Genomic DNA, 72,089 nt, shown 5'->3' with positions numbered 1-72,089 from the left:
AGCAGAAGCAAAGAGGGAGAAATATAGCTCCCTGCTCACTCAATTCCCTGCAGTTAGAAGCCTTCAAATGAGACAGACGACCAGAGATGTTTACAGGAAAGTAGCTGAGCTGAGAGAGAGCCTTTGCCTCCCCTCGACCATCTTTTATTAGGAGAAGGGGAAAGGGGAGGACTGGGGGCGGACCCGGGGTGAGCGGCCAATCAGACACTGCTGAAGAGTCTGAGTTACATTTGGCTTTGCCCGCTTGGAACAAAGGAGCTATGAGCACATGTCTTTGGGAGGGGGGAGGGGAAGCTCAGAACAGGCAGCAACAATTCCCTATTTTTTTTTCTTTAAAGCTGGGTTGTAACTCTTAGTAACTTAAAAGTGCATAGAACAGTAACAAAACAACAGTGCAAAATATAATTGTAATCTATCGTCCCTACAACTCAACAGTACCTAGGATGCCTTTAAACTAGTTCCCCAGTCAAAACTCAGGGGTTTAGTCAGGACATCTATGGTATGGAGTATCAGGACAAAGATTTACAAAATACAGTGCAAAAACCTGAGTGCAAAACAGTGCAACTTAACTTAAGGGATTAACATAAAGATCTGCAGTAGGGGGTTTACATGAAGGTGCAAAATCAGGATTCTTTTTACGGCGTCTCTTCCAGGAGGCAGTTTTAACCTCCTTAACTTTTGAGGAAGTGACATAAGGTTTTACCCACTTGCCTGGTGTCCTGGGTTGCAGTGTATTCTATTACCATCCCCATCAGCTGTTGAAACCAGGTGGGGCAGTGTTTCCTTGCCTCCTCCCCCCAGACTATCTTGCTGTTAATGGCCCATCATTGTCCTGCCGCATGACTCACAGATAACTCCCTCCGAACTATCTTCTGTTAATGAGCCTAATCAACACTTGGCCTCATGACTCATCACCCCATTGTGAGATGCTCCACCCAGAGGGAGGAACCAAGCATCCCATCGTGGATATAAGCTGAGGCTGAACACCAGAGACTGGGGCTTCCCACTGGATTTCCAGAGGACAGGAGCTACACAGCCACCACTGGACTTCCAGAGGAAGAGCAGACTGTTTCACTACAGGATCACTGCTTCAGAGGACTGCAGCCACCATTCTACCAGACTGCTACCACCACCCTGCCTAACAGGGTGTCAGGTTGTACCTTGACTCTGTCAGTTTGATAGTGTTTTCTTTTACCTTTTTTTTTCTCCTTTTCTTTAATTTCCATTAAATTGTTATTCTGACTTGGTGCCTCCCACTGGTTTGTTTTCAAACTAGCACACCTGGGATCCATCTCAGTCCTTGAGGGGTAGATACACTGGCATACCCACGTCCCCAAGTTACAAGTTTGTACGGTCCTTGGATTTTTTGAGTCTCTGGGTCTCGGATCAGGACTTCTGGATTTTCCTGCAGTTTCTGTCTCCTGGTGTTCTGGAAATGACGATAGATGGGAGGGTTTGGATCCTCAAAGGTGCCATTCAGGAAGTTTATGGTAAACAGTGCTTTGCTGAGTCTGAGGACAGGTGAGTTAAGTTTGGTGGTCCCTGATTGTTGTAGCAGCATTCGCTTGAGGGTTTGATGGGCACGTTCAACAATGCCTTGTCCAGTTGGGGAGTGAGGAATACCTGTAACATGTCGAAATCCCCACTGCTGACGGAAGTTTTTAAACTCCTGGGAGGTGTAGGCAGGTCCATTATCAGTTTTTATCTCCTCAGGTATACCGAGCACAGCAAAAGCTTGGACAAGATGTTTTTCAACATCCTTAGCCTTTTCACCTGCATGTGCAGAGGCATACATAGCACCAGAGAAGGTATCAATAGAAACATGAACGTATTTTAATCTCCCAAATTCAGGGAAATGTGTGACGTCCATTTGCCACACTTCACCACTATTAATGCCTCTGGGATTGACCCCCATGCCCAGTGATGGAAGCTGTAGCTTCTGGCAGTTGGGACATGTTGCCACTATTGCTTTTGCTTGTGTCCGCGACAGATGGAACATGCGGATAAGAGCAGGAATATTTTGATGGTACATGGCATGGCTCAATTTTGCTTGTTCAAAAACTTGGGGGAGCTTTGGTAAGTCGGCTGATAGAACTATGTCTGCTGGCATAGCCAGGGCATCAGCTCTATGATTGCCCTCCGCAATAAATCCTGGCAGGTTTGTATGTGACCTCACATGCATGACAAAATAGGGATGCTCTCTGTGGGAAACCAGATAAATTAATTTTGAGAGTAAATCATAAATTTTCTTGTTTGAGATTTCTTTTAGGAGAGCATGCTCAGCTCTAACAGTTACTCCAGCTACATATGCTGAGTCTGTGACCAAATTAAAGGGTTCTTTGAACCTCTCAAATGCTCTAACGACAGCTGCTAGTTCAGCTACTTGTGGTGATCCCTGGATTACCTCAATGTCAGATTCCCACTTTTGCGTCTTTGGATTTTTCCATGTGACCGTGGACTTTTTACTTTTTCCTGAGGCATCAGTAAAAACGGTAATCGCATCGAGGGGTTTTCTACTTTGAATTTCTCGAGGGATGAAAGAGAATGGTAGATTAAACATGCCATGTTTTGGGTAATGATTTGAGATTTGGCCTGAGTAACTATCTAATGCAAATTGTAAATTTATATTATTTTGGAGTAGGTGATCTAATGCGTCAGTTGTTACAGGTAAATAGATGCATGCAAAGTCACATCCTGCCAGGGTGCGGAGCCTTGCTCTACCCTTCATGATAATTTTTGCCATTAGTTCTTGTGGCTGTGTGATGGTTTTAGGAGGTTGGAGTGGAAGGAATACCCATTCAATTATGATGAGGGGTTCCTTCTGCTCTTTGTCCCACTGAAATATGAGGCCATGAAAGCGTGGTACCTTCCCTAGAATGACAAGCTTAAAGGGGAGGGAGGGCTGATACCTGTGCGCTTGTCTGGTGGAAATGAGCTCTTGTATCTTTTTGAGAGACTGCCTTGCCTCTTCTGTCAGGGATCTAGGGGATGCTGGACCGCCTTCCCCTTTTAACAGGTTTGCAATAGGAGCTACATCCTCTGTGGTGAGTCCTAACCAGGACCTTAAATACTTCAGTGTCCCACAGATCTGTTGCACTTCCTCTAATGTTTTTGGGTTATTATTAATGGTGACAGGTGTTGGAGTGATAGAGGTTTCTGTGATTTTGAGTCCGAGGTATTTCCAAGGGCTTGTTCTCTGCATTTTTTCAGGTTGTAATTCAAAGCCCTTGGCCTCTAGGGCCTCAACCACCATGTTAAGTGTCTGCTCGAGATACTGATTATTGGGAGCACACACCAGCACATCATCCATGTAATGCAGGATGATGGCCTTCTCTGCTTTGGCACGGATGGGAGATAGAATTTTAGCAATATACTCTTGGCAGAGAGTTGGGGAATTTTTCATACCTTGGGGAAGCACAAGCCAATGATAACGTTCCATGGGAGTTTCGCGATTAAGAGATGGTACAGAAAATGCAAATCGGGGGGCATCTGCAGGGTGGAGCGGAATATGAAAGAAGCAATCTTTAATGTCAAGAACAGCTAAATGCCAATGTTGTGGGAGCATTGAAGGTGATGGCATACCTGGTTGAAGGGGTCCCATGTCTTCAATAACCTTATTAACTTCTCTAAGATCTTGGAGTAGCCTATATTTGTTCTTTCCCGGTTTTTGTATTACAAACACGGGTGTGTTCCATGGGCTGTTAGTTGGAACTATATTTCCTTTAGCCAATTGTTCAGCCACTAATGTTTTGAGTGCCTCTAAGTTTTCTTTTTTTAACGACCACTGGTTAACCCACACGGGTTCATCTGTTTTCCAAGTTAATTTATGTGGATGGCACTCTGCTTCAGTGGCCTGCAAGGGAAAATTTTGATGCCTAGGCGTGATATCAATTTTTGTTCCCCACTGAGACATGGCATCCCTTCCCCACAGGGTGAATTTGGTGTCTAGGACATACGGACGAAGTGTCGCTATTTGTCCTTCAGGACCTTCAATTTGGATGGTGTGTTTGGACTGCTTTGCAATTTGGGTACCTCCAATCCCTTGTATGATGCCCTGAGATTGCAATTCCCATTGCGTAGGCCACTTATCAAATGGAATGACAGACACATCAGCACCTGTGTCTAACATTCCCATTATACTGATTTTATGTGATTTGTAACGGAGCTTACATTCTATTACAGGTTTGTTGTTTCCCAAAACCTCAGTCCAACAGATGGCTGGGATATGACCATCTGTGGGCAGGTATTTGGGCAGTGGAAAGGCCTGTGCAATGACTTGACCTTTAGGCATAAAATACGGTGGATATATACATTGTACCATTAGGTTAGAACACCCGTTCTGATCCACTTTCATCAGTGTGGGTGTAACCTCTATCCCAGCAGGTGTTTCCCGAGTGTCCCCAATAACAAAAAGGTATGTAAATTCTGGCATGTGGTCCACATTCTGGAATGAAATGGGTATTACAGTCTGTTTGTTGTTGTTGAAATGGTGTGCTTTATCACAGGTTACCTTAAACCTGAGTCCAGAAGTCCAAGTTGCTTTGTCTGCAGCCCTATTTATGTCTGAACGCGGAGCTGTTAGGACGCGTTGAGTCGCTAGTTTCCCTGCAGTTGACCTGGGGAAACAGTCTTTGGAGAGTTTTTATCAGCAGTTATAATTGCTCTGCAATTGCGAGCTACATGTCCCTTTTTCTGACAACGATAGCATACAAAGTTACCGCGCGATTGAGTTTCTCCTGTACCTGTAACATTCTCCACAACCTCCCCAACCATCCCCACTTTTTTCAAAAAGGGAGCAGCTGTGTTCAGCTGCACCTTCTTCGTACAGACTTCAAGGATGGATTCAACAGTAGGAGGAGGATACAGCGGGAGAGTGAGAATGACTTGTTTGCAAGCATCATTCGTATTAACTTGGAGAAGTTCGAGTAGGAGCGCTTGTTGGAGGTCAGGATTAGGGACCTGGGAAGAGACAGCTTCGTACAAACGGTTATAAAAGTGAATAATATTTTCATTTGGCGATTGCTTGATGGTGGTATAATGAGAATTAGGAGTTTGAGATGGTAATAATGTTAAGGCCTTTTCAGCAGCACGTGTGATTTCAGTAAGAACTGGACGAGGGATAAGCATTGCTTGTTTTTGAGGATTTGCCATATTATTGTCACCAGATAAAAGATCTAATGTGATATAATTGTTTTCAAAATCCAGGTAATTATCTGGAGTTTGCCACAAAATTTTTAATAAATCAGATAAAATTATTTTCCATTGCTTTTTCCACACCATAAAATCACCAGGTGTGAGAAGAGTTTGCATTAATGTAAGTAAATCATGAGGTACAAGTAAGTGAGTTGCAAAAGTAGCACTTAAAAGGCTCTTAAAATAATTACTATGCATTCCAAACTCCTTAATTGCCTTGCACAAATCCTTAATATCAGAATAAGAAAGGGGTTTCCAGTCAGGGTTAGCTCCATTGCTAGTACAAGAGAGTGTAGCAGAAGCAGTTGGAGTTACTTCCTGGTAGCCATGGGTTCCCGGATTGAGAGGGGCAGTCACAGGACTGTGGGAACCTGGGGCGGGACAATGGGAAGCAGGGGCGGGGAGTGGAGGGGCAGGGGCGGGGAGTGGAGGCGGGGACACGGCCGGAGGAGGGGAGGGGCCAGGGGCGGGGTTGTGGGAGGCAGGGGCGGCACTTGAGCCGTGGGCGGGAACAGAGGGAGGGGTGAAACACGACACTGTGGGGGTGGGGGCGGGGTCAGGTTGTGACGTAGGAGTGGGAGGGGATGGGGACAAGAAGGGATTTGTGGGATGGGGGAGAAAGGGATTGTGGGAGGTGTAGTTTGGAGAGGAAGGACCATTGCGTCCGCCATTACTGGAGACAAACAAACTGGGAGAAACGCGGTTGGGGGGAGGGGTTTTTTCCCGGGCTGCGAGCACGTGGCAATGGCTGTCCCTGGGAACAAAGAGATCAGGGGAGAAGGGGTTTTTACGCGCGCTTGAAACATGAGGGCTAGAAACTGGGGAAAAGGGAGTGGAGAAAAGGGGTTGGGAAGGTCCTGGGATGGGCTCCGGATTCCCATCCAAGGCAGGGTGCTGAGGAAACACGGGTGAGCCAGGAGGACGATAGCTCTCCTGTGCTGAGAAGCAGTCTGCTCTAGCTGTGTTTTCCAGCATAGGGAAAGAGGGGTCCGGGACACAGGGGTTGGAAGAGGGTATAAGGGAATTAACAGGGGGGTTTTGCAATGGCTTTTCATGTACTGCCTTTTTATCCGGCAAAGTATAACTTAGTAACAGGAGAGGAAAGAATTTTGAAACTGTTTCATCTCCTGCACGCCTCAGAGAGGAGAGTTTTCTCCCCACCTTATCCCAAAATTCAGATCTTATGTCTTCGGAGGTCAGATTAGGAAAGTACTGAAAAAGCCATTGTACAAAAGATTGAACTAGATTTTTAGGGTATTTATGCCCAGTTAAAGAAAGGTAACTTTGAACTTGGTGGTATATTTCTCTATGGTGTGCAGAAACTTCAGATCCCATTATAAATGCACCACCAAACCTCAACCCCAACTCGCCAAAAAGGAGGAAAAAAAAGAGAAAGTTTGCACTGGCACCAGCTTAAGACAGGAGCCCCTAAACCAGCAGGGAAATACTCACCAGAATTCTGGATTTATCACAGGAAAGCAGGTCCGGAGAAAAAAAAAACGCGAGAAGGGTCTTCTGCTTTCCAGCCGTTCCCTCACCACGTGGCGTGGGGGAGGGTACAGGCTGAGGCTCTGGGCTCGATGTTACACAAAAAGTAACACCTCGCCACACAGAGCTGGCACAGCAGGACGTGCAGAGCTAACTCCAGCAGACACAGCTGCCGGGACACCCTGAAAATCTCTCAGAACCGGAGTTCAGAGATAGCACGCTGGGCGCCAAATGCGGAAGGTATCTTTTCAGCTTTATACCGGCTAGCGCTTGTATTTCAATGCCTTAGAAAGCCTCGAGCAGCCTTGAGAGGTAGCACGGGCAATCTAGCACTTTAGTAGCTCTAAAATCGGTACCTGAATCAGCTGCAGAGCAAATACCATCAGCAGAAGCAAAGAGGGAGAAATATAGCTCCCTGCTCACTCAATTCCCTGCAGTTAGAAGCCTTCAAATGAGACAGACGACCAGAGATGTTTACAGGAAAGTAGCTGAGCTGAGAGAGAGCCTTTGCCTCCCCTCGACCATCTTTTATTAGGAGAAGGGGAAAGGGGAGGACTGGGGGCGGACCCGGGGTGAGCGGCCAATCAGACACTGCTGAAGAGTCTGAGTTACATTTGGCTTTGCCCGCTTGGAACAAAGGAGCTATGAGCACATGTCTTTGGGAGGGGGGAGGGGAAGCTCAGAACAGGCAGCAACAAATAATGATAGGCTGCATTAAGGCAGATTCAATTTTATTCATGTTATTTTATAAATTTTGATCAAAGTGGTTAAAAGACATTCTGTAATCATTTGCCCTGAAGCCACAGTAGCATCTTCCTCTGTTATGAAGCATCAGTCTTGACAGCAACAGAGAGAAAAGGACAAAGTAGGATAAACCTCTTAGTTAAATACACATGAGCTGATAGATGGGCCTTTTCATTTACTGGCTGTGAATGAAGGAATCTGTTGCTATCATCTGTGCAGCAACACACAAAGCATGAACTCTCAAGGAATCAATGTTCAGCCCTTTTACAATTATTAAATTACTGTACCATTTCCAAACAGCTTTCCTCTGGGCCATATATTTTGTCCTTAGTAACTAAGCTTGTTTGTTCTATATATTGGAAATGAGACTGTCATTACATTTTTATGACTCTTTTATCTAGTCATGTTGTTAATACTAACAGCATTTTTAAAGGCATAAGGAGTATCTTCGCATCTTTCTCTAATAAAGCCTGGGAGAAAATGCATTTCTAAATTGATAATGTTTCTTTCTCTAATTTAAATACATTTGATTCTAATTCACCCTTGGGAGTGCAAATAGTGGATATGTGGTGGCTAAGTAACATTAACACAGTGGATGTTGCCATAATAATTTCTGAGGTAGGAAGAGCTTTAAAAGGCTTGTAAAAGCAGTGCAACATCAAGGCCTACGCGTGGGATCACGAGCTTTATTTTTCCAGAAACTCCAAAAAAAGGCAGTAAAAGTCATGAAAGTGCAGTTACAGCAAAAATGTTTATTTAGAAAGTTATTGGTCTGTTCACAATAGTCAGGTTGCTATCATCTTGCCTGAATGACTACTCAGTTTTAGAAAATTCTTAGTAATACACCTCCCATGATGCTTAGAGAACAACATCATTTCTTTTTTCAAAATAGCTTATTTATTAAATTAGATGTCTAGGATAACTGGAAGAATTTTATTGCTTTTGTAAAAAAATAAAATTCCCATTCATTTGAGAAATGAATATTAAATTGTTACATACTCTTATTTTTCTTCTACATGCTATGTGACTTAACTGTTTTCAAGGAACCCACTTTGTCTTCCTGTTTTCATATTCATCACTCATTCTCCTCTTCCCCTGATGGCTACAATAAGCATCTTTCTGTTGTTTCAGATGTCAAGAATGCTTCGTATCAACGAGAAGGTCCAATTTAATATAAATTTCTATTTATTTGCACTTCATGCTAGGTATTTTCTGTAGCTCCTGTCCCATCTCTAGCACATGGAGAAAAAAAATACTGTCTCCTATATTAAATTTATTTTGTTGCACTGAGTGGGGACCCTTTTAGTAACAAATCCTAAATTGCTGTTGTATGTTGCTAATGAAATCTGTAAGCTTACATGAAACAATTTCAAGTTTCATAATATGGGAAAGTACATGAGGAGACAACTGTTCATTAAAATCAACTAGAATTCATGTAGTTTCACCAGTTCACTTTTTATTTCCTATAATGCTAGTCACACTTAACCCTTATAATTTGTCTCCCAAAGTCCAGATGATCTGCTTTCTTCTTCATGTACTGTATTTATCTCTGTTAAAACAGTGATCAATTTGAAGCAGCCAAGTCACAATCCTTTAACTGACTTTGCCATTTGTCTTTGTTTCTCCTTTTGAGTCCTAGACTCTGTTAATGGCAGTGGAGCTCTGTGTGTGCACCCATAATTCCCTGTGGAAATGTGCTTGTCATCTCCATTTTTTAAGTGCCTCAGTATATATCCATTGTACTGGGCTTGCTAAGTGGGTTACTGATGCTGAAGCACTGAAGTTGCCGCTTTAAGTAAAATGCACTCTAATTTAATTAAGTATCAATGGTGTCATGTTACTGCTTTGCTTTTTGATCTTTAAGCTGCAAATTACATTTCCATCCCATCAACTCATTTGCTTTTAGAAACAGTTAGTTCACCAACTGTATTATACAAATAATATGAACATTCTTTACAAAGAATTCCACAATTTATCAGTGTTTTACACTTCATTAAACAGAAAAATGAAACAAATTATATTGGAGACAGAATATGGTTTTAATGCTGAAAATTTTATATAGTCATTTAAAATGTTCTCATACACATCTGCCAAAGATGTTAAGTAGCTAATTATAATTTTCCCCCTACAATATACAATAATGTGGTGATAAAATGTCTCTTCAAAAGCATCTGTAGGAAGCAGTCCGTAGTAAACAAAAAAGTTGAAAGGACTGAATTTCTCAGAGTATATTTCTTCACTTCCTTCTTAATGGAAAAGGAAAAGCATAAGGTTGTGATGTTGATTTTAGTTTTTTCTTGGTTTTTCCTTTTGTCAAGGTCATAAAGCTTGCAATTAAAATTGTCAATCCTTTCATGGCACCTGTTTGAATATTTGACTGCTTGCTAGGCTTTGTGTCATGGAGGTTTTAAGTGACATCTACTTCAGACTGTCTTTTACCTCTTAGAGATAATATTCACATATAATGAAAAGCACGTCTGGAGGAATTTTGTATCTTACTTCTTTTTCCAAACTAGTAACTTCTGAGTTTGAATAAGCTAGTAGCTGCTTCTGTCTAAATAATTTTCATAGTAGACAAGAAACCTAAGCCTATTTAACTTTAACTCATTTAGCTAATAGAGCTGAGTATTAATTCTCACTAGCTAAATTAATTGACACTAGCTAAAATAAAATAAAATAAAATAAACACTAATTAATAATTGACACTAGCTAAAATAAAATAAATTGGGGGTGTAGTGGGTTCAGTTCGTAAACCGGGTGGAAACACCAATTAGAGTTTAGTGGTTTTGGTCCAAAATACTCATTACTTACTTATTTACCTTCTGTGAGATAGGAATTAGGAGAAAGCAAAGCAGGCACAAAACTTAAAGGAATATAAAGAAGTTTATGAACAGACCTAAAAGAAAGGGAAAAAAAAATCAGACCACACCTTCAGAACACTTTTCCTCCCCCCCACCTTTCTTCCTTTTCCCACTGACAATGTAAAAAGACAACCCTTGAGATGTTCAGTCAGTTTACCACTTCTATGATAACGTTGTTCAGTTCATTTAGGGAGAGGAGTCTTTCTTGCTCATGCTATGGATACTTCTCCACAAGAAGTTTTCTCATGGCTTCAGTATCACAACGAGACAGCCGCCCGGGTTGGTTCTCTGCTCACATGTGAGAGTCCCTTCCCCCAACTTACAGCTTTTCCCACAACTGCTTTCGAGGGTCCAATCTTGAGCTACTGGGGTACCATTTTAAGGATGAGCTGTTCAAAAACAAAGGTTCTCTTCACCCCTCTCTGGGAGCATCTTCATCTCTAGGAGTAGAGGCCCTCCCCCTTCCCTGAGAGCTAACGGGTCCTCATCATCTTCATCTGTAGGACTATCTCTGGGAGCATTTCTAGGAACAGAGGTCTTCTTCCGATTTGGAGCAAGAGTCCTCATCGCTTCCATCTCTCCCTGTTCGAACTTCTCATCAAATTACAGCTGCTTCGGCATTTGCTTATTTCAGCACAGGTACTTTTGCTCACAAGTGCAGTTTGAACACTCCACCCCCCATGCTTCCATGAAATTAAAATGGGTACTCTGATGTATCATAGTCTATCACCACCATAGCTTTACAACAGAATTTCAGCTTCTAAGCGTCTCCTCTGTCTCCTCTCTCAGAGTTTCAGCTCTTCCTTCTTTACTTAGTGTCTGCAGGCTTCATCTGTTCTGGAGGAAACTTACAGCACTAAAAGGGTTTTGCAGCTGGAATTCGCTTATCGCTGTTGGTCACATGATCTTTGCCAGGCAGTGGGGCAGCTTCAGCTCAATCTTCGGCCGCACTGGGGGGGTATGTAGAGCCGGGCCGTGCCATCTGCACATAACAGGGCTGTGAGGGGGCCGTGGGTGGAACAGGGCCACACAGCTCCAGGACGTCTGTGTCCCAGCCCGGCCCGGCCCCACTGGGCCACACGGACCCAGCCCAGTTACCTGTCCCAAGGCTGGAAGCAAGAGAGAGCTTTCCTGGGGTTTGTTCATTCTTAAATGTGGACCACAGAGGCGTGTCAAACTTTTTTAAGTGGCTTAAAAAATTTTCAATATTCAAACTAGCCAGTTGATAGGTTCTGTCAGGTCATAGAGGAAGCTGTAAGCACCTCTTTGCAAAAGAATCACTTCCGTAGCTATGCTAACCCATGACAGGGGCAAAAAGAAAAGGCAAAACAAGGAAGAAAATCATTCAGGAAGCTAAATAGTAACTAGTCCTTGGGAGAAAATTAAATGTCTTTGATCAGCATGAACAGGCATAAAAATAGCAGCATGCTTTTGGAACTTTAATCATATAATCATATTTATGCATACCTACAGGTTTTGCCATGTGTTTGCAGTAATAACTGGATTGGACTTGGCCAAGAAATTTAATAACAGGTTTTCAAATTGACATTTCAGAAGATATTATTATTTTCCTTGTATTATCATTAAAAGCACCTTTACACATACTGACTTGGCTGTGTATGCCAGCCTGACATGCTGTATTGGGCTAAATATACCACTCAGGTTCATGGCATGTTAGAAATGTGCATGTGCTGCCATGAACACCTTGGTTAATCTCTTCAACATCTCTGTGAGCATCAGGAGCTCCTGTCAGGTCCTCCCAGAGGGCTCTCTTCCACAGGTTCTCCCCACAAGACAAGTGCTCTTGGTCCTGTACATTCTGGTTGCCCTTTGACAGACTTCCTTTAGTTTACTGGTATTATTTCTCTTGTTGGGCAGCCCAAAAGAGGTATTCAACAGAGGAGGTCAAGAACAAGTCTCCCCAGTCAGGTGAAGGCAAAGTCATGTGGTAACTCTGCTAGTTTTCTGAGCAAGCCCTCTTTTGGAAGGTGTTGAAAACCTTATAGATTATTTTCTATAATTGAACAACAATAACTTTAGCAAGTTCAAACTCTCTTTTGGAATTCTAAAATACAAAATATAAAAAAGCAGCTCACCCCATCTCCCCCTAAAATGGAAAAAAAAAACAACCAACAAAACAAGAAAATACATTTTCTAAGAAAAGATAAGTTTCGATAAATTTTAAATGGTTTTATAGATTTTTTTTTTTTTAATTTCACCTTATGTAGCTTTATTGTTAAAGAGAGCATAGTGCAATTTTTAAAGTTTGATATTGCTCACTTGCTGGATGACTTTAAAAATCTCTTACATCTGTTTTTAATCTTACCACAAAGGAAATTCAGGTGTTAAAGATGTCTGACATATAGAATTCCCTTAGAAATTCAAAACTAGGATTCACTGATCAATTGAAGATAAAGAAAGAGAAATCTATTTGGTGTTTTTCTTGTGCCATCTTTCATTGACATCTTACACATCCCGGTGTACCATTACACCATTCTGAATGTTATTTTCAATTCCAGCAGATTTTCACTGTTTCACACATGCAGACTGAACGGACAAGCAACATCAGAATAGTATAGTTAGTGGTCTATTACCACCATGACATATACTGGTACAAATGGGCTGAAAAATGTAAGGTAATTACTCCGGGATAGGCTATTCAGACTGTTGTATTACATTAATGCTCTGCTAACCTTGGTATAGGGACAATGACAATGGCCAAGCAGCAAAAGAAATATGTCAAAGACACATGGGGACATATACAGAATTCTGTAGATAATTCGGCTTTTACACCCAAGAATATATAGAATATACAGAAATATTAAAAATATAACTGAGAGACATTTCCCAGGTTGCCTAAGGTAAATCGGTGTTGAAGATTAGGAGAGAGAGGTGGCTTAAAGATTGCCTTTGAGATCAGAATTTGCTGCCTCTGTTCCAGTTACACAGCTTCTCCTGGAAAAATAAGTCAGGATAGAATTTCACTCTTTACATATGGCCCACAAATTCCCTGAAACTATAATATGCAGTATTTTCTTTATCCGGAATAACTAAAGTAGTTGGGCTGGAAGCATATTGTGCCATTCAGAGTCAGGTGTCCTACAAAGTAAAGAAGACCTTAATTTATGCTAGAGAAGCTTAAAGCTTATCAGCATGGTGAATAAAAGCTAAAAATAGCAGAGGGTATTTTAGGGACCTGGGTAAAGCCTTTGAAGATAGCTTCATTGAATATAAAGTATCACTAAACAAATTGTGTCACTTGCTTTTCTGTAAGTACAGAATGACCCCACTAGATAGATTTACCAGGTTTTCTGCCTTTTTTATAATCTCTTTTTCTTTTCATTAGACTAAAAGATATCTGGTCACTGTAGTGGGTTTATTTTTCATACCCTTTATTTATTGTTTATGGACGGACTTGACTATGCATTTGAATTACAGTTTGTGTCAGCGACAGGTATGAGTGTAAAATATAAAATTGTGCAAGCTCTGCAATACCTGTACTGAATCTTATCTTGAAGAAACTCAACCTCCAAGATCACAAACCCTGCACACATAAAAAAGAAAATTATGGTGTAGCTTCCTGAAATATGTTTCATAGTAACAGATCAGTACAGGTGAAAAAAAATGGGTAAAGGAGTCCAAGGAATGGAAGTAAATAATTTTACTCTATTTTTTATCTCCAATAATACTGAATTTGTGCAGAGTTTTGGCCGAACAAATTATTACTTGTGATATAAGCTTAGAGTTAATAAAGATGCTCATTGAAATAAAATTACAAAGACCTGTCAATATTTTATTGGCTCAGAGTCCAGGAATACTTATTTATGTTTGGACTTGATGATCTTAAAGATCTTTTTCAACCTAAATAATTATATTATCCTATGATTCAGGGGGAAAACTTCTAATTAGGAAAAATGCCTTTTTGGTGAGGAGAGTATGGAAGTTTTGGGGGAGGATGAGGATTTGGGAGAGGATGGCCACTTCTTTAGGACACGCACAGAAAGCATTCTAGGAAAAGATTTGAAGAGTGAGCAACAGCATGAAAGAGATGCTCTTGTCTCACAAAGCCTCCCTGCTTGAAGGCTTACTAAGGCAGAAAAATGTCAGAGTAGAAGCAAAATGGAGAAAAACTCCTGTGATGCCAGGGAAGCCAGTACTTTACACTTTGAGTTCAAAGCTTTCTTTGGAAATCATACAAAAATAAAACTAATAGAGTAAAAAGGTATTCTGTTTCATGTAAAGTGAAAGGATTTCTTACAGTGCATACAATCCACAGACATATAATGTAACAATTTTATACATTAAAAGGGAATGCAAAATGTGTAAGGTCATATTCAGAAATACTGGATGGGAATTTTGGCATATGTAAAGTAAATTAGAATTGCTTTTGCAGAATTTAATTTCTCTTTATGCAATTCTTTTTCAACCCATAATAATCTATGATCAAAACAAACTCCCCTGATCTGCATATCATTATAATTATTTGACTTATTAGTTAGATAGGTAAGGATTGAACTTCATATTTTAAAATATGAAAGAAGATATATAAGCCTTTCTGATTGATATGATTTTAATGTGGGCTAGATGAAGTACAGAATATTGTATGAGAGCCTCATTAATCTTAATAGATTGCTGATTATGCAGATGGCAATCATTAGACAGACCTATCTGACCTATTTCACTGTCTGCCATTGGCTGCTAGAAAATGAGCCACATTCCATGAAAATCCATGGTTAAGACTTCTGCAACTGTAGTGCTGTGATATCAGATCCTCAGTTAACTCACATAAAGAGTGATTCTGCATTGTACAGAACTTTAAACCAAGATTTTCAAAACAGTTGATTGTAGTCAGCTTGAAATTTGATTCTAGACAAATCTCTTAGTGTTCCCAGGTTTGTAAAAGATAAGCCACCTATTTAAGTCAGTGGCATTTTAGGGGAACCTAAGAAATTCAGTTCTGAAAATCTGACTTTCAGTAACAACTTTACTCATCCATAAACTTGAAAAAAAGACTAACTCAAAGCCTGTCATAAGACAGACAAACACAAATTTGTTGAATTAATTTATATTATCTTCATCCTTTGGTGGCTAAATGCTGTTCTCCCCAAGTGCTGCCCTCCCTTAACATCTCGGGGAGCAGAGATCAGATGAACTCCTCAGCCCTGCAAATGAGCTGTGGTGGCTTGCTGGGTGCTTTCTTCAACTTGTTAGAGTAAAACGCAACATGCAGCCACATGGCATGCAAAGGTATGGGGAGATGTCAAGAACATCGATTGCTTCCTGTTCTTTTACTTCCTTTTCCTCTGCCCAGGGGAGATCACTGTGCACTCAGAATTACAGAGTTCAATGAAAATAGGCAGTGAGGCATGCATACACATTCCAAACCTGAATGGATAATTTTGTCCTTGGTCTGTCTGCAAAGATAGTGCTTGGAGAAACCTTTGCCATTTCGGAAATGTGAGAATTACAGCCATGAATAGAACATCTCTGTCACTTACACCTGGAGTTTTGTTATCCCTTCACTAATTGTGTCTACAAAGAGTGGCCGATTTATTCTATTTTTATGTAGTCACTGCCCTGTGCTCTGCAACTTTAGATGAAAGCCTCAGGTCTAGTATTTACATCAGAATAGTTTAGCTAGCCAATTATTTGTGTGTTTTGATATTCTGGAAATAGAAGTTCCTTTAAACTTCCAATAAATGTGAGCTGACTACTGTCTTTTGCCTTTTAGATCAAGGTTCTTTTGTATGCCCAGTTTCAGAGGTTGTGCAGCTGCACTGCTCTGGTCTTATGCAATGTGGGAAAACATGCGGCTCTGGACTGTTTTGAGTGGAAACAGCACCACAATAATTTCACATTTTTGTGAAATATTTCCCAACATCAATTGCCATGCACATAAGGGCATAACTAATATCTGAGTGTGAGCTGTTCTCCAAAGTGCTTTTCTGATTAAACCTGTAATATGCATAAAATGAGGGATATCTGAAGAAGAGAAACAGGAAAATCTGAAAACATAGGTTATTGGCACCTTAGGTCTAACAACCATAGACATACTACATTGTATGCTATATTGTCAGAATACAACAGACATGAGAAAGGAAATCAAAGAATCCTGCCCTTATTGTATGTTAGCATGAAAAAAATAATTTGAATATGTTTCTGCAAGTAATCCAGTAAATGCTTCTAAACTCATTGCTAATGACTCCAGAGCAGGGGCCATGAATCAGTGCAACAGGGAATGGTGTATATCAGCAAATTTTGTAGGTCTTTGCCAAATAATACCAAAGGTTATGTATTTCCCCTTTTTAGAATGTATTAACCTAAGACCATCACGTTATTGGGCACAGATGCATTCATTTACTTTTTAAAGGAAATGAAAAGATTTTTACATAGAGTGATATTCCCAAAATGATTTTTAAAAATTAATTCCCAGTCCTAGATTTAGCACTTAAAGTGTTCTGCCAAATTAAGCATTATAATGACATTGTAAAATGTTTACCCTTTGATAATAAACTCAGAAGTTTTAGGAATAAAATAATAATGCATTTTTCCTACTGATACTTATTACACTGATTTTAACTTGATTTTTTCCTAACTAAGAATTTCATGACAGTATGCTGGGTAAAATTTAAAAAGAAAATTACAGGCTTGCTGATGAAGGGAAAGGAATATTTATATACCAAATCAGTAGCAGGGAAGTGATGACTCACATACTCTTAAATGATCTTACATTTTTAACCAAAAATTGCTGACAATTTCATTAAATATGAAACATTAGATTAATGGATTTAGAATCTTAAAGATCTTCTATAGCAATTATCCTTAATCTATAGCCTAATTGGACAATCATAAATTATGCTCAGGGATAGATCTATTTTCTAATAAGGATGACTTTTTATTCAACTCATAAAGCGTTAATGCTTGTTAAAACTATATATTGGTATGTATTAATTTGTACTAATTGTTTGTACTGTGACTGAAATTATTCTATCATTTTTACTACCTACAGAAACACATGCACTGTTGAGCCATTAACATTCTAAAATTAGACATAAAATTCACATATTACAGCAGATGGAGGAATGGTAGGGGAAAGGATAACATGCTTCACAGCTGAGATCATAGGATCATCTAGTTCCAAACACCCTGCCATGGGCAGGGACACCTTCCACTAGATCGTGTTGCTCAGAGCCTCATCCAACCTGACCTTGAACACTTCCAGGGATGTGGCTTGCACTTCTCTGGGTAACCTGTCCCAGTGCCTCACCACCCTCACAGTAAAGAACTGTTTCCTAACATCTAATATACAGCTCTCCGCTTTTAGTTTAAAACCATTCCCTCTTGCCTATCGCTATCTGCCCATGTGAAAACTTTCTCTTTCTCTTTTTTATAAGCCCCCTTTAAATACTGGAAGGATGCAATAAGGTTTCCACAGAGTCGAGTCTTCTCTGTGCTGAACAATTTAAGCTCTCTCAGCCTGTCTTCATAACGGAGGTGCTCTAGCCCTCAGATCACCTTTGTGGCCTGCTCTGGATCCATTCTAACATGTCTACATCTTTCTTGTGCTTCAATCACTTCTGTTGTTCATGCCGAGGTTTCCATTACCAGAACCAGCAAGTCCTTCTCGATGAGTTCATCTCCCACTCATGTATGGGATTTGCTGGACACAGGTGCAGCACCTTGCCCTTAGACAAACTTAATGAGATTCTCTTGTGATCACTTCTCAACCTTGTCCGTGTCTCTCTGAATGGCATCCCTTCCTTCCATTGCATCAACCACACTGGTCAGCTTTGTGTTGCTGAGTGATACAGCCATAATGTAAGGGAAAAAGTCATTAACAAGCTCTATGATACTGAAGTATACATGCAGAAGAAATAGAGGGATGAAAGTGAACTTTTCATACTATCTCACAGGAAATCTTCTTTTAAGGTGTGTCCTGCCTATAAGACTACTGAATATTTCATAGGACTTCTATGATCACATAGAAAATATTATTGCTAAATATACCAATAAGTAGAAGGATTAAAAATTAAAATAGTGCCCAGAAACTGTAGGATGGCGTGAAAAAAAAAAATCAGTATAATTAACAAATTTAAAATTCTTTATAACATTTATAAGAAAAGGGAAACAACTAGACAACAGTTCTATCAAGAAGATTCTTAGGGTTATTATTTCAGATCCTAAGCTGAACTTGAGCAATATAGTCACATTCCAAAAAAAGACAGTCACTACATCAGTATGAATAAACAGAAATAATCTTCCATATTATGTGAATTCACTTTTCCACCCTTGCTAGTACTAGGAATGTCTCAACTGGATCCTCTTGTGGAAGAACTGAGCACAAATATTATGGAAGATGCAAACCAGCCTAAGAGCATCAAGAATAAAAAAAGATCCAGAAGAAAAGATTAACCTAGTTTATGGAAGACAAGACTGGGAGAAGACACATTAAACATTCAAATATGCAAAATGTACTATAAAAAAAGTTATGTTTGTAATAAGGAAGATGAAGAATAATGTGTTTAATTTTTATCAGATTTCACCTCAGTAAGAAATTAGAAAAAAACCTTTATAAAAACACTCAATGGATTTTGTGTGATCCTCTTAATAGTGAAACATCGAAATTGCTTAAAGAAGTTGTGATGTGTCCATCACTGACTACTTTGCAAAATCCTAGAGAATATCTCTCAGGAATGAGATTTATTAGATTGAGACATGGATTAGGAAGGGAACAAATGACCTTTCAACTTCCTTTCTTATAATTTTATGATTTCTTTGTGATTTTCCACCTCAAAATAATATTCCATTAAATATACACTCAAATAGTCGTCATAAAAATTGTTTTTTAAATAATCAGAGTAGGCTTCAGGAATGGAATTAATTAGGAAAAAATGCAATAAAAAGTGTTAAGAGACTTGCAATTCTAAGATAGTAGAAAACTCCATAAGAAATCAAAACACTTGGACCACTTCTTTATTTTAATTTCAGGGGATTCTGGGTTGATCCAAGGAGTTACTTAACTGATTCTTTCCAGAGTTCATTTTGTATATAATAGAGTACATGATGAAAAAGTATAAAAGTATTATCACTAGGCATTAGTCACAATTCAGTATGCAGAAGTCTCATGTTAAATTTGAAAATCATCTCAAGTCCATTTTAGAGTGTTTGAAACTATTTTCCTATGCATCATTAACCGTTAATTGAATATTGGGTTGCTCACTTAATAGGAGTACTATTTATAACTCATTTAGTAGTTAGAAGAGTTAGAGGTGAAATTTTCATCCTATGGTCATCAATAGTAATTGGACATTGGTTTCATCATTGTTGGAAGGTCACTTAGAAGCTTCCACAGCAGCATTAATAGCACTAGGTATATATGTTAAATGTTCATTTCTTTTGTAAATGATGGACATTTTTACAGTGAGTTGATTACCTAATGTTTTCAAAAACTCTGGGCATATCTTACATTGGACATACTGACTTAAGTTTACTTACCTATGTTTTCATTTTTTCCAAATAATTTCTTTCTTACTAACCTGCATTGGTAAAGTTCTGTTGTAATATCTATTAAAATTATCTTCCTTCAGCTTAACAGAAGTTTAAAATCATTAATGATTACATCACTGCATTCTTACTTGGAAGAAATAGTTTTATATTCAAAGCAACCATTTCTATTTGTTCTGTTTAATCTATAATAACAATTTTGAAAAACATAGCTTTTTTCCCCTCAGCCTCTTAAGGAAACACATTCTTTAGGAAGAATAATCATAGAATCATAGAACCATTTAGATTAGAAAAGACCTTTAGGATTATCAAGTACAGCAAGCAATAAAAAAGCCCCAAACCAGTCTATTTGATCTGTATATCTCTACTATATTTTCTGTCTTGCTATTCTATGAAGTTAATTAATGTTAGAAATACTCAAACTTTGTCCAGTAACTTGTACGAAATAAAACGTTAAAACAGTCCACAGGCACTAAACAAATTGTTTTGTTTGCTAATATTATAAAAATGTGTGCCTTAGTATATGTGTGTATATATGTACGTGCAGTTTAAATCAGTATATACAAATACCTGACATGCGGTGAGAAATATACAATAGGAAGCCAGACTCTTCATGGAGGTGTTCAGTAAAAGGGCAAGAAGCAATGGGCAGAGTCTGAAATACAGAATCATAGATTCATTAAAGTTAGAAAAGACCTCCAAGATCATCAAATCCAGCCTTTGACTGAACACCACCTTGTCAACTAGACAATGGCACTAAGTGCCTCATCCAGTCATTTCTTGAACATTTTCAGGCATGGCAAATCTACCACTTCCCTAGGCAGCCAACTTGAATGTTTAACCACTCTTTCAGTGAAGAAAGTCTTCCTCATGTCCAAACTGAACTCCTGGCACAGCTTTTGGCCATTTCCTCTTACCCTGTCACTATTTGCCTGGGAGAAGAGATCAACTCCTACCTTGCTGCAACCTCCTTTCATTTGTACAGAGCAATAAGGTACCCCTTGGGCCTCCTTTTCTCCAGGCCAAAAAGATGAATTCCCATGGGAAATCCATTTGATAGAATCATCAAAGCTGGAAAAGACCCTTAAGATCACCCAGCTACTATAGCCACATAACCGCTAAACCACATCACCCAGTGCCAGATCTAGATGTCTCTTGAACACATTTCCTGTATGGCAAATAGTCTGGTTTTTATTGTTGGGGTTTTTTTTTACAGTGAAGGTACTGAAACAGTGGAACAGATTGTGCTGTCCAGAGTGGTCGTGGCATTTGCATCCGTGGAGAAATTTAGAACTTGACTGGACTCAGCCCTGAGCAACTTGCTCCAGCTGACCTTGCTTCAGGAGGTGGTTGGACATCTCCCTAGGTTCCTTGAACATCATCTATTCTCTGATTCTGTGAAATCCGTGCAAATAATTCTGAAGTTTTATTAACTTTCAAAAATACTTGGATTAAGAGAATTCGTACTCAACCTAAAAATTAATATTTTATTCTCTCTTGTGCTCTGGGTATGCTAGGTTTATTCTATTACCCTTTGAAATTGCTTTTATTTACATAAGCCCACAAACTTTATTTTCTAAATTTAAAGGGTTTGAAAACTTATGATAGTAAAATATTATTATATTGATGAATAATTTAGAGTGGAAAGAAGTGGTAGAAGTCTTAAAGTCACATTTTGAACTGTAGCTTTGTGGTTGAATAACATGACCTCTCACATTCAAAACCATGATTTATGTTTAATCTGTAGTCCTCTAGGAAATTAATTTGGCCCGTAGTCTATACTAGGGACCTTTTTCTTAATCTTAAAAGATATTAACTGTAGAACATCCTATGCTATTGAGACAGATTTTTTGTACAAAATTCAGTATGCTGAAATTTTCTTTATACACTAGAAATAGCAATTATAGTATTATTGGCAACACATTTGGAGGGCAATAGAAATGAGAGACACTGGACGCAACTGATAGCTGGCTAAGTTTATGTAATTAAATTAGTCCTTGACAAGTCATTAAGTAGGTCACAAGGCAGTAGAGGATGAAGGACAACCTATGCAGATAATTCAGGGCCTCTGACCTACTAACATGGGAACTTCTGCTCCATATTGCTCTCTCTGGACCCTGACAGATAATAAAAGTGAAATCAGTGCCTTTCTCTATTCACATGAGAAATAATTTTATGCAGCTATAGTTCTTGAGACCTATGGAAAAGTTCTAGCCTCCACTGGAATCGGAATCAGAATGAGCATGCAGGAAGTTAGTACAGGCCTTCTACCTCTGTTTCTGTAGCTCGCATTGGCTACACTGGTTATTACCTATTCAGTATTCAGTAACTAATTTGCTAGTATGGTGATGGAATTCAGAAGTGGAAGCACTGAGACACAAAGTTACTGAGGTTAACATGAAACATAGGTTTAGAAGAAACATAAATATTTTAGTTATAGGCTAGCTATGTTGAAATTAGTTAGAATAGGAAGGAATTCAGGCCCAGCTAGAGTTAATTAAAATAGTTAAGAGAGCTGGACCTGAAATGGGTTTTAAGATGTTAGTAACTGATTACTAAATAACTGATGATCTGTCATTTGTATGTTTGCTTAGCTGTGCTTAGAACGAGGAATAGAAACATTGATAAGTTGGTGGAGGGAACAAGGACAATTACCAATTTCCTCCCTTTGTGGGAACCCGTCCAAAAGTCATGCAAGAAGAAACTTACAGGTCACTAAAGTAATTAGGATTGTTAAAGTTCAGAGAAGCAAAAAGGTCAAAATGAGGAAGATGAGTTATTTCATCCTTTTAAGACCACTGACCCAATTCAAGACCACCGACTCAATTCAGAACACACACTACGCATGCTTAATGACATTTAAACTCATTTCCATACGAAGTGGAGAATGGGAGGTGTTAATGTTATGAATATGCATTTGTATTTTGGATATTCATAATTTTTGTAAATAAAAAGCTTTGTGTTTGCTTGTATCGGGGCCCTGCGTCTTAGGGAGCTATCCCATGCAGTGCGTGGCGCCAAATAAAACATACACTTTCTAACTCTAAACTGTTAGAGAGTTTTTGTCCGTCTCAGTTGGATATCGATATTAGATCGATATTCATATTTTGGTAAATCAAACAAGTGAATAAAGCATGAAGAGCAATGACTTAAAAATAAATCATGAAGTAAATGGAAATTTCATTAATTACCTTTAAAAAAACTCCAAACCAGTTACAAGATAGGAGATGAGGTCAATTTCTAGAATAGTCAAACTTCTGAGATAACTGAGATAACAGTCAAACTTCTGTATTAACTGTACAGTTAACTTACACTAATTCACCTTAAATGATAAGCTTTCAAACATATAAATTCAAGGGAAGTAAATCTTACAACTAATGTTAAAGATGTTCATGAAGAACATCTTCAACTCTATTTTTTAGGCAATGTATAAGTTTTGGGGGGGGAGCGTTTGTCTGTTTTTGATTGTTTAAGATGACGGGGAAAAAACCAGCTCTGTAAGAGTCCCAGATGTCCTCTCTGTTGTCAGGGCTCAGAAGGTCTAGAATCAAAGATGTTTTACAGAGTCACAGAATCATTTAGGTTGGAAAAGACCTCTGGGACCATCAAGTCCAATCTTTGACTGCTCATCACCTTGTCAACTAGACAATGGCACTACATGCCACATCCAGTAGTTTCTTGAACACTTCCAGGGATGCTGACTCCACAACCACCCTGGACAGTCCATTCCAATGTTTAACAACCCTTTCCAAGAAATTCCTCCTGATGTCCAGCCTGAACCTTCCCTGGCACAGCTTGAGGCTATGTCCAGCTGCCTGGTAGAAGAGGCTGATTTCCACCTTGCTACACCCTCCTTTCAGGCAGTTGTAGACAGTGATACTCTTGAGCCTTCTTTTCTCGAGGCTAAACGTCAGCTTCCTCAGCTGGTCTTCATAGGTCTTGTGCTCCAGAGCCCTCACCAGCTCTGTTGTCCATCTCTGGACATGATCCAGCCCCTCAATTTCTTTCTTGGTGAGGGGCCTGGAACTGGACACAGGATTTGAGGTGTGGCCTCACCAGTGCTGAGTACAGAGGGACAATCCCTGTCCTGGTCCTGCTGGCCATACTATTGCTGATACAGGCGTGGATGCCACTGGGCTTCTTGGCTGCCTGGGCACACGCTGGTTCATGTTCAGCTGCTGTTGCCCAGCACCCTCAGGTCCTTTCCTGCTGGGCCCTTTTCCAGCTACTCTGCCCTCAGCTTGTAACACTGCAGGGAGTTGTGACTCAAGTGCTGGACCCAGCACTTAGTATTGTTAAAGCTCATACAATGGGCCTTGGCTCAACAATCCAGCCTGTCCAGATGCCTCTGTAGAGCCTTCCTGACTTCCAGCATATCAACATGCCTACCCATCTTAGTATCATCTGCAAACTGACTGAGAGTGCACTAAATCCCTTTATACAGATTATCAATAAAGATATTAAACAAGCCTGTTCTCAATACTAAGCCCTGGAGAACACCACTTTGACTGGCCTCCCATGGATTTAACTCCATTCACCACCACCCTCTGGGCCTGGCCATCCAGCCATTTTTTAACTGACTTAGTCAAGATTAAAGAAGAAAACATGCAACTCTTGAGAATAAACTCTTTGCAACATACACACCAATCCTAATTTATGTCAACTATAAGCGACTTTGCCTCTAGTAAAACAAATAACATTTGCAAAATATAGGAATAAATAACATATTTTATTATTTAACAAGTACATTCTTATTTTGTAATATCATTTAAAAATGTTAACCTCAATGAAATGAGTGAGTGATAACATAGTGCACTGACTAATAAACCTACTTGGAGTGAGTGATTTTCTGCTTTGATATGCCAGCTATTAACTAAACATTTTGATTCAGAATAAAAGCCCAAATGTATTGCTTTCAGCTCAGAATTTTAAAAATCCTGTTTTTCTCAGAATTAATATCTGGGGTTATTTTTGGATGTCACCTCTTTTCTATTTGCCCAAAGACCATTGTACCTACTCTTTGCTTTACTAATGGGTATTTAGAATCCAAAAGGAAAATATAAAAAAGTAAATCTTCTATGAATCATCAAATCTAGAAACACCATGTTGAGCCCTTTGACAGAGTCCATGGAGTAGTCCATGCCTAAATTGAATGAATCACTGTTTCTTTCTTAAGCCCAATTATAATATTGTAGGAGAAAGCAGGATTGTAAGGACATGAGGAAGGAAATAAAAAGGAAAAAAGGGGAAAAAAAAAGAAAATAAATCAAGCAAAGATTATGCCTTGCTTCCAGAATTCTAAGTGTTAATAAGCACTACTGTTTTCGAGTCATTATCTGATCCCGAATTTTCCATTTATTGAATTGATTAGGTTCTCAGTAAATTAGCTAGTCTAGTTAGTTCTTCATTGTGCATTTGACCCATTAGTAAGTACCATGCCTTTCTACTTATTTTGATAGAATCCAGTGCAATATGGTTGAATAGCGTTTGATCCCTATATGTAATGCTACAATAAATTAAATTTAAAAAAAAAAATAGGACAGTTATTTTCATGCTCATGGTCAGATATTTTCTAGATGTATGTGATGTCAATCCAACTTCTGTCACTGATGCAATAGGGTATATGTTTCCTCTGATTTTGCTGCAAATTATTTCAGTTTCTTGTGCTGTTAAGAGCACTCTGGGGCTTTTTCCTAAGCTGTATTATTTTATACCTTGAGTATAGAAAACTCAGAAACTTTCTGCTTTGGAAGTTTGGGATTGCTTTACTTTGTTTCTCTGTTAACAGCTATCCGTTTTTAGTATCACTCACAAACATTATTTTAGTTACTTCTGAGTACAGCTGCCCTGAGACTGCACTGAAAAAGTGATCTCTTAACCACACACAAATAAAAAAAGCACACATCTTATCTCACTCCTACACTAGCATTTCCTGTCCATATACATCTGCAGATTCATAAAGGCATTCTAAAAATTGTGAATACTGTGGATAGTTTTGAGAAGGAGAAAAAAAAATCCAAATATAGCACTATCAGAGAGACAATATTAATTTCAGAATTGATGGAAAACATTTACAAAGTAGTCATAAATCTTCACGGTAGTTACTGATCCCCTGGAAGAATCTGTTTCAAATGAAATTCTGATTCCCAGGAAGTCTTTAGACACAATGCAGACTGCTGAATTCTGTGTCTCCTAGACTAAATGATTATGCTTAAATAAATGCAGAATAGGCTCATACAAAATCTCCCATTTGAATTTCAGCAGTTGTTTGACTTGATCTTGTGAAAACAATGCAATCTATTTGCATGTACTGTTGTAATTCACCGTATTTTATGTTCCTTCTCTTTTTAAAACCCAAAAGCCTCAGTGTTCTTGTATACAGCATTCCAACAGATAATTTGATTTCACTTAGATATTCCTATCTGCAGTACTATTCTATAAGGTAGTTTTAGACAGACATAAAATTTACTAAGGAGTTTAATTAGGTAGAAATTTTAGATTAAGGAAAACGTTTTTCCTACAGATAAATGTCTATTCTCCTAAAGAGCACCCTTGCAAGAAGAAAAACCACTCAATATTGCTTGTAAGCATATTCCAAGTTGAATGTGTTTTCTGTGTTAACTCTCCACAGACAGAGTAAAACACAATCTGAATGGAACACAAGAAAACTTTTTTTGTGTGTGATAATCGTAATACAACCACAATTCTGTTATTAAAAAGATGGCATTGCACTACTCTAGAAACAGGGCTCTATTTATTTGATAGACACTATAAAAACTTACATTACTCTGTTACAAATTGAAACATTTACATTTAGGGAACTTGTTACAGTTAGATCACACAATTTTTTCAGTAAAATCTAAGCCTTGCATATCCCTGTATACAATTACTGAGGGCAATAAAATGTACTATTGTAAGATCAGCGAGGTTTGAGATGACTATATTCTCATAAGCTAAAGAAGACAATCAGTATGATAATTAGAGCATGTTAATTACTCTCCACTAGCAACAAAAAATGCAAATTATATACAGCAGGAAATTAACAGCAGTTACTGCTCAATATTGCATGACTTTTCCATTAAGTATAATAAGAAAAGTTGTTAAATTATAGAAAATAAGAATAATGAAACTGTAATATTAAAGAAGCTTAAGTTTCCAGTCTAGCTGTGGAGGGAATCGTTAGGAAGTTTTCTGAGGATGTGATACTGTCCACACAGGTTAGGCACATTTGTGCAGTACACTGGGGAAATCTTTATGCATTGTTTTATTTTCACTAGGTAGAACAAGACTGGGTATTCTGGCTCAGCTGGAAGCACTACAATAACCTGTTCTGAACGTTCTGCTGTAAAACAGTTCAAAACATTTCTTTGACTTTTTCTTTTTTTCTTTTTTTAAAAACCCCGAAGATTGAAGTTGTTTATGATGGGGCTTTTTTGAGAACAAACAAGAAAACAAACCAAAAACAGCTAATAAAATTCTGAGCCTTGGAATTGTTTAAAACCAAAGATTGAAGTCTCTTTTAGACTGAGAACTTAAATCAGCACAAGAAAAAAAGTCACGGTAGAAGTGTATGATTAATTTTTAAAGCACGTTCTGAGTACTACATTGATATCTGAGCAACAGAAAAAGAAATACTGACTTTTTAATCAGTTATGTATTATTTTTTTTAAAACTTGAGGGACAGTCCTACATGCCTATTACAGGCATGTTTTATGAAGCATTAAATTAATTCAGAATTTCCCAAAGAATTCAACAACCCTTTGATTATGATCATTGGCATATTAATTTAGTTTTATGAGACATATCCATCACTGACACGATGTAAGACAAATGGACATTTTACAAAGAGCTTAAAACATGGATACAAAACCACAGATTTTGATATTTAAAATTTATTTCTTCTGTTTGACAAAAACACACACACACGGTTTGAGTTTTCATTGCATTACACTATGTTTTTTTAAATAATTGGATTTTCTAGTGCCTCAATATTCTCAGATTGCTATTGGCATTCCAGTAAATTGTAAGATTTAAGACATCTACAGTGCTGTCAGTGTGAGTTGTTTTTAGGGTTTTATGTATGCAATAAGTGTCCTAAAGTCCTATAATCACAGAAGTAATGGAACTGAAATCTTTAAAAAGCATTTTCTTGTTTTTAGATTACAACAGAACTTGTGTCTGCTTTGTTGTTGTTTTCTTTTTTCATGTTATCATGAATATTGTTTGAGTTGGATAAGAGAGATAAAAAAGGGGTGGTGGTGTGTGTGTTTTGCTTTCATATGTATTTTTTTGGTTGGATTGTTTTTCCCCCTTCCCCCTGAGTGTTCCAACTTCTCGAGAAAAATGGCCCACTTCAGATGGACTCCTACATAAAGGCAGAGCAAATCTTCATGGCAGATGAGCCGATTCGACCAAAGAGAAATGAAAAACAAGAGTAAAGGAATTTGACAAAAAATCAAGGTATTAAAATTAATTAGGACACACATTATAGACGAAACTATTTAATTATTTGTTGACCTAGGTGTTAAACAAGAAAAAATTAAACAAAGCCCTTTTATAAACATCAGTTCAGCCTAACTAAAATTTGAAACTAAAATCAAAATGACTGGAATGATGAAGCATTGATATATTATAATTGTGTCTATACTGACATGAAAATGATATATTTATGATAGACTGATGTAATATGCCAAAAAGAGAAATTGATAAAAAAGTAGCAAAAACAAACAAAAAAGTCAAGATCTATACCACTCAAGGGAAACCAACATAACTGAAATACTTCCACAGTGTAGTTAAAGACCAGAAGTAGTGACTGGACGCTGGCCAGCAGCTAAGCTCCACACAACTGCTGGTTTACTCCCTCATCCCACCAGGATGGAGGAGAGAATAGGAAGAGCAAAGGAGAGAAAACTCTTTTAGGATGGTTTCATAAGTTAAGAGAAAGAAAAACAAAATAAAACACCCAAGTGATGCAAGGGCAATCACGCAAAACCCTCCACAAAAGATTGACACCCAGCCAGTCTCCTAGAAATTGCTAAAGTCTCCCAAAAAACTCACCTGCGCTTTTATTGCCGAACATGATATATGTCATGGAATATCCCTTCGGTCAACTCAGATCACTTCTCCTGTCTGTGTCGCCTCCCAGCTTCTTTTTGACTCCAGCCTTGTCACTGGGGAGGCCATGTGAGAAACAGAAAACCTTGACACTGTGCAAATACTATTCAGAAACAGTCAAAACACTGGTGTGCTATCAACACTCTTAGTCACAAATCCAAAACCAGCAGTATATGGCCTAATAGGAAAAAAATAACACCATCCCAGCCAGAGCCAGTGAAACAACAAAAGCAGAATTTAATAAATATAAAAGAATATCCAGTCTTAAAATATTCATTAGTCTTTTACCAGAGGAAAATGGTAGAGCTTTAAATGTCAATGACAACAAAATCGCAGAAGTTCTATTAAAGGAAAATTTTGGGTCATTTTGCTCAATTTTTATTACGTCTGGAAACACCACCAAAAACCCAGAGGAGAAAAGACTAGTGATGAAGAAATAGGAAAAATAAACAATGACCTGGATATCAGGACAAGTTGTGCACTCAGTAAGTTTTCAGACAGCACCATGAAATAGGTTCAATGGAGGGCGTCATTGGTGCGTTGGAGGGCAGGACAGCTACTGAGAGGCACCAGACTTGCTGAAATTGACTGACAGAAACTTCAGGAAGTCTAACAAAAGCAAATGCAAAAAAAATGCAGCTGACAAGGATTAAACCCATATACAGGTGACCATCTGGAAGTCAGCTTTGTAGAACAGAACCTAGAGGTCCTGATAGACACCAGGGTGACCATAAGCCACCAATGTGTACTGGTGTATGGCATGCTGCACTGGGAAGAGTTCTGCAAACAGATCAGAAAAAGTGAACCTTGTCCTCACTTCAACACCAGTGAGACCACGACTGCAGTGTTGTGTTTGCACAGAACCTGGGCTGCTCCTTACAAAAAGACATGGACATCGTGGAAGTTGTCCAGCACAGGACACCATGACTGTCCTAGGGTTGGCGCACATGACAGACAAGGGGAAGCTGAAAGAAGTGGACAGAGAGTGGAGCAAGTGTCAAACCCTGGAGGTAATTCAAGTCTTGACTGGACACAGCCCTGCACAACTGGACCAAAATAGTCCTGCTTTGAATAACCTGAATAATTTTTCTTCTAACCAGAATAATCCTCTGATCATTTGATTCTATATCATCTTTCTACATAATTTTTGATTTTGCAAATAATTTGCGAATAATTTGAAGAATATAGTAAAATCAGATCTGTACATTTTTTCCTACAAATACTGAAGATTATCCTTATGTAACTAGGCATAGCTTAATGAAAAAAAATTAACTACATTGCAGGAATATTAACTATATTATAGTTATCAGGAAAGCATTTTGGTGGAGTAATCTAAAAACAAACATGCAAAGATGTATAAGAACATGTCTATAATCTTGGAAGAGTGATAATTTGGAAACTGGATGTTTGATACACAATTACCTGAATTACCTGAGGCACAAACAATTTGTGTTTTTAGATGGTATATCTACTCCATACAAACATAGAAGAAAACAGAAAGCAAACAAAAAATAGGCTACACTTGCAAGATAGAACACCTTTCCTTATGTGAAGGACTCTGAGCAGTGTGTAGGGTGGATTTATTATTTTTTAATATAAAGAAAAATGCTACAGCAGTCTGAAATATTACTACAACATGTAGACAAAAAAACTAATGGCATCCCTGGTGTAGACTGAAGGGAGTAAAGTTATATCAATGCTTGATGCAAACGGTTACATGGAAAAGATCCGTAATTGCTACTCTATGCTTTAAACATCTTCATGTCTAGAATCTGCAGAATTCTTACTCTACTTTGATAATAAGCAAAAGTATTGCTCTGAAACTATGTCTTTGAAACCATTAACTAACAAGTACTTTTTCCTCTTTCTTTTCTCATTTGGGTGTTATTCAACATCTAAAAACATCATTGCAGCAATATTTGAATCTTGTTTGACTTTCCATAACTGAAATTATTCAACCACAGAATTATTGGCACAATTCAGAACATTTGCAGATGAATACAAGCTGTTGCTGACAACACAATAGAATTAATGTTTTATGTTTTGTAACATCATTACGTTTCAGGTAGGCAATTCTTCCTTAGAAAACATTATTACCACAAACTAAAAAAAGTTATTTTCCACTATATATATATTTCAAGTACTAGAACCATGAGTTCTTTGGCATTGTATCCACTTGTAATTTACTTGTTCGTATGGAAATCATATAGCTTGAACTTTAGAGTTAGGTTACTGTGAGAGACTGGAGGAGGATCCTGGCTCAAAACACTTCAGGCTCATGTGTGGGGAAGAGGTCAAGTCAAGTCTTGCCCTGGAGAAGCGATGCCCTGCTCCACACACCCCACACCCCCAGGGCCTGTATCCCAGCCCCACAGCGGGGTCAAGCCCCGGCATATGGGAGGCAATGCTCCACACTGTGACCCTGGAGCCTCTAACCCAGGTCCTAACTGGCCAGATGACCAGAAGTCCCACCTGGGCAAAGGGCCCAGAAAAGCTGAAGGGTACTTTAAGCCAGAGAACGAGGCACACACAGGTCTTGACGCTACCTCACCTTGGATTTTAAATCAGCTGGAACACTACTGGAGCCATAAATGGTAGCTATATGAGTTGTTTTCTAAAACTCTTCTCTCCTTTTTCTCAAAGTTTGAGTAACATAAAATTGGATGAATTGGAGTTTAAGTTAATGCTTTGTGAAATGCTTTCTTTTGATTGAATGTTGCTTTAAACTTTTGCTAAAGTTCCCTAATTTTCTGAAGTTTGCCAGTAAAGTTTTTGTTGTTTTGACCTCTTAAGGAATATCTTGCTGGGTACATAAAAGGATCTCAAATCTTTTTAAGACCCTTGTTGAGCAAGCTCTGGGACCCTATAGTTATCCATCCACATTAATCACAGTTTTCTGGTAGTTGTTTTACAGGGTACAGATGCAGCACATAGATTTTGGCAAATCCAACATGCCCCATACAAAGAAATTTTCTTTAAGTGCATCTAATTTGAGCACACTTGAAAAATACGAATATGAGTGATGTTCAAATGCCTTAAGCATACATTTATTTTGTAATTTAAAATTCTGTTTAGGAAGATAAAAATAAATTCCAATGAGATCTTATATCACAAAACATCCTCCTTACTGAATGACTGCTGTTGATTTACCAATTAAAGACTAGAAATACTGTAGAATATAAAGAAAATTGTTGAAAAGGAAAACACATGTGAAAATATTTTGTTACTTTGTAGGGGAAAAAAAAGCATGTTAATAAGAGAAATGGCAGAGAAATACAGACATTTTGAAATTACATATCACCAAATAAGACTGAAATAGCACTCTTTGGTTATAAATACACAATTTCTTTGTACCTATCAAACACATGCAGCTGGAAAAGAAAATAAGCAAAAAAGAGAGAGGATAAGAATATGGTTTAGTCTAAGAATGAATGCAAGTAAAACATTTAAAGAATACTCTTTTTTTTCAGTCAGTGACAAATGATCTTTCCATATATTGTTTTGCTTCAATGGTACTGAATATAAATGTTTGAGCTTCGGCAGAATTCTCTAAAAGTTCAGATCAAACTTAAACTTCTGTTTGATATTTATTTGAAAAGATAATTTAATTCATATTCTCTATAGTGATCAATTTTCTTTTCACAGATGCATACCTAAGTATAGCCAGGATTTCCAAACTATCATAAAACAGTACAATGACAGAAATTCTGGTGACAATGAAGAAATGAGGAATTGATGTGTGTGTCTATACAGAAATCACCATAAAGGATTTTAAGAGACATGCAATAATTCAATATCACACTAGCTGTTTAAAAAGCAAATATAATGATATTACAGTTGTCAATAGCTAGGTACTCTTTATTCTTCAACTATAATGTACTATCATTAATGGCAGTTTGTGTACCTAGCAATATATAAAAAGATACTGATTTTCAGATTTAACTAATAATATTTCCTGATCAATCCGTGGTTCCAATGATTCATTTTCAATTGCCTGTCTATCATCTGGTGGTTTATTGTCTCTCTGTCTAAAAGAAGGACTTATATATGAATCATCTTGTATTTATTATTGTACATATGCTCCTATTAATACTGGAGGAAAAAGGATTAGTCTTCATTGAAATGGGGTTTGTGTCACTTTTCTTTATATTTAATTATTTTTATTTAATTTCCTAGAGTCAATAAAGAAATACCATAAATATGACGTGTTATAAAACTACAATGATATATAGCCATGAAACCTGACTCTGTCCGCACTTACAGAATTGTGAGAACTTTCCAGGTCGGGGTAAACATTCTGACCTTAGAAGCACAGAATAATTCAAGTGAGGAGGGAATTCAGGAGGTCTCTAGCCCAACCTCCTGCTCCAAAGAGGGTCAGCCATGGAGTCAAAACAGGCAGCTCAAGGCTTTATCCAATTGAATGTAGAAAAAATCCAGAGATGGATGCTGCACAATATCTCTGGGCAACTTCCTCCACTGCTGGACCATGCTCGTGGGGAAAAAAGGTTTTCTGCATACCCAGTCTAAATAGCTTCTGTTTCATTTTAAAACTCTTCTCTTGTCTTTCTGCTTTGTAGTGCTATTAACAGCCCATCTACCTTGTCGCATATACATCCGGTGCTCCTCTAACATACCGCTAAAGTCTTTTCTTTGCCAGACTGAACAAGGTCAGCTCCCTCAGTATTCCCTCACAGGTCAAGTGCTCCCATGCACAAGCACACTGCTGGCCTCTGTTAAAGTCACTTAAGTGTATCAATATCTTGCTTGTATTGGGGAAAATAGAATATTTCCAATTTTATTGGAAACAGTAGCCTATATGTGGTCTATTGAGTGCCTAATAATAAATCTAATAAAACCCACATCTCAATGTTTTGTGTGAGCTGTGTAACATCTGTTTTACAGCTAAATATTCCCCAATGACTCTAAGTAGAATCTCTGAGAAGAAAACCAAAAGACTACTTCTAAAGGAAATAGGAAATCCTCAGGAGTTTTTAAGATTCATTAATTTCACTTTTAATTATGTCAGTACATTGTTTCTAAAGTCTTAATGTAAACAGGCCGAAAGTAGGGGAAAAGAGACATGGTGTGACCATTCTGAATAACTTGTCTTCATTTCACTTCATATGCAGAAGTCTTCACTTCTGGTGCAGAAAAAACCAGAACCAACTCAGGATGTATTCATGTAGATATTCATATAAACGTATCTCAGGATTTTACCTCTATTCTGCAGGCAGACCACTCCCACTTAGTCTCAAAAAAGAACAAGGAATGAATTGTGAAATAGGAATTTAAAGACTGCTCATGGGATGATGAACTGTATGAAATATAGTGGCAAATGATACTGCTGAAAAACACTTCCTTCTGTGTGACTAGGTATGACATTTTATGCTCCAAATCTTGTTATATGCAAAAATAGAGCACAGTGTATATATGTGGAACAAATAATTTATTAACCTAATTGTAATCTTAACAACTCAATGAAAATACAGACTTTTTTGTAGTTCAGTTACAGCAATACTATGAGACTGGAATCCTTTAGGGTTTAAGGCTGTTGGACTCAATGATCTCGAAGGTCTTTTGCAACATAGTTAATTCTGTGATTCTGTGTGATTCTGTTGACAATATCAGTTGTCAGAAAAAGAGGTGAGGGTGGCACGTGGAGCTGCCAGCATCCTGCCTTCTTCAGTGGGAGCATGATGGTGGGTGGAACCTTTGCCTCTGGCCTTGGTTATTTTTAGGTTTATCTTTATAAATTTTCTCATCCATTTGGCATCCTTCTTCTGGTCTGCCAGCTGAAGCTCTTCCAGCCTCATGCACACAAAGGGCTATGCATTGTCAGGCAGTGACAGGCAGGGGGGTGTCACCCCTTCCCCAGTGGGGCCACTCCAGAGCTGATGCTGGAGCAGGGGAGGCAGCAGCCACTGGCCCAGCACGGGGATAAATCAGCAACACCCTGACCAGGCCCATGGCAACACTGAGCCCCCAACCCAAACTTCCAGGTTAACACACAGCAGGGCCATCCCCTCTACGGGCAGACAGAATATTTACTGGGCTACAGAAGAAACATATGGGAATTTAATCATGTTAAATACATACATGTGTCTCCACACTGCTAATCCTTGCTTTTCTGTCAACTAGGTAATGATACACAGCTATCTTTCCATAGAAAAAAAAACAATGCAATCAACTGTAAATAAGCTGTTTTTTCTCTCCTCCTTCACACTTAATTCCAAACTTTTGTTTGATAACTGAAAGCCAAAATTTATGTCCTTTCCAAACAGCTGATTATAGAGCAGAATATGGTTGACTCTTCCTTTCATTGCATGCAATCTAATAGCTCTTTACTTTCCACTGATTACGCCACTTTAATTAAAGTGGTTTGTGCAAAATAAATCAGTAATACAAACAGCTTTATTTTCCCCTGACTGAATAAACCAAATTTGGTCACAAAACTGGAATAATAGAATTAAGTCACTTGCTTGGAATGTTTTTGATGAAAATGACATGAGTTAAAAAGACATCTCTCTCATTTTTGATGGCTGTTCATGCAATATAAATATTATTCCAATACATCCTGTTACTGCTTCAAATAGGAGTTTATTGTAGAGTTTATTGTTTATTTGGTTTGCATATAAAAGTTTAGAAAATATGTTCAATTAATCTCAGACCTAGTGAAAGCATGTGGTAATTTATATGAATGACTGAAAGAAAAAGATTTAAAACCAGAGTTTTCAAATCAATACACTGCAAAGCCTGAAAAATGTGCTGAGCAGTTGATATACTTGGGAATGTCATAAGAAAAAAAATATAGAGGAAGGAATGACATAAAAGCTGAGCTCTTTAAAGGCTTGGGAATGGTTTAAAGCTGAACTGAAAAATATATTTTCTGTCATTGTCAATATTTTGACAGGTAAGAAATTCCCATTTAGATAGAACTTCCTTCTTCACTTGGGAGGACTAAAAATTGTATGTGGAAAGATCAGCAACATAGACTTTTCATTTCTAGTTTTTAAATATTAGACAATTAGACATAGACAAGCCTATATGTCCAAATGCAATGTATCCAAGGCTACCAGAGGAGCTGGCTGATGTTGCTGAGGGACCAACCTTATAATTTTCAGAAGTAGATGGAAATTGGGAAAGGTTTCTGATGACTGGAAAAAGGCAAACATCACATCCATCTTCTAGGAGAAGGATCCAAGTAAAGGTCTCATCTCATCTGTTATGGGGCAAATCCAATCAGAAGCTATTTCTCAAGACACAATAGGCAGTTTAGGTAACTGGAAGCAGCTAGCATGCATTTACCAAGGGTAACTCATACCTGGGCAACCTGCTTTCTGTGACAAAGTGATTATTGCTTCACACTTTGACATTAGGAAGGTCTTTGACACAGTCCCTCATAGTCTCCTTAGTACTGAAATTTTGGGATATGGTGTGGACAGGTAGAGAGTAAGGTGCATAGAAAATTGACTGAAATGCTGGACTCAAAAACTGGTGGTTAATGCTGGAAAGAGCAGATGCTGATCTGGTGAGTGCTGATGTTGTGGTGCCTTTCAGGAATCAGTAATAGAACAAATGCCTCTTAATATCTTTATAACAACCTAGATGGTGGGACAGAGTGTGCTCTCAGCAAATTTGAGAACAGCCCCAGAGTGTGAAGAGGGTGTAGAGGGCAGGACTGTTACTGAGAGGGATCTGGATAGGTGGGAGAAATGGGCTAGCAGGAACATCAGGGAGTCCAATAAAAGCAAATGCAAAAGTCTGCACCTGGAGAGGAGTAAACCCAAATACTAGTACATACTGGGGGTTAACCAGCTGGAAAGCATCTTTGCAGAAGCTGGTAGACTGTAAGCAGATGATGAGATAGCAGTGCATCGTTGCAGCAGAGGCCAATTGGCTACTGGGCTACAGAAGCAGGACTGCAGCCAGCAGACTTAGGGAAATGATCCTTGTCCTCAATTCAACACCAGTGAGACCATGACTGCAGGGTTTTGTTTTTTCACAGAATCTGGGCTACCCCTTACAAAAAGACATGGACATCCTGGAGGTTGTCCTGCACAGGCCACCATGTCTGTCATGGGGATGGAGCACATGATAGACAAGGGAAAGCTGAGAGGACTGGGTTAATGCAACCTGGAGAAAAGAAGGCTCAGGGAGACCATATTGCTGTCTGCAGCTACCTGATCTGAGGATACAGAGGACATGGAACAACCTCATGGAAGTGCCCAGTGATTGGATGAGAGCAAAGGACAGTAGTTGGAACACGGGAAATTCTGATTGAATATTGGGATTTTTTTAACTGTGCAGATGGCCAAGCCTTGGAGCAAGTTACCAGAGAGGAGTGCAGTGAGTGACAAACCCTGGAGGTATTCAAGCCTTGCAGAAATAGTCCCGCACAGCCTGACTGAATTAGTCCTGCTTTGAGCAGGATTTTGGACTAAACTACAAGAGGTCCCTCCTGGCCTGAATATTTTTTGATTCTGTGATCCCATGATAATTCTTTATTGCTTTTTGAAAATGGTAATTGTTTGATTATTTTGACTGAAATATTCTCAATGGCAAGGAAATCCAAGTGCATTTCCCCAGCTAGCCTACCTGGACTTGATTTATTTTAACAGCTCTAAAGTGACAGCAGATTATCTTTAGATACTAAATAAGTCTGATTTTAGACAAAATTTCAGTTCCACAAAGTATGTGTTAGAACACACATACTTAATAGTTTCTGAACTTCCATTTAAGGTTAACAAAATGTAGTGAGTAAACAGCACTGAAACAAAATCCAGAAATTTACCATTTTAGGAAAAATTATATTTTACTAGGCTGAAAAATCAGACTTTTGTTGTTTGGGTTTTTTCTTGCCTTACCATTCTTTTCTTCATTTTCTAATGCAAATCTAGGAGGAAGTTTGGAAAGAACAAAAAAAAAAAAGAAATCAGAGTTTTTTATAGTCTGGCAACTAAGGAATTATATGGCTAACTGGGAAATATGAGTATCAACCCTCAGCAGGACCTTAATCTCCTGTGGTTTAGAGAAACAATCTGCAAAAAGCTTATTCCCTGTGGTTTTGGGTGTCTTTTTTTGCTTTTGTTCTTGCCAGACAAGAGCCCACATTAAAAAAAAAAAAAAGTATATATATACATATATATATAAAAAGGAAGAAAAAAAATGTATAATGTATTTGAAATCTCTGTATTAATTACTTTTGTAATTTTGGAAAACATGTGAATAGAAGGACTTAAAAATGTGAGACAGATGGACTGAATGCTTTGTCATTTCAGCAAAATCTTTGCTCTTAATAATTCATGTGTCTTGATTTCACTGCCAGTATTTAAAGCTGAAATAGAGGCTGGAAAACATTAAAGAGTTATGAAAGCATAGGATGCATATATTTAATGAGGCTCATACCAAATGATATAGGATATTTTATCACCAACATGAGAAGAAGTTAAAAACAAAAATATCTTACTCCTCTGTGAATTAATATCCTGTTTTTACTCATCAATAATTCATCTAGTTCTTGTGGCTACTACACAGTGTGAGTTCTGTGTCCTAGATCTGAATAAAGTAGAATTTCTGCCCCAATTTTGGCAAAGAATTATATAATTTCTAGACCAATAGATCTTTAGGCACATACAGAAACTGTAGCTGGAAGGACTTCAATTTTTAAAATTTTACTTTTTTTGCTTTGTTTTACAAATTATTGCTCTCTGGAGGTGTGTTGCATTCTGACACTTTGGCTTTAACTGTAGAACTGTGAGGAAGTGTTGCAATAATACCAGTAAAAGCACATATCTTATAAGTCAAAAGAAATATGCCATTATTTCAGGCATTTTGGGTTCTGATTGCACTCATGGAATTAGATGGCTGAGAGTGTCAGCTGTTCAGACCTTAGGGGAGGAGAATCAAAACCAAAGCCCTGAATAACTTTGTAACTCATAGCAGAAGTGAGCAAAATTATACACGATGTCATCTGAGCACTGATAGCGCATCAGCGAGTAACTCTCAAGCAACATAGTACCAGTCTGTTGGTTGACAGGGCAACACAGGCACAGAAGTTAGTGTTGAATGCAATTGCAGCTAGGTGAGTTAACAGGCCATATGCTCCTGGAAATTAGGGAATAAACTTGAAAGGAAGTCTAATGTTTATTCTCCTCAGTAAGTTAGGAGCTTTCAGATATAATGTATATCATTGGAAGGACTTTTTTTTTAATCTTTGAACATAAACTCTTTGTCAGAAAATTTAATCTAAATTCATTCCACTTAGCTTCTGGCATGTTCCTGAGGAGTCTAACCTAGGCACAAAAATGGCATAAGCTATTTCTGTACTTAACAGAATGACACCTCGAGAGAGAAATTTAAATGAGATAAGTTCTGAATCATCCTGTGGAGAGCCTCCTTGTCTCCAACAAGTATAGACACAAATATATGTTTGAAGACTAAAGTGAGATTGAACAAATCCAGATTTTGTGCTGTTTTAAGCAATAGGAGGCTTAAAACCATTCAGACCCACGTCAAGTTAATCAGGAAGGTACCAGCATAAGAGTATAAGTACTGTATTGCCCGTTTAGTTCTGTCTTTCTGGTGCTACACAGTAAAATAAGAATTTAATCTTTCCTTTGCAAAAAAACCCCCCTAAAAAGTATAAATCTACTCACGACCTCTGAAAAGAAAATAAATTGACAATGTGATCTAACAAGTAATAAAGCAATGCTTCCCTGAGCAGGCGAGCAGAGTAAAAATCTCTCTCACAAGGATATGAACTGTGTAGCAAAGCACATCTACCAGACTAGAAGATGTGGATATGAGAGTACAAAAGACCCCACATTGACTGGCTGGCTGCGTTGATTGTTTTATCTGTTCACAGCAGTGCTAAAGACAGCTCTAAAGATCAGAGGTACCTAACTCCTATATTTTCTGCCTGAAAGTTAACCTCTGGAGGATGATTCAACTCATTCTGAAGTAGTATCCCAGTCCAACCTTCCCCTACTGAACCACAATTTCTCCAGACATATTTTGCTCTGCACAAAGGGACCTTGAGAGCAAGATGCATATTCCCATGAGCATCCAGAAAGTATTTACTGTCTGACAGATACAGCTGAGAACTAGGACTTGCAAAATAAGGGCTTAGCATTAATATTCTCCCTAATCTAACCTAGAACTAACTTGGGTCTCATCAGTCATCTGGGGAAGAATTGGCTTTCTTGGAATAGCATAACCCCTGATATTGTCAAGTTGAGATCTCCTGTCTCCTTGGTCTTTCTTTTGCTTAGGCTTTTTATGCATTCTACTGCGTTGGTGTTTCTCTTCTAGATCCTTTTGTTGCTATTATCATCTCAACACTTCTTTTTCTCTGTTTTCACTCTACTTATCTTGCCTGGCTGTGCCTTCCATAGTCTGTCACAGATCAGCAACCATGTTTGTGATAAAACTGGGTGAATGTCATACAGCCATTCTGCAAAGAGCGGAGCTTTGAATTACAAGTGGCTCAAGCCCTGGTCATTGGTCACCTAAGGGCTTGATTCAGAAACCTAAACCTAGACCTTTAACCACCATTAATGGTAACTTAGGATGTAGTTATCATTAAAGAACAATATCAGTCTCCCCTAGGTTTGTTTCAAGAAGGTGCTGTTCTATCTGGAAAATGTCTTCTTACAGGGGTTCACGACCCTTCCTAACTTTGATGGGAAGTAATGAAAAACCTGCCCTCTTGGTTGCTCTGAAAGTGTTGATTTGCCTCAATCTCTTTGAAAGCAGCTAATTCTCCTCTTTGTTCATGAAGGAAGTCCTTTAATACAGGATATTTTAGGCTGTGAAATGCCTCAGCTGCAGATTCAGATATTCTTGTGCTGGTTTTGGCTGGAATAGAGTTAATTTTCTTCCCAGTGTCTGTGTTTTGGTTGGATTTGTGCTGAATACAGTGATGATAATAAACAGAAATGTTTTTGCTATTTGCTGAGCAGGGCTTATACAGAGCCAAGGCTTTTTCTGCTTTTTGTACTGCCACACTGGCGAGGAAGCTGGGGCTACATGGGAAATTGGGAGGAGACACAGCCAGGGCAGTTGACTCAAGTGACCAAAGGATATTCCAGACCATATGACATCACGCTCAGCATTAAAGTGAGGGAAAGAAAGAGGAAGTGGGGAACGTTTGGAGTGATAGCATCTGTCTTCCCATAGAACCATTTATGCATGATGGGCCCCAGCTCTCCTGGGGAGGGCTGAACACTTGCCTGCCCATGAGATGCAGTGAATTAATTCCTTGTTTTGCTTTGCTTGTATGTGTGGATTTTGCTTTTCCTGCGTAAACTGTTTTCATCTCAACTCACAAGTTTTCCAGTTTTTACTCTTCTAATTGTCTCCCTAGAGCTTCTGGTGGAGGAGTGAGAGAGATGCTGTCTGTGACTTGCTTGTTGGCTGGGGTTAAACCACAACATATTCTCAGGTGTGCTTTAACACAAGAATCATACAAGTGAACATCCTTCCTCGGTTGGCAAACTCTCTTCGTATTACAAACTGTCAAACAGAAAGCATTCCTTTTTTTTTTTCTTGTAGTGAAAATGACCAGAAACACTCCTTATGCTTCTCCAGATGGAAATCATATAAATTGAGGTTTTTAACAGATCAAATTTGAACTCAGCTGTCCTAATCACAGACAGTGTGAGACTCCACCTAAAGTACTGTGTCCAGATCTGGAGTCCTCAGCATAGGAAAGACATGGACCTGTTAGAGTGAGTCCAGAGGAGGGCCACAAAGATTATTTGAGGGCTGGAGCACCTCTCCTACACAGACAGGCTGAGTGAGATGGGGTTGTTCAGCCTGGAGATGAGAAGGCACTGGGGAAACCTTATTGCAGCCTTCAAGTACTTAAAGTAGGCTTAAAAAAAAAGAGGGAGAGTGACTTGTCGAATGGGCAAACAGTGACAGATCAAATGGTAACCATTTTAAACTGAAAGAGTAGAGATTTAAATTAGATTTTAAGCAGAAATTCTTTATTCAGAGGGCACTGAGGCACTAGAAAAGTTTGCCCAGAGAAGTTGTGGATGCCCCATCTGTGACAGTGTTCAAGGCCAAGCTGCATGGGTCCTTGAGCAACCTGATCTAGTGAAAGGTGTCCCTGTCCATGGCAGGGGGTGGGGGAATTTGAATAGATGGTCATTAAGGTCCCTTCCCACCCAAACTATTCTTTGATTCTATGATTATATAGCTTCTTGATTAGGCCAGTCAGGTACAATCTTCTTTCTGTTATATATCAAAGCGTGGAACTCCATTTATTGAAGAAGTATCTCTTCATATTTACTATAAATTAACTCATGCCAATTGCATTATGTATCGTGGCATGCTTAAATTTTATTAATAACAAAACTTTTCCTTTTTAAGGTCCACTTATTTCTTAAACTCGTCACAATTTCAAATCACAACATTTTGTTTCCATAGGGATTAATTACAAAAATGACCACTCTGTCAGTTCTCTGCCTTCTGCAATGCAAACTTTCCAAGACATTTGGTACTTAATGTAGAAATGAGTAGGCTGAACCCAACTGTTTGGGTGCTCTGAGGTGGACATAAAAGAATCAGTGGAGCTATGAACCTTGTGCTTCTCTAGAAAAACAAACATCACTCGCTGGCGATGAGATTAAGCATTTTCCCAAATAAGGAAATTGTAACTGAGCTGCTCTGGTGTGTGGGACTCATAGGTATGAAAGTGCATGGAATTTCACCCTGAAAGGAATCATCTTTGAGCGACATATAATTTTGTCCTTGAAAAAAGCATGAAGTCTCCTGATAATGGACTTACTCATCAGTCACTCAGGTGGCTTGTCCAGCCTCCATAATGAACGCAAGCAGCATTGAACACTGTCAGTATCTTAATCAGACTGTTATAATTTTCTACACGTTACAAAACAAGCTATTGTCTTAGTAATTATGAGACTTATCAGAAAAATCATTATTGGCAGGAAATTTTAGTAAGATCCGTGGCAGGTTTTGTCTAACATCTGAGGAGACTTTATCTTCCATTGTTTTTGCATGCTAAAATATAATTAAGAGAATGACATTACAGAGATGCCATGAGGTGAACAGGCCCAGGGGAAACAATCAGCTGCAGAGAGCTATAAACTGCAAGTACATCCCTAAAATAGTTATAAAATTATCATGTAAATGAAAAAAGGAAATACTTGATAAAATTTTGGAAATTTGGAAAAGAGACATAAAGTTGAAATGGACTAAGGACAACAACAAGAAAATTTTCTATGTGATGGAAATTATAACCAAGAAAACCAGAAAGGAAAGGTATTGGACGGAGAATAAAAAGATTGCACACAATTAATCATGAAAGTTGTATAAAAGGGCAGTGAAAGTGCCATTTCCCTAGGAAGCAATGCTCTGAGAAGGTAGGAAATTATTTAAGGTGTTTTGTTGGGGTTTTGTTGTTGTTGTTGTTGTTGGTTTTGGTCTTTTTTTTTTTAATTTACATAGCTGGTGGGATGTAGATAAAGAAAAGAGGCATTGTATGCTTAAAAACCCTTGCCTTCTAGCTGGATTTTCTACAGTTCTTGTCAAGATGGAATGAGAATAAACCTATGACAGCGAAGAAGGTTTTTATTTTATCCACATGAATCTCTAAGCAGACAAGGATTATGGCAAGGAAATAAATAGAAGCCAGAAACAAAGCAAATAAAGGAAGGGGGGGAAAATCAACAAATTTGACTGAACTAATATAACAGGCCTCAGTTTTATTAGATCTCAAAAAATTTGTTAAATGCTCACTATATTGTATGCACAAGAATGTTATAAATAAATGCAATAATACAATCCTCCTGTAGCCTTGTTCTTTTATCTGCTACAGGGGAAATTAATGTAAAAGTATGTCAGCAAAAGTAAATCTCAGTAGAACAGACAGTCAAAAAGGAAAAAGTTTCTTACTTTTAGTACTAAGAAATGCTTAGTTGTCCATTTCCATCCCCCCAAATACTGTCTTTAGCAGCACATGTATGCCATATTTTGCACTCAGATGCCAAAAAAGCATGAACAACAACAAAAAAAATCCATCATGACAAGGGTGAAGAAAAATGTTAGCCTACACAACAGATTTTCTGGGAGTGTGGTTTTATAATACAAGATAGAAAGAACTGGAAGTACTGTTCAAATCTGCATGCATGTTTTGAGATTTTCTGCACTTACATATATATACCAACCCTGCTTGCAAGTGATAAGGAAATCCTACTCTTCTACAGAATAAAAAACCCCAGCATAATCATGGTCTATTCTTACTTCAATCATATTTTCCTTGGATTTATATTTATTTTTTAACCTTATATATACCAAAGCATTTCACTGATCTATTATGTGGCAAATGCTAAGAATCTTAGTTATTAGTGAGCTACAAGCTGAAATTCCAGCCTGCCCTTTAACTAAAGCTGTGATGTGGATGAACATCAGGGTGGTGATATTAATTCCTGGGTGTCTCAGGAACTCCCCAGCCAGCCATCTGCATACATGAGATAACTTACTGGAGACAAAGAACTTTTTAACCAGTTGACTGACTGCACCACTAACCACTTTCATCATCAGGCAGCTTCTTCATTTTACAGAAACTCTCCAGGTCTGGACAGTTCTAGCAATCCTCCCAGGCAGGTCCTGCTTGTGTTGTCCTAATAGAATAGAATCAAAGAACATGCTGTTTTGGAAGGGACCCATCAGGATCATCAAATTCAACTCCTGGCCCTGTGCAGGCCACCCCAAGAGTCCCACCATGTGTTTGAGAGCATTGTCCAAACACTTCTTGAACTCAGACAGTCTCAGTGCTGTAATCACTTCCCTGGGGAGCCTGTTCCAGTGCCCAGCCACCCTCTGGGTGAAGAACCTTTTTCTAATATCCAGCCTAAACCTCCCCTGACACAACTTCAGGCCATCCTGTCACTGGTTACCACAGAGAAGAGATCAGTGTCTGCCCCTCCTCTTTCCCTCATGAGGAAGTTGTAACTGCAATGAGGTCTCACCTCAGCCTCCTCCAGGTTGAACAGACCAAGCGACCTCAGCCACTCTTCATACAACTTCCCCTCAAGGCCTTTCACTATCCCCTCCTTTAGATGCTCTTTAATAGTTTAATGTCTATTTTTTATTGTGGTGTCCAAAGCTGCCCCCAGCACTTGAGGCGATATTGACATATTGCGTAACACAGTTATCCAGCTGTGTGCTGGACATTTTGTCCAGGATACTGTGAGAGACAGTATCAAAAGCTTTGCTGAAGTGCAAAGTCTACTGGCTTTCCTAGATCAACTAAGTGGGTTACCCTGTCATAGAAGGAAATCATGTTCAACAAGCGGGACTTTCCCCTCATGAAGCTGTGCTGTCTGGTACCAATGACTGTGTTGTTCTCCAGGTGTTTTTTCTGTACTTCACAGAATAACCTTTTACCAGGCGCTGAAGTGAGACTGATAGGCCTGTAGTTTCTGGGGTCCTCCTTCTTTTGCTTCTTGAAAATTGGGACATTTGTCAGCTTCCAGTAAGCTGGGACCTGTCTGGATCCCCAAGACTGCTCAAAAATAATTTCGTCCTTAAATATGCTGATTAATCTCCCATGAGAATTATCCCAAGGACCTCCAGGCAGTTCCTGCTGCAGAACTGATCAAACTGTACATAGAACAAATATTTGTTAAGAGCCAATAGAGAACTCCTCATAGACATACAAAAAAGGTCATGCAGAACAGAATTTTGTACATAGTTGAGATATTTGAGAGATGTTTTATATGTAGTTAGGGTAATTGATAGCAGTGGGTTATTCATATGCTGGAGTAGTCACATAGGATCATGGAGCAGCTGGAATTTTATCCAACCCTGCTGAAGATGCCACTGCAGTGATTATTGCAGTGGAGACCCCCATTGCCATCAGATAACATTTGATCATGCTGTTCAAGAGGCTTGATTTCCCATGTGAGTGTTATCATTTGCCAAGATCCCGATAAATTAGTTTTGCCTTTTAACAAACACTTTGTCCATGAGGCTGTGAGTTCCTCCCTAACAATTCACATACACATAATTACTATAGTAGGATTAATGTGTCTGGAAAAGTACAGACAATTTTATTTATATTTCAGGTCAAGAGTGCATTTGAAGCTTAGCTGCAAGGGAATTACAAATTTCAGGGACAAAACCCAGACCTGAAGAAAAAATGGCCAAGTCAGATGGAGTCTTTTTTGAAATAGGATAGCAAAATTTGAAAAAAACAAGTTATGTGATTTATCAGGGAGTCATTAAAATTCTCTAGCTCTGCATACTTTCCAATTAATCGACCACCACTTTATGAAAGAAGGCAAAGCATAAAAAAGAACCAAAAATAGGTGGACTTTAAATACATGGATCTTAAAATATGTAGGTTTAGCTCAAATACTCCAGTCCTGTGGACCATAGGAAATTCATGAATGTGGCAAGGAGAGTCTTCTAAAAAGAATATTTGGTGCAATCAAAGAGGTACCTTACCCAAACATGATGAAAGTTCTAGCATTCGTGATAAAAGGTCTTTCTCTGAACTTTAATTACATAATCATTAAAATGGTTTACTTATTAGACATATAACCAGTATCAATTGAGGGATCCAATTTTCAAAAATAACACCTGTACATTGTCATTTCCATTGATGAGGGCATGGGGCACGGGACTGTAGTGTGCAATGGGGTGGGGGCTACACCTTCAATTACCTTGATAGAACCAAGCCATATACCTGAAGCGAAAGCAGGAAAATGCTTTTAGATTCAGTAACACAAATGTAGGCAGCAAGAACTGGCCTTCCCATTTTTGCATAAACCTTTAAATTTTCAGATAGTAAAGCTTTACATTTTATTTCAAACTAAATGTCTCATGGAGTAAAAGAATTCAGATTAGCATAATTACCTTCATCAACCAAATCCATGATCTTTCCAAATAATAATACCCAGGTACTTAAGCACTAAATAAAGATAACTAGTTGCTATCCTTACACAATGGAGAGTGGTTTAAATTCTTTAACACTTCTTTTCATGCTTTATCGACTAAAACCTATGTCAACTATCTCATTAGTTTCTGAGAATCAATCTCTACTTGATACATTTGTAATTTGTATTATAGTACACTCTATAACTGTTTGAAATACCTCATACTGTTTTCTGGTTTTCTTCTTCATTCTTCTCTTTCACGCATTTTATCTAGTTTACATATTTAATCTCAGGAAGCAACTGACAGGATGAGAGGACACAGTGTTAAGCTGCACCAAGGGAAATATAGGTTGGATATTAGGAAAAAGTTTTCACAGAAAGAGTGGTGAAGTACTGGAATTGTCTGCCCGGGGAGGTGGTGGAATCACCATCCCTGGAAGTGTTTAAAAAATGATTGGATGTGACACTTGGTGCCATGGTTTAGTTGAGGTGTTAGGGCATGGGTTGGACTCGATGATCTTAGAGGTCTATTCCAACCTGGTGATTCTGTGATTCTGTGATCTACATTTGAATCACTTTGTGAAATCAAGAGGCTTTTTTCAAAAATCTGCCCATTGGTGTGGTGTATCTCAGTGCCAGAGATCTATTACATGGGGAGGAAAAATATCTTTTTTGAAAAAAATAAATGTTTATAACACATTTCAAATTAAAAACCACGTTTGCCACTTTTGACACGAGTGAATCAAGAAATTCTTGAGGTATATCTGGGATTTCATTTCTACTAGTATATTTCTCTTTTCTGGGCGAGTCAATACCACAACACTGTTGGACTGCTATGCTAAACTTCTCTGAAAATATTTTTTCACAAAGTATGGTTTTTTTCCTCCTCATTCATTGAGAAGGTGAAAATTAAAATCTTGATTAATATTTCTTAGTAATCTTGACTTTTCAAAAATAAGGTAAATTTGAAAAATGGTATTTCATTTGTTTCAAAAGAGTCAAAAAGTTAAAGACAAGTATTTAACCTTTTTTATAATATCACAAAGACATTAGAAACTGTGGTAGGAAGGAAGTAGCCCTCGGTAGATCTAATCATCTGGGATACTTCAGAGGCATGCCTTCACCTGATTAGTGTGGCCTCTCTTGCAGTGGTGTTTAAGCAGAAAAAATCTTTTTGTGTATTGAAATAACCTTGAAACTCCAATCCTATGATACATAGTCACGTAGTCTATTTTTAAATGTTCACTACATCCCACACTTCTGAATTAGCATAAATAGTGTCATTCAGGGTTTCTTCATACTCAAATACAAAAGCATCTAATTAAGCCAAAGCTTCCAGATAAATGTGACATGCACATAACCTCTGTGGAAAAATCAACGCCAAAATCAAAAGATACCCAAGGGTTAAAGTCAGTCCTTTACGTGTATGAGCTATCCATTACTATTGACTGAATTCTCAGCACATTGTATCTCATTATTTACCTATTTTAAGTGAAATAGAAACTGCAGTTTCAGTTAACTGGATCCACTGCCAAGAGTACAATTTGATTTGAAAACTAATACTTTGTATAACTTTGTACTTGAGTAACTACAGAGGATTGTGGCATTACAAGAAGACAGTAACAAGGACAGATCAGTTTGTACCCAATGCCCTTTACCTTGCAAGGTTTGTCACAAGGATGGATTAATGTTGTGCTATTTTCTGTTCTCATTATGCTCTACCTAGAAGAGAATGAGGCATCAGAATTTTAATTCCTCCTGTTTCTAACACTTAACCTGTTCTGCAGTTTCTAGTAGAATGCTCATTTCTCTTTCTTCATTCAGCGCTTTGTTTTGAGTAACTTCAGTGTTTGAGACACTGTGACAGTGTTTAAGTTCTGCCTTGCATATCCTGATTCTCATAGATGTCTTTTTGACCATTGTGAACTAGCAATAGAACAAACACATACAATACTGACATGCAGTTATGAAAATACTATACTCCCTGTTTTATTTTGAGCTGGGTTTTGGGAAGCAGTTTACATTTACATGATAATTTGCAGGCATAATTAGTCAGGTACATTATTATCTGTCTTGGTCTTTGAAACACTAATGAAGTCAACACTACAGTCAACACACAATGAATTACTTCCAGCAGTCCTAGGTATGAAGGTAAATGCCAAACACTTAGGAAAAAAACCCACCAAACAAATACCTCTGTGAACCTTGTGATAAAAAATTCAACATTAAGCCAGTTATAAAGTGAGAAGCATAGAGGTTTTATAGTTGTTTCTAATTTTGGCAGCTTCAATCCAGATAAATCTCTTAAGAAGCAAATGATTTTATCTGGCTATTTACAAATGCCAACCTCTCTATATTGACTATAAAAGTAATTTATAAATCTGATGCCTTTTTTTTTTCCTAAAAAGCACATTTTAAACTAGCCCACATCATAGTATATGAGCATCCATATCATGTCAATACTTGTCTGGGGCATACTAAAATGTTTTCATGTTTACTGTAGACTACAGTTGAAGCAATTAGTCCCAAAAATCAAAAGTATTTAGGTTTTGAGGTGTTTACAAGCCTATATTAACATACATTTTTTTGTCTGCAATCAGAATGTTCATTTCTGTGTACATTCTTTCCTTCAAGAGACTGTATCTTCCAGCATACATATAGATCACTTTGTCTGCCTTTCACTTCAGATTGATTACAATTGAATTATTCACAGATTTCACAGAATATTCTGAATTGGAAAGGACCCACAAGGATAATCAAGTCCAGCTCCTAAGTGAATGGTGAATTACACAGCCTGGAAATTCAGTGGTGCCTTGAATATTTGTTGTTGTGGGATTTTTCAGAAAACACAAGCTAACATAAACCTGATTCCTTGGTAGCTTGTATTTCATTTTGTCCTTTTATTGGTAGATGTCAAGTTCCAAACTAAAGAAGATTTGAGGGTTTATAACCACAGCAAAAAAAAAGCAAATATTGCAAGGGCAATAAAAAATAAAATAAATCTTAATAAGTATTTTCCATATATTCTGTAATGAATCATTTTTTTCAATATAAGAAAAGAGAAAAGGTATGGTTAGACTCAAGAATGACAAATAAAATTGACCTTAACCGATGCACATTTGTTCTGATGTTGTATGAGAGGATAATGAAGATGGCTTGTATAACATTAAACAGGAGTAGAATATCTCAGGTGTATGATAATATCCCTTGAATTTGTATTTTGTCATATTGGGCAACTTTCTTAATTTGACAACATTTATTAAATTAAAAAGAATTTATTTCATTTTTATGCTTTCCTTTCTAATCTATGACCAGAACTAATTATTTCTCTACTATTAATCCAGGATTCCAAATAACTGAACCATTCATACAATTACAGTTTTTTATATGGTTGTGTAGAGTGTTCAATAAGCCCTTTCACAGATACATAAATTTACATTTCTCAACAAACAATAAGACAAAGGCTTGAAGAAAGGTTTTACAGTTTTCTAGTTTTTTGTGACTGTCTCAAGTTGTCTTTGTGGGGCTGTTTTGTTTTAATTATCACTATTATTGTTTATTTTACATATTATGATCACCGAGTTATGGGTTCTTCTGGGGAGCCAAGGCAGATGAGGCCGTCCAATCGAACACCCAGTGAGCCACTAGCATACGAAACCATCATCCTGGTCCCTTTGTGGTTACCTCTACTCTTCAGAGAACCCAAGTGAGATGTTACAAAGGATGGTAATATGAACTATAACTCTGTCCTTACCATCTCTATTACCATACACTTAAGAGAGAGTAAGAGAAAGTGAGCATTTAACACCAACTACCTCCTGACTTTGCTGAACAGAGGAAATTTTCCATATTATGTTGCTGCACAAATTACAGGTTTGTGTGCCGGAACTGCTTTTAGTCATCTCATCTGAACATATTTCTCTAACAAAAAGAGCACATGAAGATGTGAGATTCCTGATTTTTCAAAGATAGAACGTAAGCAAGGGAGGAAAAAAAACCCAACAAACCCAACAAATGAAAAAAAACCCATCCAAAGTCAGCCTGTACACTTGACAGCACAGAAAAGCACCTTACACTATGGAAGCAATACAGAACACCATCACTTGTCAAGTAGAATTTGGACATTTTCCTGAGCACTTTTTTTCCATTATGGCTAGTGCAGTATAAAAGTAAAGATATTTTTCCTTTCAGAAAATCCTCAGATGACACCAAATTACTGATTAAATGCTAACATACTCCCACTGAAAACAAATCACAGCAGCTGTCAAGAAAATAGGAGACTGACAAGAGAAAATTTAACACCACAGGGCACTTACAAATATGGATTTTGGGGCAGTGGGGTTAATTGGAAGGCCTAAACTTCTGGTTCATCTTTGATATTGAAAATTCACCATCATCCATAGGCACATTATAGAAATTTCTCTCTTGAGGCATAATTTGGCTTTAATAAGAAAATCTTAAGATTAAATATTAAGATGGGGGAATTTACAGCATTATGATTACTGTGAACTCCAGAACAGTTCTATATTGATCTGATTAAATAATATCTGGGTGATGAAAATGGCAGCTGCTGTCTTTTTTTTTTGTAAACATCCAGGGGGAAAGAGAAAGAGCCATTTACTTTTTTCCTATTTCTTGTTTCAGATTTCTCCAGGACCTCTTTCCAGTCTACAGTTATTTTTAGATCTTTGAGATGGGTGTAGAGTCTACTTTGCACCTGCAACAAAACTGTACATGGGACAAAATTATAGGATTATGCAGGTCCTACCATAAAAATAAGATGTGATAATATAAGAAGACATCTTTTAACAGACACAAACAGACCTGAGTCAGCTTCTTGTTGCAGACATTGCATATAACCATGCATCTTCTTTTAAAAGCAGTATATACAAAAGAATGTAATAGATAAGGATCAAATGAATCTTAAATATAGGTCTGCCAGTTTAGCTATAGAAACACCAGGCATGAATTTCAGCTCCGTGGTTCTCAGATTTACTTACAGGAAGGTACTAACCAGATTCTAAGGGATAATTTCCATATATACTGCACTCATCTAGGAGTATATCGCTTCTGTGGGGGAAAGTTGTCACTACACAAGGCTAAGACTACTGACTAAGAGTAGGCTGATCATGTGACTGATTGAAAAGGTCTTCCCCTTTTTTCTTCTTTTTTGTAATCAAACATCATTGTTTCCATATGTTTACCACAATAATGGTTTATATAGTTAGGGTAAAATCATTGTCAACTAATTTAAGTGACAGAAAGATGGTGTACATTTAAATTCACCACTCAGAATCCTTTTAAGTTTGAGGAGTTTTTGAGATATCCAAGCCCTTCAAAGATGAATTCTGATCTACATTATCTCAATAAAAGGTTTCTAGGATTTTAACAATTATCATTTAGAAGACCAATGTTATGAACAGTGAGGAAAAATGCTATTTTATCTGTATAGTACATGTTACGGTTATTGTAGAGCTTTCTTCAAGGACTGAACCTGAACTTATTATTTTGCTTTTCTGGTCAAAGTTGCTGAAAAATAAACACTTTCACTAAATCAAATGGAGGCATAAGATTAGTTCAATAAATTTCTTTATTTTTAGCTTATATATTTCTCTACTTTAACATAGCTAGATGTCATGTAAGCTTTGCAAATAGCGTTACACCTTGCAAGGGATAAATTCAGTAAGACTATCTTTGGGAACAACTAGTCAAATTCTGAACATCTAATTGATTTGGCTTTTATAGTGCTTCCTCATTTATTGTGTGCAAATATTCACAAGGAAAGGCTTTAGTGTTCTGATATGTTGGGAGAATTGCTATTTTTACATGGAACTAAATGTATTTGCAAATATTAAAGAATTTTTTCTGCCAAAAGGACAATATCTGTGATCGCTGCAATGGCTGATTCTGCAGAAATCCCCCTTGACCTTGCAATTCCTTTATCTTATGTGATTTAGTACTGCTTAATCAATTTTCAGGAGAAAGTGGATCTTTAAAAAAATTTTGTGGCTGCTTGCCATAGGGGAAGTTTCCCCTTTTGCTAGAGGGCTCAAGGTTCTTGAATTTTTTTCCCTTCTCTCTTTTTTTGGCTCATTTGACCCATATATAACATTAAGCAGCTCCCTGGCTGACAGACAAAGCCATCTCATCATATGGTAAATGGTAATATGCTCCATTACCCAGTAAGTTTAAAATCACAACCACAATGAGAAGTCTGCATTCTGAAATTAAATGCCTCTCCTGAAAGGTATCAGCCACCAGCCAAATACATAAATAGGCCAGAGCTCACCTATCTCAGCAGAGGTTTCAGAGGAACTCCTTGCACAGGCTCCATGGACTGTTCTCCTTTGCAGGATTACACTACTTTGTGTTCATTCTGTCCCATTCCATAATTACTTCTCACGCCACAGATGGTGTCTTTTCCCCCTTTCCCAGCATCCAGATCTACGCTTGCAGTTTGTATGTAGAAAATTCCAATTTTTTACCATGAAAATGTCAGAGTTTGGCAGAAATGTTTTATTTTCATCATCCATATTTGCTCCTCTCTTCAACCTGATATTTTCCCTATTCACAGTATCAGCATCCAGGACTAGATTTATATAAGCTACCATGTTGTTGTTCATAGCTGGCCAGAGAGGATGCCAGTCTCAAAGTTTGGAGGATAATATAAAAGACTCAGAGATTAAATAAAAGAAATTTAATCTTTCTACGGGTATGGCATATGATAGTTTTTGGGAAACGGTATAACCAAATCAGGGAAATATTGCCTGCAACACACTCAGATCATGTATATGTATATATATTTAGTACCTCACATAGCCTACACTTTTTGAAAAGCACAAGGAATGAAAATAAATCTGGCACCCTTTGATAATTACACCTACTCAGAAGTAAAAACAGAGTGGAGTCAAAGGTAGGAATATTTTAACGAAGATAAAAACCCATGGGCATTATGAAGAGATATTATTGGAAGGGGAGGTGTCAAAAAAAGGGAATTTTATAGTAGGGTTCACACTATATTAAATAATTTCAATGTTATTACCTAGGTAACATTTAGATTTTTAAGTAGCTATGTGTCATATGCATGAAAATCTCAGTATTGTTGAAAGACAGAAGCATTAAGTTTGGATGCACTGACAAATCACTATATATTCCATAGCTGTATTATTCTGCCATTGAAGCATAATTTCATACACTACAAAAAATCTCCAAGTTTTGTAACTAAAATTGATAATGGCTACCACAATATCAAAAGATTAAAGAATTTCGAGAGAACAGTCAAAAAAAAAGAGGTCAGAATACCTTAAAGGAAGAATTAATCATGTTTAATATTGAGACAGGAGAAATGTGACAAAATAAAGTTATCTGTAATATAATGTAATGAGGTTTATGCTTTCTGTTATCATGAGAATGTCTCTGTAAGTTAGTATCCTATAAGGAGATGTATCATCTGTATATATGAAGAGTCTAATCATGCTATTGTGTATACGAATAATGAGATATAATGAATAATCATGTCCATTGTTTTAATCATCTTTGCTGAAGAATATAATTTTCTGACATGTATGGTGCAGGGAACCAAAGAAATAGACAGATATACCTTTCCTATATGTTAAATGAGATCCCAGACCACAATACCTTTGCACTCCAGCATGAGCTCGCATTTAATTTGAAATATTGAAGAGCTTTGAAAAGAGAAAAGTATATTCAAATATTTGCATGAAACTCCTGAGAATTTAAACAATAACCTTTAAAATGGTAAAGATTACAATTACATCTATTTTTGCTAACTTGAGTCCTTTTTCAAAAATGTTTTTATCTTCATCCTTTTGTTCCTGCCATTATACATAGTACTGTGGAAAGTTGTTCATTGTTCTTTTTTATTTCTGTAATATTCAGAAATATCACCTCATTTTAAATGGAGAAAATTTCTTTATTCCAAGTGCAAACCATGACTATACTTTGCAAGCTGCTTGGAAGAGTTAGCAGGAAGATGGAAAATTATAATTTCTCAGGCACATTGTCAAAGTCAAAATTCAAACTTTATTGGCAATAAATAGACAAACTCAACATCTGACATTTTATTTAGTGATAGGCTTGACTGACAAAGTTATAAAACTCAGTCATATTCAGAATATTCCCGACATTTTGAGTAGCTATGATTTGAGAGGGTTGTTTCAGCTTCACAATTACAGCCAGATTTTGAGAAGACCTCAAGGCCAGATTCTTAAGTACTCTTCCTCTATAACTGGAAATATTTATTTTAAAATAATATATTTTCTTCTAAAGGCAAAAAAAAAAGAAGAGTAAAACTCAGTAGCTCCAACCATAGCACTTAGATCCACTTTTCTAATGCAATCTTTTTGGCAATCTGGCCAAATAATTTGAGTCCTAAAGGGGAGCTGATTCTTTAGAAAACATGACCCAAGTCAGAGCTACTATTAGACTCTTTATTAGCTTTGACCAGTTTGATCTTCATGAAATTCAGGCAAACTGGTTTTGCCATCTATAGAAGAAAAATTAAAAAAATTGCATGATCAGTAGTATCCTTTAATACTATATGATATATAGATATGTATATATACATAAATATATGTGTTGCCTGGTCAGTCACATCTGAAAATTGTGAGGGCTCTTTTAAACTTAAGGACATAAGGATTATAAGCAAGTGCAATAAGGCACCTAACACAATGGAATCCAAACTGGGGTTGAAATTTCCTTCAAGTGTTAAAACATCATGATCACTTCTTGGATTTTTTTAAACTCAATTTTTTCATAAAAAACAACAAAAAAAAAAGGTTGCGCACATTTTACTATGTTACACCAGAATCCAAGTAAGTTGTATATGTTCAGCATCTCTTTCCACATTTGCACAAATACAAGTAAATGAATAACTAACTTTCAGGCAAGTGACCATGGACTGACTGCAGGGACAAAATTCTTGTGCCAGCAAATACTCAAAAGGAAGAGGCTTTCTGGTTGCATTAGCTGGGTTGTGAGATGAGATCTAATTTGAGATATATCCTCAAGCAGTAATTTTCTTCAAAATAGGGAGTCTGACAACTTTTCTTGTCCATTCAAGGCAGTGTAAGATAAATTGTGGTAAAACAGATTCAACAACATTGTGAATGCTAAACACGCATTAAGAGACTACTCAGCAGACAGAAAACGGTTCACAAAGTCTTGATCAAGCTACAGGAGGATGAGTTGACTTAAGAATGGGCTTTAAGTGCTTTACTTCAGGACCCATGCACTTAATGACCATCTTCTTAGCAATTAGCTCAGCAAGAGACTGGCCTCAGAATGCACTCTGTACATATAGAGACAGACGTGCTTAGAGACAGAGATGGTGCATATTCCTTCTGGACAATAAGACCAAGTGTCTGTCTATGAGCTAAAATGTTAATCATGCTGAAGCACTGTCTTCCAGCTACAGCCAGAGCTATAGTGGTCTGTTGAGCAAATATTAGGGGCAGCAGGTCTGTTAGATGGACAAGTCTGAAGTGTGATTGGGGTTTGTATCCATCATATGAAGACAGAAAAAATATTTTCTCCATCTCCAATGTCCTAAATACAACAGATGAAGACATAGAGATGAAAAGACAATGGATGAAAAAACATGGGATATAAAAATTATGGGTGGCAGCCCCCCCAGTCATCAAAAATTACAGAAAATAATGAAACTAGGGAACTAAGGGAACTACTGAGGGAACTACTTAAGAAGATAAGGAAATAATTTGTTTATTCATTTCTTGTAGAGTTTGATTTTGTAACTCTGAGCAAGGTAGGTGAAAAATAATTTACGTTCACTGTTAACATCTGTATGGGATTTTTTTTCAGACAGTTCGAGCTATAATCATGTGAATGAGAACCTGAAATGATTATTGGATAGTCATTACTCAGCTAATATGCAAAATTAAGAACCTAAGAGAATAGATATCTACTATATTCCCCTGATATTGTTTATTGTGTAAACAGTTATTTCAAAAGGTCCATCCCCTCCATATGTACATATATGTAGAAAATATGCAAACGAAAAAATGCATACATGAGATAATAAAATACAGTATACGGTTATCTAAGAAAGTTGCTGATTACCCACATTCCTTTGTTTGTTTCTTTTTTTGAGGAACTGATCTCTACTAGCATTAATGATTGAAGGGAAAAAATAATTATTAAAACTGACAGCTCATATAAGACTAGGTTCTGTTGCCTTTTTACACAGTTAATTTGTTTAGGTATACTTCAGTAGGACTGAACTATGCTGTAAGGTGTTATTCAGCATGACTGAGTCTCACAACCTTGGGTTTAAGCTTTATTTAAAAAGCCAAGCAGCTGTTGACAAACAGCTATAGAAAATGTGTATAACAACAGGTTAAAATTCAGAGAAGCTACAAAAATTTAAGCAAACAAGTCTTCCTACTCCTGCAGCACTGCATTAACAGGTCTGTGTGCAATTCATATCCAAGTTCTGTTTCAAATATGTTTCTTTTAAATCCTGAACCTAAATATGCAAAAAAAGAGCAACTAGTTTTCTCCATATCCTCTATTCTTCAAATAAATTTTATAAATTGAATGTTATAGAAAATGTCAATATTCGATTATTTTAGAGAAGTATGATTGCACTTTCTTTCATTCAAAGGACTCAATGCTTTGCACAACTGAGGGCAATCACAGTCTCTTTACTAGAAGACTACATTCACATGCATTAAGGTAAAATATAGCAAAGATGGATAGGTCATGTGATGACAATATATCGTACAATGTCTAACATTTTAAATAAAAGGGCAATGCCAGATGTGTGCTAAATTATCACCTTCCTGTCCACAGTGCCAGCAAGTACTGATATCCAGCAAATATATTTGAAGCATAAGTAGCTCAGTTAAATCTTGCTTAAATTTAAATTGTTTCGCTTTGATCACACAAACATCTTTTTTGTTCTGCCTCCAATATATTTGAAGAGTATGAGAAATTTAGAGTTTTAGGAAAGAAATGTGAACTCTGGTGTTTGGTGTGAGATAACCCTGGCACAGTACTACAGAAGCTTAAATGGATCATATGATTGACAAATATTGGTAGAACCAAAAGTGCTCTCATTTTTGTATTGGGAGAATACAGAAGCAGGTGCACAGAAATAGGGTCAGGGAAAGTGTGTCATGGAATAGTTTGGAGGAAAATTATTTATAGAAAATTGTTTATAAAAACTCATGGAGCATGTTTCTCATTACAACATCTATTTAATGAAAAATTTTAAAAATCATTTCATTAAAATGTAACATTTGATAAAATCTATTAAATATACTTTTCTGTTAAAGCATACATCATTCCATATTATTTATTTTGCAAAATATAAATTCTGATTATGTCAACACATGTAAGTATAGAATTCCATTAAAATCATACTTGTATTATACAAAAATAAATCAGAAAGTAAATTACATTAGGTATTATTTTGTTAGATACTTTGAAATGCATTGTTTGAAATCCAGGAAGCAGAGAAATTTCCTGAGAATCTAAAACATCCTCACCAACAAACATTCAAGACTTCTTATAAACTCTTTGTGTCGTTACTGCTGCAAAAATGCTGTAAATGAACTGAAAGCCTAAAACTTACAAGCCCAAACCCAGAGTTAATAATTGAACCTGTTTGCAGCTTACCTGTAAGAAGGAAACTATTGTCTTTTTATAATAAGTGTGTGTTTAATACTGGACCATAAGGAACTTGATCTAGAAGGCAAAGTATTAATTGACTAGGACCTTATAAAAGACCCAAAGAAACTGATCTTTAATATAAGATCAAAACTCGGAATGCTGAAAAACTGGTAACACAGTGGATAAAAAACAATTTTTAATTAGCATGTGAAAGAAAATATCCATTAGTTATTAGATAAAGAAAAAGAGAACTAATAAAGCAGTTCAGGTGTCCACTGTGGATTCATGAAAATCATTAATCTCTCTTAGAAAATCTATTTGATGAAGCTGTCAGTTCTAAACCTGAAATTAAAGAGAAAGTCTATTAGTTCATGTGCCTGAAGAAAAATAAAATCTGAAAAAAAAAGCAATGTTCTAAGGAAATTTTTGAGGGGAGCTGAAACACACACATAAGTAGTAACAAACAGAGAATTGAAGGAGCTGCTCTTTCTCTGTTTTCAAGGATATATACTAATACATATTTAAGTAGTTGGAACACCAATAGAAATCCATCTCTGACATTTACATTAAGGACTGGTGTAAAATTCTTATCTTTAAGCCTAGAAATGTTTCTTTTATAAGTGGAATTACAGGGCACTGCCAGATCATATATTGTAGATGGTATAATTTAAGTTTGATAAAGAAAGGCTTTTGATATGTGACAAAGGCTATTGGAAATTTCTTCAAATAAGTACATATCAAATATTTCATGCAGTCATTTAATTACAGAAAGTCCTCATAACTTCTCTACAATACACCAAGGCTTCTCTCAGGTTTTCATACATTTCAGTAGTTCCTTCCATGTTGCCCTCTTAAATGCTAGCAGGAAAATCACTTGGAATCGCATCCCCAAATTGCAAGTAATATCTCATTGCTGAGAAGTAAGGCAGACCAAGTTACAAGAGATGAAGAAAGGAGGATGAATTGCAATCCTAATTCAGACTGTTCAACAGCAGTGAAACTGTACATGGTTAAGAAACAAAGACATGCTACCTGAATGCAGACTTAAATTTTAGGTTGATAAAGTGAGCCATGATTGATAGAAAATCTCAGAAGAATTGTAATTTGTTCTAAGTCACAGAATATAGTTTTAGAAATGCTTTCTGAATACCTAGTATGGTTTGTAAATTTAAAACCTCATACTATCTCCCAGGTTGCTTTTCCCTGCACATTTGCTAGCTGGACTATATTTGCTGTGATGAATGTGGACAAGTAGTAAATTGCAATAATTATGGGCTGTGTTTCATTCTCTTAATCCATCTGAAAATTTAATCTAACTGGAGAATGAAAACCAAAGGACATAGACAGGAGGCAATCAAATTGCTACTGTTTGAGACACCCTGCCATCTTAATAAAAAATTTAAATAATTTCAGACTAAATATTTTAGGGTTTTGAATGTTCAGTTCCTCTTTGACATAAGTACATGGAAAGCAGCCATGACAAAGAAATCACCAGTGTGCTAGCCTTCTGCCTAACATTATTTATGTATTTACCCACAAACTTGCATGTTCTCTAGACTTATGGATGTACAGCTGTAACCTCTTGGCCCATAATATATGTACACACAGCTCTTTTACTGGCATCATGAAAATAGTGAAAAACAGTTCTATTTCCCAGGCTGCATTTTGTAACTATTACTTGAGATGTGATTTCTCTCCCCAGATATCATTTAACAAAAAGTGAAGCTCCCTAAGTTAATCATCTATATTTCTGTGGGAATTGATAAGAGACAGGTAAGCTGTGGTAGTGGCAAATTGTCCTCAGCAAATACCAGCCCTTGGTGTCAAGTAGAGAGAGTTTAAATAACAACTTACAATAATTTTATCTTCTTTTCTTTTTCTTTTTTTCCAAATATTAAAAAAAAAGTGTTTTATTCAAATGTTTCTATCAGCATCTGGAATGACATTTCCAGTTCATTAGCCACAATCAGAAACACTCTGAATCCAAATATAAATCTGTCAAAGCCAACTGTAAAAATATTATTTATTTTGAGAGGACCTTTTCTGGATTGCAAATTCTCTGGTCCCCTCAAAGCCATGACAATGTCTCTGCTGGTATCTTAATTGGTAAGTGAGAATTTTTCTGAGTAAGAAATTCATGTAATTAAGTAAAATCAGCATAGATTTTGAGGACACTAGAGAACTTAAGAGGTGTAGGTGGCGTTACCATAGCAAAACCCACTTTCTGCAATCTAATTCCCTAACTCCCTGGAGTACCTTTAATACCTTTTAGAGAAGTTGCTGATTCCTCTTGCTGATTTCCTAGCTGTACATCATTATGTGCACTTGTAAGTAAAAAGGTTTCGTGGTTGAGAGTTCTCGACTTTCTCCTTTTAAACCACATCTGAAGACAGAATCTGAGGGTGTTTTTACAGTTTGTTTATAATGACAATTCATCTGGTGCCTCTAAATGTAAGGATGATGTCTCAAATACTGGATTATAACTTCAGGCTGAGAATAAGCAGCAGTAGCAGATGGACTCCCAAAAAACAAAGATCCCGTTTTCATGCAAATGCTCCTAGTAGTAGAGAACAATGGAAGATAAATATTGAAAAATATGTAATATGGGAACAGAATGGCTTGTAAACAGTATGCTTTCAGAGTCAGCTGGTCTTTAAGCAAACTAGAATAGAGCAGCTCTAGAGACACATTACATGATTCAGTGTAATTACTAGCTTGTTCAAGCAAGTTCATTTTATCTGGTTCTAATCTGAATCCTTCAATGCAGCTATATGGTACAATAATCTACTTTGTATTTTGGAAAATGCACCATACATTAACACAGACAATACATCTTTACAATTTTTTAAAATATTAGACGTTATGACAGAAAAATGAAATACAGAAAGGATTTTCAGCAAAAGTAATGTTTTCAGAGTGATGAGGACAGTTTGGAGACACTGTAAAATACATTTTTTTATTTTTAGTTAAAAACCACAACAATTTACCTTGTTTGCAGTTACTTTTATTAATTTCCTTGTAGCATTTTCAGGGTGATTGTTTCCTCATAATGTTCCCAGAAAACATTTTTAATATTTAGACATAACTGTGCGCATACTCTTTTTGTAAACCGTTTCTTTCCTAGAAAATGTCCTAACCACCAAGATATTTGATATGATATCACAGGTATCAATCACACAATCTTCACTCAATAGTTTTTAAATGGAAAATGACAAAGTAAGAGAAAATCAAATAAATTAGACCAGAAAAAGGAAACAAGAATTCTAGAAAATGTATAACTCAAACAGTTGTCGAGGGAAGTCCAGCATAATTTTCCTTGTGCTGTGAGTCCTGTTGTTATGTAACAAATACAAATTGTTGCCCAGAGAAGCTGTTTGTGCCCCATCCTTGGAAGTGTTCAAGGCCAGGCTGGATACAGCTTTGAGCAACCTGTTCTAGTGTAAGATGTCCCTGGCCATGGCAGGGGATTTGGAACCAAGTGATCTTGAAAGTCCCTTCCAGCACAAAGTGTTCTATGATTTTATGACTCTATGAAGGTGACTTGGATACAAGACCAGGTGTGGTGATGCGATACCTTTATTGTATTTTTATATAAGTTTTCTGTACCCCAATGGTTCATCCCTACCTTCCCCACTCCTATTCCCAGTTGGTTTGCCCCAGACCCAAGCTGCTGCCCCGGTGCTCCCTACATGGTTGTTCTCCTCCCCTTGTTCTAGCTCTTTCCCTATCAATCACCCAAACCCCTCCTGTTGTTCCGGAAGGTCCAGTGTCCATCATCTGAAACCTCCCAATTTACCCTTATATGGTCCCCATCAATCCCCCGAGACCCTGCCCCTCTAGATACCTCCCCCTTTGGAAATCCCCTAAACCTCGATGCCCCATTGGGGCATGTGATCCCTTTCCCTCCTCCCCTTGAGGCTATTGGCCCAAGGAAATGTCTATCCTCGTCCATATCCCTCCCTTAGAGATTTCTATTGGTCCCCAGTTAAGCCATCCCCATTGTAACACCTCCCTTTATAAGAGGTTCCCTGGAGCTGCTCGAGGCTTGTCTCCTGGGAGTTGCTTCCAATTAACTTGGATTATCCCATGTGGAAAGCGTCCTTGCTACTTTTTATCCTCTTCCTCGTCGGGACTGCTGACAGGCACTGTGCCTGGAGCTTCAGCTCCCCTGGGCAGAGCCGAACTCCTGAGGAGCAGCTTTAAAGCCGAGGGCCTCCAGCTGCTCCCCACTCCTGTCGCATACTGCAGGAGCTAGCCTGGGCAGTGGTCAGTGGCAGTCATTGCGACAACCAGGATATAACTTATTAGGTTAAATCATATAATCTACTGCTTCTCTTTCCATCCCAAAATAATTTGAATTATTTTCTTCACCAGAAAGAAAGGCAAGAATGGAATATCTCAGTGCAGGATAGTCTCTAGCTAGAGGGTCATATGAAATTTGGAGATATCAAATTGTCTCCATTCAGACTTAACTTTGATAGAGTACACTGGATCAGGGAAAATGTTAATTTCTTATCCCATAGCTGTGTATATATGGTTACATTTATATATGGTTACATTAGTTGGTTTTTTAAACTTACATGACTGCTGCCAACACAAAAAGCAGGAAGCTACTGTGTAACTGGAAAGCTGTGATCCTGTCACAGAAACTCAGTGGGATGAACAACATGATGGAACATCCAGAACTTTTCTGAGCCATGTGTTCCAATGTCTCACCACCCTCATTGTAAAACATTTCTTCCTTATATCCAGCCTCTTTCAGTTTAATACTCTTGCCCCTTTTCTGTCACTACAAGGCTTGGTAAAAAGTCTCTCTCTTCGTCTTCTTTTTAAGCGCCCTTTATACACTGAAAGGCTGCAATAAGGTATTCCCAAACCCTTCTCCCCTCCAGGCTGACAAACCTCAACTTCTTTGAGTTTTCTTAGGAGACCGGTTCCAGCCCTCTGACCATTTTCATGGTCAGGGCATGATCACTGCAGGCCAGACTGCCACCAATCTTAACCTCTGTAATTAGTTTTTCTGAGTTGGCAAGCACAGGCCTAACGACATTTATTTTCTAGTCAGGCTGCGACACATGAATTAAGAAATTATCCTCAATACACTCCAAGAGTCTTCTGGACTGTTTACAGCTTGCTGTGCTGCTTTTTCAGATGTCAGGGCCTTGCTGTTCCCCAGCAGGATCAGAGCATGCAAGTATGATTCATCCCACCAAATTTCCGTGACAGTGAACGGAACTATCATCCTTTCCAGATGCACCATGGCTTCCAGCTACTCCTGTTTGCTACCCATTGGTATAGAGACACATCAGCTGCATATTGCTGACTGCCTCACTCTTTTGGTGCAGCCTTTTGGAGGATTGGGAGACATTCCTCTTTACTTTGGTAGGTGAAATCCACCCTGTTGCTTGTCAGTACACGTGTTACAGCTTTGGACCCCATCCCTAAAGTTTGTTAGCTTAAAGTGTGAATCACTAAGTCAACCAATCTCCCAGCTGAGATTCTCCTTCCTCTTCTAGATAGGTGGATCCAGGTAAGATTCTGGATTCAGATAGGCCTGTTTGTTTTGGTTGTTTGTTTCTCCCCAATGAGGCTTAAAGTAAAATGCTTAAGTAGACATTGTATCTTTCTGATCCAGTTTCATTAAATGAACTGAGGAGGATCAGATTCCCGTCTCATGGCTTTGTCTCTCTGTGCCTTCGTTCTCTCTAAGATTTTAGGGTAAAAATGGCATTAAATTAATTTACAGCCCTAAAAAACTCTGTTTCCAGTGAAATGTTTTATACTGCTTCCAGGACAAGTACTTCAAATGAGTAAAATAATAGGGAATGCTCTTTTGTGGTATAAGAGGGAAGAATTCTAACAAGTATCTCTAACTGCTATCCTTTACTTTAAGATTTCTGCAGAGCATTAGTGAATATTAAAAGTACAGAAAAAGAGCAAGTTAAAAATTCTGTTGATTGCACTGTACAGTAACAAGTTACTTTGCTCTAAAAATTTGCTATCTATATCACACTAATTCCTTTATCTTGATGAGCTATGCCTAGAAAGAGGTTTATGCTATCACTCAGGGATTGTTTTTATATCATAGCAGTTCTATACAATTTGTTTACTTCCTTGCAAACTCTTTGCAAGTCCACAGACCTTTATTGATCTTCTTTCAATCAATCGACCACAGTCTTACAGAACAACACAAATAGTTGACATACTAATGAGAATTGTGGACCCTTTTCAAATGAATACTTGACCAGTCAGTGGAACTCTCAACAAGCCTATAACTTCATCACTAGCAGTAATGTCAATCAATAAAAAGGTTATCTTACAATGCTGTTTGAAAGATGGAGACAAGAGGGATTGCTTCAGAGATACAAAGAGACAGATACACTCATTCTACATACAGTCAGGGAGGCTGCTGGTCACACAGACCACTTGAATTATATAGCTTCTTCTGTAAAGGTGCTCTATCTCATGTATAAATCAACTGTACATGCAATTTAAGGAACAGACTTTACCACAATATTTAGCCCTCCATTCTTTCTAAATCCATTAGCGTTATGAAGGATTTTTTTCTTCCCCAGTGCATAAGGGGTCAAAGAATATGTTTTAGAGTCGTACACAACAAATATTTTGATTTACTGAGTTGTTTCAGTGCACTGACACTTCAGAAAATAAATTAAAAAACCCCAAAAAGCCTTGCCAAAGAAAACTTTCTTTTCCTCTGAATGCTTAATTCCTTATAACTCTGATGGTGCAAGGCATGAATATTGTGTTTGAACTAGTGAACATTCACATCTCTTCATAAAAGATTGCACTCAAATATTTTAACATACATTCCTTTTCTTTCCCATTCTTTCAGTTTATTTCTTTCCCATGTTATTATAATGACTGAAAAATAAAAGTACTCTGGACTTTCTGTCAGTAAATGTAGATAATAAATGCAGAACAGTGTTAAAGAAGGGCAGAAAACACCTTGAACATATAACAGAAAAAATAACATCAGCACAGTCCACTTAGGCTTACTTTTCTCAGTTTTTATTTTTCCCCCTGCAATATAGAGAATTTTTTAAATGTGTATATGCATTACTATAAACTTCCTTCAAAAAGAGAACTTGCTTAGTGCCATTAAGTAGAAGAACATTTTCTTAAGCAGTGATGGAAATTTAGCTCTTATGTTGCAGCATTTCACTTTTGTGGAATTTCCTTTGTGACATGATACAGCATATTTGTATGTATTGATATTTGGATGTTCATTTAATTTAACTTAAAAAAACTATTTTTCACGTGTATTAAAGGAAAAAAACATATAAAATATTGTCATTGAATGTCTCCAGCTATTTTAGTCCTTTTAAAAAACAGATGTCACAATCTGACATTAACTCAGTCATAGTACATATGTTAAAAATTATACACTTGCCACTACTAGTAAGACCTGGAATGAAGGAAGGAGGAAGCAGCAGAAGAGGCAACCTGTCATGAACTGACCATAACCCCATTCCCAGTCTCCCTGTGCTGCTGGGGGGGAGGTAGAAGCCAGGAAGAAGGACAGGTGGGAGTAATGGGTTTTTAAGATTTGTTTCACTTCTCATTATCCTGCTTTGATTTTGATTTACTTAATTTTCCCAATTCAAGTCTGTTTTTTTCCATGGTAATGGTATTCAGTGAGTGATCTCTCACATGAACCCATGAACTTTTGCTATATTTTCTCTCCACGTCCAGCTGTAGAGCGGAGGGATGGAGAAGCTTTGATGGGTGCCTGGCATCCAGCCAGGATCAACCCACTACATAAACCCTTGATAAAGTTTATTTTTCCTTCTCTATTGCTTTAATCCTTAGCATACATCAAAGATATACAAGGTATAGATGGAACTTTGAACAACTCAGTTGACATTTCACACAGCGGGATGTTTCAAATAAATGATTCTGGGTTTCTGCTCTGTTTTTTCACTAACTCTTTAATTACATATATTTAAATCTTTATAGATTTTTGTTCACACCTGCTTCACTTTTAAAACACTATCTAGTGGAGTCTAAATTTCTTCAATGATTCATATCTCCAAAGATTGCACATGTGTTGTTTCTTCAAATAATTTTGACCTTTTTCTAAAGCAGCCTAAATCTCCTAGTTTTAATACAAGACCAACTAAAATATGTTGATTTCACCTGAACTGCACTTTTGTATTTCCTTTTCTGCTGGAAGTGGAATTAATATCACAGCTGATGTGAATATCCAAGAACAAAATGCTTGACAGAAAGGGCTCCATTACCTGATGGATTTATGCACACTAAGGACTGAAAAACTGCAGCACACCCTGGGCCCAGTGTCAGGTAACACCTTTTCTTTCTACTGTTTCTGTTCCAGTGCTTCGAAACATCCACTGTTTTTTTGCTTCCTCCATCATTAATCACAAAGCAGGAGGGTCCTCTTCTAAAGTAGCACAAATAAGAAAATGAAACAAACTTTGCCAAAGAGCTAAGTCTTCCATATTCTGAATTGCCACAAAGCTACAGACTGAACAGGGCCAGACCTTCCAAAATTGTCCCTAGACAGAAGAGGACAAGATTGCTGCCATTGTAGAGAGGACTGCACAATTTTAGAGAAGGCTAAGACCTGTGCTGAGAAAGCAGAAACCTGAGAAAATCTGTATTTTGGAAAAGAAATCTGTGATTGATTGAATTCCTGCCTTCCAGTACGAGCCACTATTTCAAATCATAAATTATATCTACTTTTAAAAGTGTACTGTAAATGTCTGCTATTTCTGTGCAATTCATTGGTGGGCATTTTTTAGATTCTACTGAAAGAGACTTCCTTTCTTAAAGGCTTACATTTTTCCTATTTGTTCCTGCAACATCTGTAGGACCTTTTCTCGAGTAAGCATGACAAAGAAGGATGTTGTAGCGGGTTCACTTGATAAACCAGGCGGAAACACCAATTAGAATGTAGTGGTTTTGGTCCAAAATACTCATTACTTACTTATTTACCTTCTGTGAGATAAGAATTAGGATAAAGCAAAGCAGGCACAAACTTAAAAGAATATAAAGAAGTTTATGAACAGACCTAAAAGAAAGAAAAAAAAAATCAGACCACACCTTCAGAACACTTCTCCTCCCCCCACCTTTCCCCCTTCTCCCACTGACAATGTAAAAAGACAACCCTTGAGATTGTCAGTCAGTTTACCACTTCTATGACAACCTTGTTCAGTTCATTTAGGGAGAGGAGTCTCTCTTGCTCATGCTATGGATACTTCTCCACAAGAAGTTCTCTCATGGCTTCAGTATCACAACGAGACAGCCGCCCGGGTTGGTTCTCTGCTCACATGTGAGAGTCCCTTCCCCCAACTTACAGCTTTTCCCACAACTGCTTTCGAGGGTCCAATCTTGAGCTACTGGGGTACCATTCTAAGGATGAGCTGTTCAGTAAGAAGGGTTCTCTTCACCCCTCTCTGGGAGCATCTTCATCTCTAGGAGTAGAGGCCCTCCCCTTCCCCTGGGAGCAAAGGGTCCTCATCACTTTCATCTCTAGGAACAGAGGTCTTCTCCTTCCAATTTGGAGCAAGAGTCCTCATCACTTCCATCTCTCCCTGTTCAAACTTCTCATCAAATTACAGCTGCTTCAGCATTTGCTTATTTCAGCACAGGTACTTTTGCTCACAAGTGCAGTTTGAACACTCCACCCCCCATGCTTCCATGAAATTACAACGGGTACTCTGATGTATCATAGTCCATCACCACCATGGGTTTACAACAGAATTTCAGCTTCTAAGTGTCTCCTCTGTCTCCTCCCTCAGGGTTTCAGCTCTTCCTTCTTCACTGACTTTGGTGTCTTTATGGCGTTAACTCAGGAGAGAATTGATGTCTGCAGACTTCACCTGTTCTGGAGGAAATTTACAGCACTAAAAGGGTTAATCTCACCCAGGCCCTGCAGCTGGAATTCACTTATCGCTGTTGGTCATATGATCTTTGCTGGGCAGCGGGGCAGCGGTCTCAGATGAGCCCCAGGCAGAGCAGGGCTGTGGGGGAGGGCTGCGGATGGAGCAGGGCCACGCCACGGCCAACCCGGCTGGGCTGAGCAAGGCCTGGCCCGGCCCCACGCAGTTACCTGTCCCAAGGCCGGAAGCAAGAGAGAGCTTTCCTGGGGTTTGTTCATTCTTAAATGTGGACCACAGAGGCGTGTCAAGCTCTTTAAGTGGCTTAAAAAGTTGTCAACATTCAAACTAGCCAGTTGATAGGTTCTGTCAAGTCATAGAGGAAGCTGTAAGCACCTCTTTGCAAGATATATATATGTAGGAGACTGTACATGCAATTTAAGAAACAGACTCTACCATAATATTTAACCCTCCCTTCTTTCTAAATCCATTAGGGTTATGAAGGATTTTTTTCTTCCCCCAGAACATAAGGGGTCAAAGAATATGTTTTAGAGTCGTACATAACAAGCAATGTATCATCCTGATATGTCACTATGAATATTTTTCCACTTAGAATTAAAGTAATCAGACTTTAGAAGAATGACAAGGTAATCACAACAAAAATAGATTCATCACACTAAAAAAAGACAGAATTACAACAAGAGTTGTATTGTAATTGTGAATCTGTTTATAACAAGAACACTATTCCAAACAGGGTCTGGAAGAAAAATGAGCTTCAAATAAGGAAATTCTCAGGAAATGTATTAGACAATACAGAGCATCAAGGGGGACAAGAATAGAACCTGAAAATCGAGCAGAACAGAAAGATATTTTAGTGCAATGAAATTAAATCTACACTTTTATCTAGCTGATTAATATATGTGGTTCAAAAAGTTCTTGCATTGCTACTTCCTGGAGCAAGTATTTTTAACTATTTGAGACTGGTATTTTTATGAAGGGTAAATTAGCTTATCTGGATACATGAGAACTGATCCAAGTTTTCACAGGACACACCAGGAGTTAAAAATAAAACCAGGAAAAAGCCCTGTGAACTTTCTGAAGAAATACAGTAATTATTTTATCTTTAATCTTCACTACATTCAGATTTTTCTGACTTCTGCTGCTGTAAGAAAAAGCCACAGGAAAATAAATTTTAAAGACATATGCCATGGTTTTGTTTAAATATTGTCATTAAAATTCTACATACTTGTGTTTTTTCATGAACTAATTTTATAGGTAATTTAGAGCTCTCCATATTGTAGCTACAGGATGCTCTGTAAAGTTGAACAAGTCTTTAAATACAAACAGATATGACTTTAAGCACAAATGAGTTCATTCAGAAACTCTTTAAGTAAATTAACATTCAATTTTATTAGAAGTCTTTAATTTTCAACCTAACACATTATGCACATGTTTGGAAATTAAATTCCTGTCAGATATCTGGTGTAATTCAACTGGTCACTAATCCAAAACCTTTACTTCAATGAAAATTCAGTTGAGTTACAACTCAAGGCTTCTATGATTAAAAAAGGCAGTTTCCAGAGTATTTCAAGTTTTACACTGAGAAGAAGAAAATAATATAATGGCACAAAGAGGAAAAGATTTTGTGCTTCTGTTTCTAATTAGCTTTAACTGAGGCTTTCAAAGAATGGGTCTATATTTCTTAAAATGAAACCCCACTATTTCAGGTTGAAGCAGTATCTTCTTTCATTTTACCTCTTTTTTCAATGCACCGTCACAATGCATATAAATTTGCTTTTAGTAATATTTTTCTGTTAATAGTAGTAATTTCAAAATAAGACTCTTCAAACTTTAGTCAATAGGATGAATAATTATGCAAAAACTCCTACTTAAATATTGTGAAAAATACAGGTTTGATTTTCTTTCAATATAAACATGTCATAAGAGAAAATATATTTTAATAGTTAATTGAATTATATAAATTTGTTTGATAATGAAACTTCTTTTTAAAAAAAGAGGTTGCAGCATTTAAAAATCTCCTCAACTTTATTGTGAGTTTTATTATGAATATGTGTTATTGGCTTGAATTTAATAATTATTAACAATTAACATTATAGCTGTACTAGTAAATAAAAAGAACTAAGAAACATAACTGTACAAAAATATATCAAGAACATTCTCAGCACACAATGCAATTAACAAACAGTCAATTACTCATTTTTACACAACATAGGGAGACACAAATTGCAACCTATGCGTCATACGGTGGTTTTGTGCTTTTGTTTTTATATTAGAAATTTTACTTTTTCTGTAAAAGTAATAGTTTTGGTTTTTCAATTTGAAAGAAAGCAAGCACTTCTAGCTAATTGAGTATAAAATGAAAAAGTTACCAGGGACATATAACATGCATCTCCAGGCTGTTTTATGTGAAGAAAATGGGAATGAGCTCTTTTTAAAGGTTAGTCTCTTTCTCTCAGGCAGGTTAGATTTTAAGCACCCATCTATTTCTCATTTCTGCTCTACCCTGTCTACACTAGCCAAAGGCTAAGACTCCATCTGGCTTTCAGATTCTAAGCTGAGCCTGATCTTTGCTTCACCTTTAAACTAGTCTTCACTTTTTACAGCTGAAGAATCTTTTATCAACTGAATGAGAAGATGTTTAATAATTAGATATTTATTATTAAGAATTTATTATTAAGATGACCACATTGTACTGGCCTGAAATCTCCAGAAATGGTTTGACGTTATAGCTGTTCAATAGATGGAACTGACTTATAAACTGAGATGTTTCACCTTAATTATCTGGGCTGCAAATAATCTCCAGAAATGGAATTAAATTTCAGAAATCTACAAAGGAGCCTTCACTGATTTTTCTCTAGATTTTTTTCCTGATTGCATTGCTCCCTATTTCCCTTATAAGTGGCTGGAGGTCTTTTTGGACCTGTTGTCTGTTCGTTGTTCATTAGCATTCTTAGTGCTACATCCTACAGACTGTTTTTTAATGTAACTTTTGGCACATCCATAATTAAGAAAATCATAATCTCAACCTTTTCTACCTAAAATATCTTTAAATAAATATGCTATGTTTTTTCACATGCTATTTTACGTAGACATAAATCTTCCCCCACAATCAATCCATGTCACCTCCATAACATAAAAGTCAGTCCAAATCCTAACCTATATCGAAATTTCTGGCTTTCGTATTTGACCAACATCTTAAAATTACATCTGAATTTGAATTACCTCTTCCTTCCCTCCTTCCTTCCTGCCTGCCTGCATTCCTGCCTTCCTGTGTCTTGCTATTTTTTCAAAAATGTTTGGAATCTGCTTCATCACCCTGCAGGATACTTCATGATAGTCATGAAATGCTGACTTCTAGATCTGTAAACTGTTCTTCTGCCATAAAGTGTGCCTATTGACAAGTACATCTGAATAGTTTATCACAAGTGTCCTTCTTTTATGTACCTAATATTTTCCAGAGCATATATCATACCACTGATTCTGTCAACTTCATGATGTCATGGTGGGAGAGTTCTAGTGGGGCTCTACTGCTGAAAACATGCTTAGCACTTATATTAATCATTAAATAAATGTACATGTCATTAGGAAAACATAAAATAATAGCAATTTATCAAGAATATAAGTATGAAATTTAAAAGAATAAATGCAAATTAAGTTACACATATTATACACACAGTACATGTACATATATGCACACACACACAAAAGACCACACACATACCCTATTAAATCAAATGTCT

The sequence above is a fragment of the Corvus moneduloides genome, chromosome 3, assembly GCF_009650955.1.
Source record: "Corvus moneduloides isolate bCorMon1 chromosome 3, bCorMon1.pri, whole genome shotgun sequence".
Classification (NCBI taxonomy): Eukaryota; Metazoa; Chordata; class Aves; order Passeriformes; family Corvidae; genus Corvus; species Corvus moneduloides.
Note: the sequence above shows the minus strand (reverse complement) of the source record.